The 60,948-nt window shown below is 38.0% G+C and overlaps 2 protein-coding genes across 3 annotated transcripts; one reads left to right on the top strand and one right to left on the bottom strand.

Annotated features, from left to right (window-relative positions):
* Positions 1-265: 265 nt before the first annotated feature.
* Positions 266-24,549, bottom strand: LOC5564165 (tetraspanin-33). Its single transcript, XM_021849343.1, has 3 exons — positions 24,297-24,549; positions 23,086-24,175; positions 266-1,932 (listed from the first exon to the last, which is right to left on the bottom strand). The coding sequence occupies exon 2, from the start codon at positions 23,991-23,993 to the stop codon at positions 23,157-23,159; it is 837 nt and encodes a 278-aa protein (XP_021705035.1). The 5' UTR covers positions 23,994-24,175; positions 24,297-24,549; the 3' UTR covers positions 266-1,932; positions 23,086-23,156.
* Positions 24,550-29,317: 4,768 nt separating this feature from the next.
* Positions 29,318-43,689, top strand: LOC5564178 (mediator of RNA polymerase II transcription subunit 31). 2 transcript variants are annotated; one of them, XM_001648468.2, is made up of 5 exons: positions 29,335-29,407; positions 29,476-29,525; positions 30,716-30,909; positions 31,204-31,293; positions 43,036-43,689. In XM_001648468.2, the coding sequence occupies exons 3-5, from the start codon at positions 30,879-30,881 to the stop codon at positions 43,569-43,571; spliced, it is 657 nt and encodes a 218-aa protein (XP_001648518.2). In that variant the 5' UTR covers positions 29,335-29,407; positions 29,476-29,525; positions 30,716-30,878; the 3' UTR covers positions 43,572-43,689. The 2 variants fall into 2 exon arrangements, with proteins under 2 accessions (XP_011493225.2, XP_001648518.2); XM_011494923.2 differs by lacking the exon at positions 30,716-30,909 and having other exon boundaries at positions 29,318-29,407.
* The last annotated feature ends 17,259 nt before the right edge of the window (positions 43,690-60,948 follow it).

Genomic DNA, 60,948 nt, shown 5'->3' with positions numbered 1-60,948 from the left:
TGTATAACAGACAGGTCGCCAAAAAACGCTATTTTGGAAGCTAATACTACAGTTTGTAAGCTTTTGCTCCCCAGAAACTCAAAGTACAATGGGACATTAAGCATGTAAGTAACATTAGGTAATAAAATATTAGTATATAATGCAGTTAATCAATCGCCGTTTCCAGACATATCCTTAGCCTGTCCAAAATACATAATTTACCCTACCAATGAAAAGGAAAATCGGGATTTCTTTCCGTTCTAAGCTGTTTGCAAAACACCTTCTATTTTATGACACCAGCAGTAATGTTTATTTGTTCATTTATCGGTTCTCTGTAGTCGGAAATTCTAGAGGCTATCTTTGAGCTTTACAAATAATGACATAGCTTTCAATATAATAATAAGTCTATTCCTATCTCCACTTGAACTGCTTGTTCACAGATTTTAACCACTTCCTATGTTTTCTCCCTTTTTGTTTCAAGGAGCCACATGCATTTGTTGGTTGCTCTTGCTATCTAAATATTTCAGAGTAATCTTTTTTGTTTTCTTACTAGACTCTAAGATGAAACACATTCGTCAGTTTTGTAGTTAATCGATAGTACAAGTGTTGAATGAAAGTTCGTGTTAGTTTAGAGAGTTTTAATGTGATCTAAGGAACATATTACTGAAAAGGTCAGCTAAAAAGGTTCAAACGCAGACTTATATAACTCACTCATAACTTCTAGTTAAATATAAAATTAGACAAATTTTGATTTAATTGTGCTTTGAACCGTGAAGCAAGTGATGGATAATACTTAGAAAAGAACAAGTCATTCTTGGTAAATTTTCATTCTTTTGATTTTGATATTAAACGCTCTGTGAAAAATGGTTTGTAAAAGTTACGATTGCTTTGAGTCTTGCAGAAGTTAGACAAATAATACTAAAAGGAATGAGCTAGAGTATGACTTCCATTCTCAATGCAGAATCGTGCACTGTTACATATGAAGGACTGTGGACAACAAAATATAGGTGAGAGCAGTTTATAAATACAAAAAACACACATATTTTTGGTTTCTCCATCGTGGAAAAACGATGTTGAGATGTAAATCTGTTAGAATGCGCTATCTTGAAACGTCAAACACTTACGAAAACGAAGAATTCGTGATTGCTTGACCCAATTACCTAGAGAGGTCTAATGAACATCTGGTCTAAATAGATAACTTTACTGCCAATGAAACAGGGATTACTGCCATTTGAAACAGCAACAAAAAACATCTTTGAACTTTTGAATTTTAAGGAATACTGGAGTTGTGGTTTAGAATTGGTAAGATCTGAGATTGAAAACATAAAATTATAGAAAAATGTATTGCATGAAGCAAAAATCTGCTCTACTCTAGTGCAAACTAATCTCATTTTATTTTCAGATTAGAGACACGATTCTGCATTGACAGTGACCATCAACTCACCGGATTGGAGCTATCGGAAAAATAACTCGTTTAAAGTTATAGCAATCAGTCGATCACAGTTTTTCTACATTTTCTCAGAGCATTCAAGAGTCCTTAAAATATCTTCCGGCATAAAATGCATTATTCTCTCAAGTTAAAAATATGAGTTCCATCAGTATTTCGGCAACGCCTTGCCTTTACATTCAAAAACAAGTGAGGATATTTGTGTATTTGAATTTCCTAAATTTCTAGTTTTTTTTTCTTTTGAACGTAAACACTAATACATCTTTAGAGGAGATACTAGACGCTATAATGTGGCTTTTCGGATTTTTTTTCACATACAGGAGATTCCCGACCGGTCTTACGTATATGCTATCGGCAGATATGGGCTCCAGCTCAGCTTCATTATTTCGGGTGGGCAAACAACGCTTAAAATAGTAGTCACAGTACGTGGTCAACTCAAGGAGTTCTTCCTTCGCTCGCCATTACACACAGGAATCGATGGAATAAAGATTCATAGTCTTTCAGTTCTGGAAAAAAATATACAATTCACGGTTCTGGTCAAAAGTTGGTATAATTTAGATGGGTTTTTAGACTATCGTAAAAATCAGGACTAAAGTAAAAGCAAGATCTATTCCAGTATGGATGTAACGCCAGAGAAAGAAGAAGCGTAATCAGTTTTCAGCGTAAACCACTAAACTTTACATGATGAGTGCTAACAAGATGAAAAACTCTTTCTACTCCCTAAAACCAAGTTGACGAAATTCAAGATGGCCGCCGCCATTTTTTACTCTAAATCAAGTATTGCAGATTTTGTACTTATTTGATTTCGAAGCAAAATAAAAACAAGCGGAGGAATACATAACATCTGTATCAGTCCATGATCAGCAATGTATCTTTTTTATTTTATTCTTTTTTTTTTTGCAAGTTGTAACAAGTTCGATAAATAACAACAGCGAAGAAGAGTCCCAAAGAGAGAGCGATTTTTTTTTTATCTTTATTAACGAGATTTTTAGCCCTGGGCTAGTTCATCTCGGTACCAACGGCTTTACTTCCCTTCCGAAGGAAGTCGTCACTGAAATTTTTAGTGACTATTTCGGGGATGAGATTCGATCCCAGGTCCTCGGCGTGAGAGGCGTGTGTTCTATCCCCTACACCAGGTTCGTCCCCTAGCGAGAGAGAGCGATGATAAAACTCACTTATCTCGCTTATTTACCATTATTATTTAACAGGCGTGATATACAATCCAAAACATCCAATGAGCCTATGCATGCTATAAAACGTTTGACTTTTACTGTGCGCTCTGTTTTCAAGTTGCCTGTGAGAGAGAGCGAGACAACACCAACACACGGCGCACAGTAAAAGTCACGAGAACAAAAGAATTTATGGCACGTACAGAGGCTCATAGCTATTGACTGTTTAACGAGAATCTTTCGACGATTGACGCGTCACCATAATTCATATAACGGAGGGTATTAGAACTAACTTGGAGGTGATTATTTCGCAATTTGGAGGTTAAAACCACCTCCAAACACTAGCGATTTTGCGATGGGATGTTGACGTTTGATCACGAATACTGGCCCCCATGTTTGGAACTTGTTTAACGGCCGCCAATTTTTTTTTTTTCAACTTCAAATAAAGCTACATTATTTTTTCGTACGATGCTATTAAGTTATTCTTGTGTTACATACAAGGGAAGTATGTAGGGTAATTCCTAAAGAAATATTTCGAATAATTATTGAAGTGTTCGTTGTAGACTGTTGCGAATGTTCATGACCCTTAAAAATTGTTTAGCAAAACAAGAAAAATAAGAAAACATAATGAAAAAAGTAAAATATATATGAAAAGTCTCTTCAACAAAATCTAAGCGAAGTGCTAGAGAAATCTCTTATGGAACTTGTGTAGAAATTTCGGGAATAATCGTTGTAAGAGTAAATTATGCGTTTTCTGGAGAAACGTCTTTTCTGGCGATTTCGTGAAGCCCGTCAGTTGTTTGTGAAATATTATATAACAATCTTATGTTCTTAAAAAAAAGTTTTCCGGATTATGTACACTCAGGCAAATGCACTATCGATAAACATAGGAACCCCTTATAAATCGCCACAACGAATCTGGTTGAAATTCATAAATTTGAAAACATAAATAGTTTTCGCGGCAACCTAGAATCGAACCAAGGACCTTGCGATCGATAGGCTCGTGCGTACACCCCGCGCCTATCGACGCCTTGGTGTGGAGTGATGCTAAAACGATACATAAAGCGTTCGTATTGCGATAATCGTTCCATTTTTCATAAGGCAGAATGTATGAATTTCGATGCGTGTACTATTCCTTGGAAGAATATTTGCAGGAATTCCAAGAGAAGTCTCAGAAATTCATGAGAAAATGTTTGGAGAAACTTACGGATAATGTTGAATGCATTTCAGGTGAAACTTTTGAAGCCAATTCTGGAGTACTACTAGACTAACGGGTAGACTCGAGGAACTTCAATTCACACACTTTTAATCACAGTGTTTCAATGTTTTATACATAAAAATATAAATTAATCATAAGTGTAAAGAATACACATAAATTTAGGGAAAAAGAACTTTAGATCCAAGAAAATTGTTCAAAAATGCTATAACCAGGGTGTCCATTCCAAATCAGTTTTCCAATTCCCGGATTCTTCCCGTATGCCTAAAAGTTTAAAACCGGGTGAAATCATTATACAGTGCCTTCATATTTTTAGACATTCTTAATGAAAATGTTTGAAATTTGATTTGACTTTCAAAAGATTTGATTTAAACCATGGTTTTGAATCAAAATGACACCCAGTATATTGCCGTAAGACGTAGTTAACGTCAAAAGAAGAATGCGCGAAGAAGCATAAATTGGTCTGCTTTCATAGTGCACTAGCCAACCCAAAGGAATCGTGGAAGACAATATGAACGAGTTTGATTACGTAAGAAAGGGGTCGATACGCAAATCAAGTGCTAATTTCACTACGCGTTGTTTGTCAAACACTGTGGGGTAGTAAAAGGGGACCTTGATTAGTTATAAGACAGGTCTAAATTTGCGGAGCTTCATAGAGAAATAAATAAAAATCAAGACTAACAATTGCAAAGGCCTCATCTCCAAAAAGTAAACAATGAGAAAAATGCAATCTTGTTTTGTCATACAAAAAATCGAAAATCGCTGAACAAATTGATTTTTAGCAATGAACATTCAGGCAAAAATTCTAGTAAAAAAATGAGTTGAAGAAAATGAGGCACCTATTTCACCAAAAGTTTTTGAGCCCGTTTGATTTGTGCCCATAGACGCCGGCCGACGCTGATGAGGCCTGTGAGTTGACGCTTTTGTTTACTCTGAAATGTGTTGAGGCCTTCTAGTTGTGGCTTGTTTTTTCATCATCTTCAGATGTGGCCTTTTGAAAATCATTAAAAATTGATGATGAAATAAGAAAATTGAAGCGTAGAAGAGTGTTAAGTGGTGAAGTAAGGTACATGGAGATCCCTAAAGCAAGAGAAGATTCGTGGGGTCGATGAAATATGTGATTGATTGAATCCTTCGTCATCCATGAACATCATGTATGTGCTACGCGAGTATGTCGTCGAGAAAATGTACGGAAATATTGGTTCAATTGAAATAATATTGCAATTGAACGTTATTTTTCATGCAATTGAAACCAAATCGTGTTTTTGTTGATAAGTTGTAAAGTACAGACAGGCTGACACAGGCTGGTAGTAGGGTGATGTGCTAGTATCCATCGTATTAAGCATTGATCAGTGAGAGCTGCAATTTTCCCAGTATTGCAGTTAATGATGCTGATACAAACCGATGCCAAGCAATTCTTTCTCAAAACGGCTTTAGCATTGTACAATAACATTTTGATAAATCTTGATCTCTTTTTGGAAATAATGCAAATAAAATGCATCTTACCGTATTCTCAATCCGTCGTATCGTTTTCAACTCCGTCGCAATCAGTTTCCAGATTCGTCTCACAACTTACGGCTCACTGTGTGTATTGAGTGGTTAAAACACAACATATCAACGCTATAATAAAATGTTTTACTAGAATATATAGATCTACGGGCATCTCCCTCCATTCCTTCAGCATGATGGAATATACTTATTTCCTTTAAAATTAATTGTTCGTCATCAAAATTCAGCCCGAACATATGAACACAATTCCTTTTGACCGTACAATTATGGCATTTGCTCACAGTACAGCGAAAACAACACAATCAAAGGAATCGTATTTTTACGTCGAGCGTCGCGCACACATAGATGCACACAAGCTTTTCTTTCTCAGTACGACGGATTGAACTTTGTTTACATTCTTAAGTATACGCGGCGGTTGAGAAAATTTCGTAAAATTTGGTGATTTATTAAAGTTTTACGGCGTGTGATTGGAATGAAATCCTTCAGTGAAGAAGTACGAAGGTTTTCCATAGTGAAAATAAGTGCCCGGCGAAGTAAGTCACCCACGGGGGCGGGAAGAAACTTGTGTTGGAAAGTGGTGTGGCTCAGTCGATCGCTAAGCATTTCTCCCAAATCGTGTTCGTCCATGCGATTTCGGTAAAAAAGTGCAAAGTGGATGATTGAACTGAAGTTATTTACCAAAATACAGTAGTTTTATTGCATTTTTGGTGTACAAGTGTACAAACCATAACAGCTTTCACAAAATTACACTTGGATAATGAATCTATGTTGCAGGTAAGTTTGAATATCCGCCGTAGTGGAACATTTAAAGTTTGATACGACGAATAGTAGCGCTTACGACGAAGAAGAACAAAACCCTATGATACAAAATACATCAGTCTACCGGAACCCGACGGAAAACTTGATAATGTTCGCCGTTTAGACAACCTTTGTGTAAAATAATACAAGGAGCAGTCGCTCCGTATCTACTTAGTGAATTTGGAACGTTTTTCGCAATCTACATTGTAATTTTGATGTTTGTTTAATAGGCCTCAACTCGGCTTCCGTCAGATAAGGTACCGTGGGGCAAGTGGGTAAATGGGATAAGTGAAAACAATTGATATATTTTACTGAATATGTGAATTAACGTTTTAAACTCATGCGTAAACCTTTGAGGTTATTGAGAACATTACGATAGGTAAGAGATTTCTGAGATTTCTCAGCCATTATTGCATAATAGAGTGAAAAATTGTTAACCTGTCAACTGTTACTCCGTAACAAGTTGGCGGCATACAATCTTATTTAAATATTTTCAGTGGAGAAAAGTTGCGGAAAATAATTGTCTGTACCACTTCTTAGTTGTCCTCTGTGACAGTTTCAAACTGCAATTAAAAAAGTTTTAGAATTAATTCGACGTAGACTTAAAAATAACTAAATTTTAACACTGTCAATTTTCTTATCAGATGGGGCAAGTGAAAAGTTTATCATTAGAGATTGAATTTGTGTTTTCTCTTTAAGTAGCCATAAGTAAACATGGTTCGCAATTATCATAGAAAAACATAACGTGCTGATAATTCAAGAAACACTATACTCAAGCGTTAAAAGCAATTAGAAATCATGGAAATTCTCTAAAAGATGTTGCCAAACATTACAATATCAATATGTCTACTTCGGGCAGCCAATTAAAAGGAAGACGTTGACTGAAAAGTTGCAATATTAGAGAACACACGGAAATCTCGTGAAATGTCTATGTAAAGCTAGTTCAAAACATAAAAATGGATAATAGGTCTATCTACATAAAAAAAACCCTAAATACGTTATTGATTTCTCCCGAAGAGTTATCCGACGTCATATCCGACTTTCTCAAAAACAAATAGCGAGCGGTGGAATTTCTACAGAGCAGAAATGCAATTGCTGTCCTATAATGTAAGAACTAACATTGGAAATGTTGCAGTTATAATGTTGTCGAATCATTTCAACTAACATAACTGAACAAAAGAAAATTGAAGTGAAAAGAATAACATTTTCTTTGTTTACATGTTACTTATGTTATTGTTCATTGTGAAGCCTTAACAAGTGTTAAAGCTAATAGAAATCGTGAATATAACTGTTTGTTTTTGAGTTTATTGTTCACAACGGTAAACTTTTCACTTGCCCCACTAAAAAAAATGTGTCTTCGACAAAGTTGTTTCAAATTGACAATTCTACAACTTTGCCGAAGACACCATATGTCTATCTAAATGTTTTGGAAAAATAGTTTTTCTATCTCACTGCTAGGTGGATTGATCACAAAACTTTTTTCGTCAAAAGTTGCGCTTTAATAAACCAAGAAACTTCTCCGAACAAACTATATCGCTAAAATTAACAGTTTGGGCGCTATTCAAAAAGCGCATGAAATCGAGAAAATAATACACAGTGCACCGTAAGTGGTCACGAGGTTTTCGAAGACTAATTTTGGGAACCACAGAAAAATGTTCAATTCAAATATTTTGTTGTCCATTCAAAATCAGTTTTCCAATTCCTGGATTTTTCCCGGATGCTCAAACAATTAAACAATTATTTTGCGACCTGATATTTTAGTTTGTTTTTTTTTTATACAATATGTTAATATTTGGAGGACTTCACTTAACTTACTTATAAATTATTTTGGAATAAATTTTATAAAATACTGTGAGCTCAAAACGGTCAACCTTAGTAACCGTTGTATTCCTGGATAAATAGTTGTTTCTTTGGGGGTGTGGGGGGGTTTTCATATAGCCGTAGCGGTAAACGCGCAGCTATTCAGCATGACCAAGCTGAGAGTCGTGGGTTCGAATCCCACCAGTCGAGGATCTTTTCGGGTTGGAAACTTTCTCGATTCCCAGGGCATCGTACATGCCACACGATATGCAAATGCAAAAATGGTCAATTGGCAAAGAAAGCTCTCAGTTAATAGTTGAGAAGCAGGCTATGTCCCAGTTGGGACGTAACGCCAGAAAGAAGAAGAAGAAATTTTCATTCCTTGTTCAGACTTTGACCACTACGCAAGTGTTTTATTTCCATTCACAAGTGGTTATGGGCCCAGAGTTGGTCATAGCCTGAAAAGTACGAGAAGCGCATTTTTTCGATTTGGAAGCCATGATCCCGAGAGGCGATGAGCAAACCGTTGGTTCTGGAAGCGGCACGAGCGGAAGTACGAGGACGGCATCTAGTGGCGTAGGATTACCGACTGGTGGTGATGGTCTGCGGCCCGGAGGTGTTGTGCGTGCCTACGCAAACCCTGTGAACCTTTCAAACATGGAAAAGCTACGTGGACGGGAAAATTACGCATCATGGGCCTTCGCTATGAAAATGACGCTGATTAGAGAAGGATCCTGGCGAGCTGTGAAGCCATTAGAGGGACAGGCAGTTGATCCGGAGACGTCTGAACGAGCATTGGCCGCAATCTGCCTGAGCATAGAGAAGAACATCTACAGCTTGGTAAAAAACGTTGAAACCGCGAAAGAAGCATTGGAAAAGCTCCAGAAGGCGTTTCAAGATAACAGACTTCTTCGACGTTTTGGATTGCTGGACAAGTTGACGTCAGTGAAGTTGGAGGAAATCGGTTTCGTTGAAGACTACGTCGACGTGTTGGTAACCACGGCGCAGAGCCTGAGCGAAATTGGATTCAAGGTAAACGACCAGTGGTTAGCATAGATCTTATTGAAGGGTTTGCCGGAGTATTACAATCGCATGATAATGGGAATGGAAGCTTCAGGCATCGAGCTGACGGCTGACCTTGTGAAAGCGAAAATACTTCAAGATGTGAAGTGGCCGTTAAAAGGTTCCGGAGCGGAGGGCGCCTTGTACACCAAACAGAATCATAAATCAAGACACGCGAAAACTGATAAGAAATCAGGTACATGCTTCAATTGCAGAAAACCTGGACACTTTGCTGCACAATGTCCGCAGAAGCAGCCAACGAAAGGCAAAGGTAAGGCGTTGTGTGCAATGATGGCTGTGGGCAGAGGAAAAGAAGAAGATTGGTACTTTGACTCAGCTGCAAGCAGCCATATGACCAGAAGCGAGGAAGGCTTTAAGAAGCATGAAACTGTGGTGAATTCGATAGATACAGAAAATAATCAGTCCATCAAGTCGGTCGCCAGAGGGTTTGTCGAGCTGGATCTCAAAGAAGGAAGCATCGAACTACAGAACGTGCTGCTTGTTCCTGATTTGGCCACAAACTTGTTATCAATCCGTCAAATTTGTAAGAAAAGATTAAAAGTTGTTTTCATGGCGTCGAAATGTGAAGTTCTGGATAATGATGGTACGGTAATCGCGTCAGGAACGGAAGAAGATGGACTATATCGGCTGAACCAGAGAATAGAGAAGTCGTTTCTAACGGTGAATTCTAACATTTGGCACAAGCAATTAGGACACCTGAATCAGCAGAGTATGGTGTACTGTACTTGGTGCATTCGGATGTCTGCGGTCCGGTTGAAGTTCCATCGCTTGGAGGAAGCCGGTTCTTCGTCACTTTTATCGATGATGCAACTCGGAAGGTATTCGTGTATTGTTTGGAGTCCAAAGGTCAAGTCACAGAGGTATACGAGCAGTTCAAGTCACTAGTCGAACGGCAAACTGGCAGGAAGTTGAAGCGAGACGGTATCGTGCACCAAACCAGTTGTCCTTATACACCTCAACAAAATGGAGTAGCCGAGCGGATGAATCGCACGTTAGTGGAGAAGGCAAGATGTATGCTGAACGACGCTCAACTACCAAAGATGTTTTGGGCAGAAGCCATTTCCACGGCGGCGTATCTAGTGAATCGCAGTCCATCCAGATCACTTGATTTGGTTACACCGGAAGAAGCATGGTCTAAGCAAAAGCCGAATCTACAGCACTTGAAGGTATTTGGATGAATGTATCACATCCCAAAGCAGAAGAGGAGGAAATTCGACGTGAAGTCATACGAAGGCATTTTCGTTGGGTACGCAGATAACTCGAAAGGACTTCGTATTTTCAACCCGGATTCTGGCGACGTGATCATCACAAATGATGTAGTCACATAGCCTTCTACCCATCATATAACTAAGTACTACAGGGTAATAAGAGTCATTGATGAAACTTCCTTTAAGTAAAAGGGATACTCGTGGATACTAATAACACTATCGACAATTACAACTACTAATGATGTATTATGAATCCTACTAGGTTTCATCTGCCACCACCCGCCACCCGAATAAATACACGGACCCCAAAAATGACTGATTTTTGCACTTAAATGGTTGTAACTGCTTTTCCTTGATCTTTAGAAGCCTAGTGTCTTCTAGAGAATGATTCATTTTGACTGCTAACAAAATTTTGTAGAACATTGTTGCTACCGGAAGCTTCACATTTTCAAAATATACGATAAAAACTAGTTTTAGGGGGTCGTTCATAAAATACTCCCGTATTTTGAAAATGCGGCTGAATACACACTATGTGTCTTAGGCAAAGTTGTTTGTATTTGAATTATATACAACTTTGCCGAAGATATCATATTTAAAGATCGCCATTTAAAAAAAAAATAGTTTCGCAGCGCCACCCGTGGCAAAGTTGCGAACTAACATTTACCGTCAATATATGCGCTATAATTTTAGAAAATTTTCGTCCGAAGACACCATCCCGAAAAAATCACGTTTAAAGGTGCTACAGAATTAAGTTAACGATTTCGGCCGATTGAAATACTGTGCGTCGGGAGTGCGTATTCCCGGGCAAGTATTCTGATTTTGTATGCTTTAGTTCAACTGCTGTCCAGAATTTTTCCAAACAGTTTGATCTTGATGATACTAACGACGAAGCGATTGATGACGATGGAGGAGATCCGACGAGTTACACTGAGGGGTTGAAGCGAGCGGATCATCGTCACTGGACTAATGCGATGCAAGAGGAGCTTCAAGCGTTGGAAGACAATGGTACTTGGGTCCTGACTGATCTACCACACGGGAGAAAAGCGATTCGGAATAAATGGGTTTTCAAGACCAAACGAGGAGTAGATGGCGAAATAGAGCGGTATAAGGCAAGGCTTGTTATAAAAGGATGTTCTCAACGAGCCGGCATCGATTACAATGAAGTACATTCCCCGGTAGTGCGATACTCTACCATTCGCTTCCTTCGAGCAGCTTATCCTCGAAGATATCCTGAAGAGATTCAACATGGCAAATTCAAAAGCAGTTGCGACGCCAATGGACCCAAGCATCAAACTCGACAAGTCAATGTGCTCCAAGACGCCAGATGAAGTTGCAGATATGAAGGATGTTCCTTTCAAAGAAGCAGTTGATTCTTTGTTATATGCAGCATAAGCTACAAGACCGGACATCGCATTTGCCGTGAACATGGTAAGCCAATTTTCAGCTAATCCTGGACGACAACACTGGGAGACTGTTAAGGCTCAAGAATCCATCATTCAATCATCAGCAATCATCAAAAATCAAAAACCAGTTTTTTCGTTAAAATTTAAAGATATCTTCATGAAAATCTATCATCGCAATAGAGATAGCAAGTGCAATGTAATGATCGATTTTCATGAACATTGCTTCAATTTTGAGTAAAAATAAAACTGGTTTTGAAAATTTGCAAAACGATGATGGTTATTTTCCTCTTAAACGTATTATGCGTTACTTGCGTGGCACGTGTGCCGCAAAACTGGTGTAGGTATAAGAAATCTGGTGAGTCTCAGCTGACTGGTTATACATATGCGGCTTGGGGAACTCTACGACCGGATACTTTTTCAAGATGATGGGAGGAGCCATTTCGTGGAGCGTGAAGCGACAACCTTGCGTGGCGTTATCATCATGTGAAGCACAGTTCATCGCTTTCTATCGAACCACACAAGAGGCGCAAGGTGGCAGCAACTTCTTTCGCAGATCTGTGGTGAGCAGCCAATACCTATCTTTTGTGACAATCAATCCGCAATATGTATGACCCGGAACGACGGTTGTAATTCCCGGACGAAGCATGTGGCCATCCGTTACCGATTCGTGAAGGACGAAGTTGAGAAAGGTAACTTTAAAATTCATTACATTCCTACTCATGAACATCCAGCGGATGGGTTTACCAAAGCTTTGGCAAAGCAGAAACACAATCAATTCAAGGCATTGACCGGGATCGAAGGTTAAAGCTGTGATTACACAGTGCGTGCAATGCACGAACGTTCGCTCAGAAACATTCGTTCAATATTCGCGCGAACTGTTCGAGGTTCTGTAAGTACAAACTGTTCGCCCATATATTACACAGTTCGAAAAAACACGTCTATGGTTCCATGACTGTTGGTCGTAGCAACCAATGTGTGGTACATTCATTGGTCGTCAAAACATCACTGCTGCTGTTCCTAATCTCAAAGTATATTATTTACAAACGATTCCCCTCATCTAATCCTTCTTTACTTCCAGATATTAATTCAGAAATCTCCTAGGAATGCAAGAATGTTGAGAATTGTCTTCAGGAACGACCCAATAAACATGTCGAGGAAATCCTTGGGAAATTTCGTCAGAAACTAAAGAACTTCATGATATTTAGAATTTCTCCTAGGATATCGTTCATTGAATGTTTCATCGATTCTTTCCGAAACCCATTAAGAAGAACTTTTGTTCGGTGTCAGATTTTCTAGACCGGTTCCGATAGGACTCCAGAAATACCTCCAGCAACCAACGTGTGGTTTATGCAATTCATTCATTGTTCGTCCAAATGTAACTTGAATTGACAGTATAAATACCATTTATAGACGAATTTCTTGAATTAATTCTTCACTATTTTCAGATGATCGTTCTCAACAACTCCAAGACGTTTATTCGAGTATTCCTGAATTACTCTGCAAATCCTGAATCCTTTGAAGATTACTTAAAGAAATTGCTCATGAACTTTTAGGACCTTCATTTATATTAAACTTATTTTCAAGAATCACCCTATAAATTTTCCGGAGAAGTCCTTCAAGAAATTCAAGAGTTCCACAAACTTTTCAGAAATTACTTCAGATGATTGGGCATGAATTTCTGGAATTTCTGGAATTCCTTTCGCCCAAAATAAGAAAAAGGAAAACAAATGTTACATTCATGCCCTAAAATATTTTTCCAATGATTATTCTACGGTTAATCATTCTAAAATTAGGCCGGAACAAATTTGAAATTTTACTTTTGTCTCCCCCCCCTTCAAAATTTTCAAAAAATCAGAAGGGGAAAATAAATAAAACATCTTATTTTCAGTGTAGATTTTCATTATTCTTTGTGTTTTTTAGCTAGCTTTGTAATTTGTATTTACTGTATTATATGAGCTAACAGGTGTTATTGGATAACAAGTTCTCAATCTGTTTGTTTTACTGTAACAGAGTTGCCCATGAAAAGAGATTTTTTTATGATTTACATGAATTCTTCTTCTTCTTAGCATTACGTCACTACTGAGACAGAGCCTGCTTCTCAGCTTATTGTCCTTATGAAAACTTTCACAGTTATTAACCGAAAGCTTTGTTTGCCAAAGTAGCCATTTTCGCATTCGTATATCATGTGGAAGGTACGATGACACTTAATGCCCAGGGAAGTCAAGAAAATTTCCATAACGAAAAGATCCTGGACCGACCGGGAATGTTACATTAGGGCTGTTCAAAATTTAAAAAAAAAGTTTGAAAATTCAATCTCCCATATCTTTCTTACAATCCTTACCATAAAAATAGTGTTTGGTGAAATTTTCAGCTTTCTAGGTGGTGATTTGAAGGTGACCCAAAGACGATCTTGGTTTATATGGAAATTACTATTAAGAAATGTTGAAACATGTTCCAACCACGTTAGTACTGGAATGTAAGTACAAATTTATCATCCCATAGTAAAAACTCATTCTTCAAACCATAATGAAGAAGTTTGCTGGAGAGAGCAATTCAATCCGATCGATAGGAGAAAAGATATTTATGAGTTTATTAGCTATTATTTAGCTTCACAGCCCTGCAATCATCTACAAAAATCCCAAACAAAATTTGCTCAAAACGGATTTGTTTCTTCACCAACTTCCTTCATTAAGACTTGAAGAATAAGTTTTCCCTATGGAATGATATGTTTGTACCACCAGTACTATCGTAATTGGAACATTTTTCAGAATTTCTGCGTATTAATTTTCATATAAACCTACATCGTCTTTGGGCCAACTTTAAATCAACACCTAGAACGCTGAAAATTTTACAGAACACTATTTTTATGGTGAAGATTATAAGCAAGATATGAGAGATTGGATTTTCAAACATTTTTAAGATTTGAATCGCCATGTTACACATGTTGGACCAAATTGATACAATCTAAATATGATTTCAAGTTGCATATAAGTGCAACATTTTCGCAGTCATCTTGAAATTGTTATTAGCTAGAGTACAATTTGAAATGTACAAAATGTTATGCGATCGATGTTACGAACATCGAAAAAATGTCGTGTTTATTATTCAAACATTTTGACTTGACGAATATATGTGAGAAAACATAGTTTTTCACCATATGAGAATAAAAAATGATGGATTTCCCTGAATTTCCAATTTATTATTTTTTGTCCCCCCCCTCGACACATTTTGATGGAAGGTGACAAAAGAAGATTTTAAGATTTGTTCCGGCCTTATTAATTTAAACAAAGAAGTCCTTTTCCTAATGATTTGAAAAATTCGAATTTTGAACGCTTTTTTTTAATTTATTATGGAGCAGAATCCTTCACTAATTTTAGAAATTTCAAAAGCAGTTTTTTTTTTCATTTGAAATCAGCAACGTTTACCTACATACATGAAAATGTGTTCACTGTATTCTTTTCTCTTCAATTGAAACAGTGAACACATTTTCAGCGAACAAATTTCAGTTTTGAGCAGAGAAACTGTTCTCGAAGTTTTGACCATTACGATGATAGACCCTTTAACGTTAACGGATTACAAAGTTCATAAAGACAACTTCCTCAAAGCACTTCTTCACGAATTTCTAAAAGAATTTCTTCTGATTCAAAAAAAACCTACATGGCTTTTGCAACATATATTTTTACAGATGAATCCACTACTGTTTCCTGGAAGCCAAAAGAAATTCCATATCGAATAACTACTCCCAGCAATTCCTTAACCTTATGTTCAAATGCTCATATCAGATATTCTTTTCCAGAGATTTCGCCAAGGATTTATCCATGAATTGTTGTAATTGAAAATCCCGGCAATTTATCTTCAGTTGATTAGTAATGAATTACCCCAGGACATTTTTTCTGGATTTCTTCAAGCATTTGAACTTATTTATTAGAATTTTATTTTGTAAAATTACTAATACAATACAAGAAAAAAATCCTTGTAAATCTGGATAAAAGTCTTGAGGAATTATTGAAGGAAAATTTGGAAACATTGTATCAAAATCATTGTGCCAATTTAAAAAGAAATATTTCAAATAGTTTTTGGAAATACCGTCAAACAAATGACTTGCAACACATGGTAATTTATCATTATATTTTACACAAATATCAAAAGACAATTCGCTATAAATCGGTTCTACAATACCTGTGACCTACAATTCAAGTAGTGGATACAATTAATGCTGTTATAAATATTTTTACAGATCAATCATTACTCTTTAAAATAGCATGAACACTGATACTTGATAGAAGCTCAAAATTGTGGCCTAAAAACATGAGATAGTTTTAATTTACAAAATTACATGGCGTTTCTATAACTAAAAAGTAATAATCACCCCTATTCTTGTTAACGTTCGAATGCTCTTTCGATCGAAAAACGGTTTGCATTTCCGTTTTCGTTAGCAAAATCAAGTGAGCCGTGGATTCGAACAAATAGGATCCGCCGTAAACAAGAATAAAGGCGAAAACCACGTATTTTATTTTAAGAAATTGTAGCCACAACTTTTTAGTTAGAATTATTTTTAAAAATGCTTCTACGCGGGTTATTTCACAACAATTACCTTTCAAGAAATTTTGTGTTCAAAAAAGTAGAATACTTTTCCTCAACTAGGGTTGTCATGTCTATTACGGCTTAACCAGCCGACGGTGTTTTGAAAAAACCTGAAGGTCGTAGACACAAAAGTCAATTTGGACAAATTGAGATGTAAGATTGTGAAAAATAATAGAATCGTTCTGGTGGGCTTCGATCCCACGACTCCCAATACGATCGAAGCCCACCAGAACGATTCTATTATTTTTCACAATCTTACATCTCAATTTGTCCAAATTGACTTTTGTGTCTACGACCTTCAGGTTTTTTCAAAACACCGTCGGCTGGTTAAGCCGTAATAGACATGACAACCCTAGTTGAGTAAAATTGAGCGGCGATCTCTCTATCGCAAAAGGGGTCGATATGACGAGATACGACCACGTCGAAAGCCGGACCCATACTAACCATCTCATTGAGCCAACGTTGGCTAATGAGTAGTGTGGCACAAACAAGGCAACAGTGCGACGCTAAAAATAAAATCTCTCACTGTTGTTCGTAGGCACGCTTAGGAGAGTCGAATTGGGCATCTCAGAGAGCCGAAGGAGGTGTAGGGTTGTGAAGGAGAAAATGGGGTCGTGACGGACTTTGGTTTCAGGTTGGCCGATTGCGCTGCAGAATCGTTACCCGTTCTGTGGCGTAGTTGGTTAACGCGCCCAGTCTAGCGTATTGGGAGTCGTGGGATCGAAGCCCACCAGAACGATTCTATTATTTTTCACAATCTTACATCTCAATTTGTCCAAATTGACTTTTGTGTCTACGACCTTCAGGTTTTTTCAGAATACTTTTGTTGAACGTATACTTCATAATCAAATCAACTCCAAACACCCAGTAGGAAAAATCCCTGATAATTACGGCGTAATTTTCTCATATAAAAATAGCTTAATTAGTTTCTTTCAAATAAGTAATCAAAATTCTCTTGTATTAGTCCGAATGCAAATATATTAATAACAATACTTAACAAGTGAGTCTAATAAAAATATCAAAATTTTGCCATTAATTTTAGTTCCGATTATTGCGCAAACACTTTCTGAAATGCTCAAAAAAATCATTCAGAATACCATCAGGGTTTTCCTCAAGTATTCCATTCCACCAAACACTTTGAATACTCCTTCTAACTTAATACATTGGAAAGTCATGAGATTACTTCAAAATATCTTCAAAGATTCCTTCATAAATTACTGCAGGGATTCCATCAAGAATTCCTCCAAGGATTTATTCTGAAATTCTTCACGGATTTCTCGAACTATGTCTCCAGAAATCCATCCAGGTACTTTTACAGGAATCCATCCAGGTATTGCTTCAGGAATTTATCCAAGCATCTCCAATGAGTGTCTGGAAAAAATCTTGGAGGAATCCCTGGATGAATACTTCAGGTTATCTAGGATGTGAATACTGGAGGAATGTATGGGGAAATCGCTGGAGGAATTTATACAGGCATTCTTGGATGAATCCTCGGAAAAAATTGGGTATTCAAAACCTTGACGATTACCTACAAAATGCTCGGAGTGGATCCTGTAGCAATTTCTCTGAGAGAATTCATGAAGGAAACTCTTAAGAAATTCGTGAAATAATTACTTGTATTATCCCTGCAGGAATTCCTAATAGGGATGGAACAATCCTTGAAGAAATCTCCGGAATTATTCTTGGAGTAACTTCGAGATTATTACCTGGGGAAGACCCTGCAAGTATCCTTGGAGAAATTCATTTTCATTTTCATTTTGCAGCGTTTGGTGGGGCAATGTCAGTCCAAAGCCGGGGGAAGGGATAGGTAATGGCCGTAATAGTCTATGCAGACCACTTGAACACCATCGGAAAGGATAAGAAGGGTTGGGGTAGGGTATAGGGAATTGGAGAAGACTTGACACAGTAATGCGATTAATGCTGCAAAATTTAAATGTGCTGAAAGCAATTTAATTTGAGTTTTGAAGTTTGATTTGACTTATTAAAATTCCAGATAGATCGGCCATTGTACAAGTAAGAAAGAGTATGCTGATCGCTTTCTAGAAATTTTATAAACAACAAAATAATAACAATATGAGAGTGATGCTAAGGGCTGCTCGTGCCATCAGCAGCCCTTAGCATCACTCTCATATTGTTATTATTTTGTTGTTTATAAAATTATGCGACGCTTTAGGAGATTTTGATACTGATTGAACATTACTATAAAGAGCGCAATTCAATCGATGGTGATAACTTTACAAACTTTATCTGTTTTTACACTGATTGACGATGCTGATTTATATAAAAATATTTGATATTATTAGTTCATTTGTTTGTGTGATCTATTAGTTAATAATGGAAAAAATTTACATACCCTTGATGATGATACTTCCCTGACCAGAAATATTATATTTTGAGCACCCTTTTCGAAGCTATTCTATCCAGGTATCCATGTACTGCTTTCAATCCTGAAATTATTCTTATTGTGCATGCTCATGCATTATATTAATGATGCTCATAATCATGCAACAGATAAGAAGGAGAGAAAAAGAGAATATAGGAACAGTGATTAGTAATGAGTTAATTATGTAGTTTTTTTAGAATTATAAAAAATTAAACAGTAGTAATGAATAGCTTACAAAAACTTTGCAGCATAGCTGAGCCTTTCGGATCGTAAGACCGATGTATGCAAATAATTTGTTTCGAAATTGTCCGCGTGGTCTTCTAGTGCCCCTATTAGATGAGAATCAGTCATAGACATACATACCGAATGCTCGCCATGATCCTATGACCAACATTTGTATATGTATAGCCTTAGCTGATGTGGCTTTTCTAATAGGTAGTTCTTTCACTCATTGATTGTCTTCAAAACCTTGTCAAGTATAGAAAATTGATTTTATTTCATTTATTACTACATTGAAGCTACATTGTACTTATTAAATATTAGGTATTATTTTATGCTTTTATCACTATTGATATTATCAAGGCCAGAATTCCCAGTGAGTGAAGAATTTTATAGTACTAGAACACCATAGAAGATCGCTAAACATTACCTAATCATGGAACGGCTTTTTGGTCTATTATTTTAAGTAGATGCTATTGATCTCCCTTTGCTCCTATCCGCAACCCGGTGCACGCGCCCTGTTGGTTTTCGAAAACCTCGTAGAAGATTACAAACCGTAAATGGCATTCCCAATTACTACCCCACATTGCACATTCAAGGGTCTGCTTGTGCTCCTAACCCACCCTCAGTCTGTAATCTTCTCGCCAGTTTGAAATTATATTTTCCCGAAGTGAAAATAATTTTGATGAGTGATAGCGTAGTGCAGCCCAACTGCATAGTACAGTAGTTTAACCAGAATCTTTAGGTCAGAAGATAAAATCTAAATTTTGTAATAAAGAGGTTGCCATTGCTTTGAAATTCACCCAACATCTAATCAAAACTACTAACAACAGCGATCAATTATCAAAATTCATCGCTCCCTGGAAAATATAATTCCAAGCCCAGGGAGAAATTCATGGTGGAATTTCTGGAGCAATATCTTTCATAATCCTAGAAAAAGCTGTAGGAGAAATCCTGGAGAAATCTTTTGTGACAACTCTGCAAGAATCCTTGTAAAAATGTTTCTTGAGGAACCCTTCGATCAATCTTTGGAAGAGTTTCAGGAGAAACCTGTGAAATCCATGGATGAATCTATAGTGGAATCGCTGTTCCAGCTGGTGGTGGAATTCTTGGAGGGATCTCATTAAAAATATTGCCGGAGCAATCTATGAAGAAACCACTGGAGGCATTCCAGCAGGAACTCATCCTCAGTAAAGATTTTCCTGGGGGATTCTTTTTGAATAATCCTGGTGGAACTCCTAGTAGAATTCCTAGATGAATTGCTCCTGTTGCCTTATCTGAGCTGGTCTGAAAGAAATTGGTTGCGATTAAAAGTTCTTCTCGGAGGGATCTCTGAAAAAATTCTTTTCCGACACCAATGTTTTGATTTGACGGTCTGATCAGGTCCGTTCACTGGTTGCCATGGTCACATAAATAACACGGCACCGCTCAAACGTCAAATAATGAACTCGTGCATTGGTCCATTGAATGCACGAATATGTTTCTACAATGAACCGATGCACGGGTTCACTAATTTGACGTTTGAGCGGTGCCGAATTCACTTGTTCCCATGAGCGGTGCCGTGTTATTTACGTGACCATGGCAATGAATGAATTCGGCACCGCTCAAACGTCAAATTAGTGAACTCGTGCATCGGTCCATATGTTTGCTAGTAGTTCGTGCACATATTACACAGTTCGCGCGAACATTCGTGCAATTTGCACAAATGTTCGTGCATGGACCTGTGCACGAGTTCACTGATTTGACGTTTGAGCGGTGCCGAATTCACTCGTTGCCATGGGCACGTATATAATACGGCACCGCTCAAACGTCAAATAATGAACTCGTGCATTGGTCCATTGCACGCACTGTGTAATCACAGCTTAAGGAGGAGTGTTGGAGTAGTAACCTGCGATCCACGGCATAAAAATTAACAAGACATGCTCTTTACTGATGTAAATATCAAGTTTGATTGTCAACATGTGACGTCACTCCTATCGTACCATATACTTTCTGGACCACGACATAAAAATTAACAAGGCAGGCTCTTCACTGATGTAAATATCAAGTTTGATTGTAAACATCTGACGTCACTCCTATCGTACCATATACCTTACGGACCACTAGATCATTTTTTTTCGCAAATTTGTTCGAGGTAGATAGGAATGACGTCGTCAAGTAGCTGTCAGTTTTCGGAATATATCACCTTCTTAAATATAGTACACCGTGTTCTGGACCACTAGATCATTTTTCTCGTAAATTTGTGCGAGGTAGATAGGGATGACGTCGTCAAGTAGCTGTCAGTCTTGGGAATATATCACCTTCTTTATATAGTACACCGTGCTGCGATCTAAGTAATACCGCATCTAGAAGCAACCTTAGTAGCCGTTGTATTCCTGGATAAATAGTTGTAATCAAGGTATTTATGGACCAGTGCATGAGTTCACGAATTTGACGTTTGAGCGGTGCCGAATTCACTTGTTTCCATGGTCGCGTAAATAACACGGCACCGCTCAAACGTCAACGAGTGAACGCGTGCATTGGTCCATAGAAAGGTACATTGATCTAAGCAGTCAGTGGATGCGGGGAATGATAAGCAGCGAGGGGGTAGAATATGACAGCTATTTCCTTTCCCCTCCGCTGATTGATCTTGTTTCCATGGCACAATTATTATTTGATTATGTTTTCAAAAACAAATTGAAAATATGTGCTCTAGCAAAGACAGATTCCGAGTAGAAAGGTTGGTAAGCGTATTTTCTGGTTTAAATCCATGTCTTATTTCAATTATCTAGTTCTAGAATGTCGTGATTGTGCATTGAAACGAAATTCATACTAATTTACATAATAATACATAATTCTGTTGCTGCTAATCTGATGTGAAATGGAAAATGTCAGCTTGCTTGAGACATCAATTGGCCACTGTGCTTTACTCGGTTTTATTTCGAATTAAGATCGAAGTTTTGAGCTATGAAGGTGGTTATGATTGAAAACTAAATTATATTCTTCTTTTCAGACTGTTTTTTGCAACGGTGACAGACAAAATAGAGCATGAAAGTCGCTGAAATGGTGTCTCATTTTGATCGTTTTTCGGAGTTACATTACATATAGTTAATTACCGTTTTGATTCATATTACGGACAGCTTCAAATTCCGGACAATCTACTTTGTATGGGAAACATTTCACACGAAATGTTTCAATTTTTGCCGCTCAAAAGTTCTCAATTTTGAGGCTCGTTTTAGTAAACTTTTTCCATAAATATCTTTGAAAATTTATAATGCCCAACTACCTTAGATGTCTCTTTAGTGATTCGACGATTTCAATTGATGATTTGACTGTTCCATTTATGATTATCATGAGCTGTCCGGAATTCGAATCAAAGTGACCGGAATATGAGGCAAAAGTAAGGAAGCGTCCGGAATAAGAATCATTAAAAGGCTGCACATTTTGATTAATTAAAAATTATTAAAGTTGCGGAAGCGTATTCTTTACCCACCATTCGAAAGTTAAGGGCTTCCGACGCTTAATAACGCTAAGGAATCATACAGAATGATTTATTTTGTATGCTCTATGCTGAGTTAAACTTCACTGAGGCCTTAAGTGTCCGTAATATGAATCAAAACGGTACATTACATATTAAGGTCTTTAATTGCATTACCATCGAGTCAGATTTTTGTAATGAAAATGTATGATCAGCACTGAATAATTTAAAGTAATTCGAAAACAGAATTCTCAAACTGCGGTTGATTGTCAGGAAACAAAGTGAAGTGGTTTAAGGGGAAACATGTTGCTAGGATCTCAAGGCTTGCTGACCTGATAAAGCATAACAAACCAGCCAGCTGTCTGATTGTTTCCCAATATGGCAGAATGCCCTATTTGACACATTGAACTACCTTCCTTTTAAATACCTTGGTTATAATAAATTTTCATTCCTTGTTCAGACTTTGACCACTATGCAAGTGTTTTATTTCCATTCACAAGTTAAATCCGCGATTTTCGCGACAGTTTTTTTTATGCCCTCTCGATTTTCGCTACTAGCGGAATAAATCCGCGAAAATCGCGACTGTTGTAACAGCCCTGTACATATTAATGCAAAATTTCAATCAAATCGAAATTCAACTAAACCACTAACACGCACTCAGGCATCAATTCACCCAACAAAAAATGCGCGCCCTGGTGAAACAGTTTTCACAGCCCCTTGCCTTTCGGCGCCACTTCTCACCGAGCGTTGGTTGTGCAATTATGCACATTTATGTTTCCCCAGAGAATAATCAAGCTCACAAAAGCTCAAAACGAAAAACAAAAACTTACCATTATGTATCGTCTTGCGCACGCGCTCAAACGCTTTAAACCGGTCGTCCGCCGCCCCAACCCACGTAAGCTCACGACGACCAGCGACTTTTCTGCAAATCGATCTGACCTTCGAGCGTTTTGGCCAGGTAGATCACGAACAGCTGACTGAGGGCCGCTCCGAGCGCAATGCCCGCTATCAGATAGAGATTCCGTTCGGCCCAGACGCGCACAATCTCGATGCAACCGCTGGTCCAGATCTTTTTACTGGCCGCGGCCACCGACTGCTGCTGGATGTGGTATCCGCACATGATGTTGACCAGGCCGGACGAGATATCGGTGGCATTGATGCAGCAACTGTACGGAACGCCGCACTTTTCTACGCTGGGGGAAGAGCAATTGAAGTACTCGTTCTTTCCCCAGTCCAGATAGCCTTCGTTGCTCAATCCACAGCAGTGGAACTCCTGCTGGGCAAAGTCTATAAAGTTCTGCAGGTCCGGATCGTCCCGGTAGGTGGTTATGATTTTGTCTGTAAACGAATCCTCCAGTACAATGTTCATCTTATGAGGGAACACGAATCCAACGATTGCCACGGCCATTTCGCACAGGAAGAACATCAGCAAACACAACGAGTAGAACTTCAGCAAACAGGTATTTTCCCGTAAAGCTCCCAAGCATCCGGCAAAGCTGACCACGAATACGATGCCTCCGGCAATGATCATCACCAGCGATATGTTGAGCACAATGTCGTACACTGTCTCCAGCTTAATCAATCCGGTAGCTTGCCATTTGTCCACGAAGGCATAGAATCCTATTCCGATCAGCAACCCTCCGAACAGCCAGAATATAAAATTCAGCAGGAATATCATATACTTTACACAAGAACTCACGTAAGTGAAGTTCTGTGTCGGGTAGCGGTAGGGTGGCATTCCGACGGCCAATGTTCTAGTTCTACGGCACCACCCAACGCAAATTCGCAATTAATCCGGTTACAGCTTTGGCTGGGCTGTCGTTTTTCTCCCCTCTTTGCTTGCGCCCACCTTCAAACGCAACGAAACGCGAAATTATGCTTATATTTCTCGTCTAACTGACCGTGGGATGCTTGTTGGAACTGTGAAAGAGTGAGAAAAATCCTTTGTTTACTCCATCCGTTCCATTACCTCTTCTCGCTTCCCCTCTCCAACACCAGTAGCAATGACCATTCATTGAAGGAAGCAAAAAACAAGACTCACCTATTTCAAGGAAACACTATCCAACCAAATTGACCAATCAAGCACCCTCGGGGAAAGAAAACGGCTGGCAGCGTCCGGAAAATATGGTAACTTTGCATTCGATTTGAGCACTGATCTGATTAGTCACCAGTCCAGCGTTCTGCTGGAAAATATTGCACAAAACACAAGATTTTTTTTCGATCCCCCACAGCTCCGTCCGCGTAATAATGGTTGACTGCTCTGATGTGGGAGATTCGATTTGATGACTGACTGATGAATGAAAAATCTCGGTGCTGACGAACTCCGACACACCAACACCATCAAGCAGAAAATGTTTGTGCGATGTTTTAGCAATAATCGAGCGTGATGTTTGAAAATATCCTACTTCACACCCAACACGCTAAGAAAATAGAATACTATATAAGTTAAATGCCATTCTAAGGGGTCTATTTTGTAAATCGAGTGGATTCATGTGACTCGCCTGTAGCCATTGTCGATCAAAGTAAGCATGCATATTTCAGATGTCACCCATCGACTCCCATAGTAAACCAGTCACATAGAGTGACAACTGTCGATAAACTCGAGTGGCAGAGGCGAGTCGAGCAAAATTTTTGGTCGACAGTGACTCTAGTGGAGTCGTTTTTGGTCGACTCGACTTATAAAATAGGGCCCTAAAACCATATTCCGTCTATTCACTCATTGCACAGTGAGAAAATCGGGCCCCAAAACGCGACTAAATGCAATATCTCAGCTGGGTAATGGTTTCAGGAAATGATGATGACCATTCTAGATCGGAAAAAGGCTGCTGAATCGATTGGTGGCGGTCCCATTGACTGGAGACTTCACCCTGGCCACCTAGAACCCTGGAACCATCCTGAGTTCCTTACGGCAAGTAGAATTATTGGAACTGATATAAACTGTCATGATTCGTTTTGCTGCGGAACAGCACACGACAATCTTCTTCTATATAAATAAAAATGGAGTGGTGTTTGTATGTCACGAAATGACTTGAGAACGGGCTATCGGATTTTGGAATTTATCATATAGATATGATTCTGAAGTGTTCCGACGTGTTTGTGTGTATAAAACACTCAAGATGTTCACAGGAAAGTTAGAAAAAACGGGAGCGAACGGAACTGTCTGTTTTGTATGGGACGCCCATTTTCAGCAGCCTACTTGATAGCAAGACGAAGTTTGCCGGGACCACTAGTATTCTTATATTATTGTGATGCATTTCAACGTATTAACACAGAGAAACAGACGTAACACTTAGAACAAATCGTGATCAAAATCATAGTCGAGAAAACATGTACGCCCAATGCTAAAATCGTTGTGTTTGGCCGATGGACCAACAGATGGCGGTAGTGTGTAAACGTCAAACGCGAACAAAAACGATGCGAGCGCTGCGGTTGGTGGATTGACCAACTACAATATATTTTAATTGACCGTTAAAAAGGTGGTCGATGGACAATGATGAGAGTGTGACCACAGACAAACAGACGTAACACTTAGAATAAATCTCGATCAAAATCATAGTCACGAGAACATGTACGCCCAATGCTAAAATTAGTGTATTTGGCCGACGGGCCAACAGATGGCGGTAGTGTGGAAACGTCAAACGCGAACAAAAACGATGCGAGCGCTGCGGGTGGCGGATTGGCCACCTACCATATATTTGAAACGATCGTTAAAAAGGTGGTCGATGGACAATGAAGAGAGTGTGACGTCTGTTTGTCTGTGGTGTGACGTATGTTTGTCTGTGGTATTAAGCTTCGTCAACTATAAACGTATTTTATATCAGCAAATGATTTTTTGGAAATTATTCATTCAATGCTTAAAGCTCTAAACTTCTGCACATTGAATACAGTTAGCCATTTTTATTATAGGCGAATATAATGCGCCACTGTCATGGAGGTCGCTGGGGAAGAACGAGAGAAATGTCACTGAAAATGTTTGTTTACGTCAAAAATTCAATTTTTCAACCCAAAAATTAGGTCATAATCAATCGATTATTGAACTATTTTCCATTGGCATAATAATTTTGTACCATTATTCTTGTGAAACGCGTGATTTCACAACAAATTTAACCACTAACAAAGCATCCGGAAGTTTATAACCTATGTTGCCAAACACAAATTTTCCAATTTTATTCCACTAATCGTACATGAGCACTGACTGGATCTGTATATTTTCGAAGGAACAAAAGTTTATTATGTTTTTTAGTGATCTCTGATCGTCTACTAAATAACTATTCAGAGAAAAATTGTAAATTGTGTGTTCGTTCCTATACTGCACACGGTACTTTCTCAACCCAACCTCTTTTTTGTCGATTCTCCTACTAGCCACCAGATGTCGGAATGATCGCTTAGCTTCGAAAATATTTGCCTATATTGCGGTAAACAAAAGTAAAGAAAAATGAAAGAAAATGTTTTTTTTTTCAGTTGTAAATTTATTTTTATACAGTCACCCCACGCAGTTGAATCACCCACAATTTATGAATCAGCTGACTTCAAAAGACAAAATTATTATCAAATTTGTCACAAAACATCACAGAATTATTTTTACTAATAAGAAACTATGTGTAAAAATAATTCTGTGATGTTTTGTGACAAGTTTGATAATAATTTTGGCTTTTGAAATCAGCTGATTCATAAATTGTGGGTGATTCAACTGCGTGGGGTCACTGTAGTAATCATATGTAAATCTTCCCAAGTAACCAATAAGCCGTAGAAATCGGCACCAAGTTGGTTCTATAGTCGATTTAAAAGCTTGGCCAACAGGACTAATTGGAACTATATCGTAATTTAGGGCTGTTAGGGGCCGTCCATAAATGACGTAGCATTTTTTCACTGATTTTGTACACCCCCCTCCCCCGTCGTAGCATTTCGTCACAAATTCTGAAACCCCCCTTGAAAATACGTAGCATTTCTAGCACCCCCCCCCCCTTTATCATTTCTTATTTGTTTTCCTCTGCGATTGGACTAAGCCCATACATTAAAATCCATTGATATTAATTACTGACTATAACCTCAAAACCTCAGGATAATCTTACGAATAATAGTTGATAGCGCTACGGTATAGCGCTCAAAAGTCATTTGGTAAACAGTTTAAATAAACTTATTTCCTGTTGAGGCTACATATGTAGTTTTAGTTTCCTGTTTATACCTACAAGTTAAATTTAATTTGTAGTATTCTGCTGTTCACAGCTAAAAATGTAGAAAAAGAGTAAAAATCTTAATTTAAAATTGGATTAGTTTAATACAATATAATTTTCACACATCTATTTATAATTTTATAAAATCAATACGATTACATTATCAGGCAAATTTAAAATTTATTAGAAATTTTTTAATCTTATCATATTAATATTTTTAAGCTGAATAATCATTTAATAATCCAAGTTAAATAAGTAAGAAGAAAAAAAGTTAAAACAAAATAACTGTGAATTTTTCTTTCAGCACCTACATTTTTTTTATAATCTTTTCAACAACATTATTCAAAATGCTACGTCCACTACTTGGGACCCCTCCCTCCCCCTCGTCACACATCGTCACCAATTCGTTAAGTCCCCCTTCCCCCCTAAAATGCTACGTCATTTATGGACGACCCCTTATAAAGCCACTTCTGGCGAATTATTTGGCTGATAAACAGCTCCCTCGTACCGTATCTCTGAAATGAGTGATGTCAAAATTTTATAGCACGTGACAAAAAGAGAGAAAAAAGTTGTTTATCTTTCGTTTGTTTTTCTTTTCTTTCCTGCTCCCTTTGAGGACTAGTTTTTTTTTCATTTCTTTGCATGGCCCAGGCTCAAACTGCTGTCGTCCAAGTTCCTATTTATGATTCCCGTAGCTTTTCCCATCTGCTCCATTGTTGCAAGAGTGAATTGGTATGCTTAACACCATATTTAAAAGAGAAAATTTAGTAGTGGTCTGTCTATTTTTGTCCGCTAATTCATGAGTGATGCCGGCATGGCCTTGGACCGTACAGCTTTGTGTATAGTAGCGCAGATGAGCAAAATTCACAAAACAACCAATCGCTAATAGATGAACATCACCCCACCACAATCTTTTACATTCGATTTACTAATCGGATCACATCTTAAATCATCTTATTTTACATCCATGGTAACGTCGTTCATCGCAGATTTGGTTAAATTTCAAGACATCCAAGGTCCCATGATACATTTGTGTTTATTTCTGGGGTGAAAGAAAAAGAGGCAAATAGATGTGTTTAGCTTTATTCCCTCGCATGTTGATAAACGTCATAACACTAGGCCGTTTAAAAGCATTGACCGTCGTTGTGTACGGCTTATTGGCACAGAGCTTACAAGCACTAAAGTAAAGCGTTATATACTCATATACGGCCAACATCAGTGCCTGAGGGTCACAGTGTCTATAAGCATTAAAAAATGCTATATGAAGCTAGTAGGCACTGAGAAGCCGTTTAATGGCTCATATACCGCTTATAACAGTGCTTGTTGGTTACCTGGGTTGTATATAGCTCCCAATAAGTTAACTTTGCTTTAAATTGTTAGCTTGGTAGGTCCTTCGAGTGATTTTTTGCGGTTTATGTGTCTCCCATGTCACCGATATTTCTTGCTGCCGTTCCGTGAAAACCGCTGAAAACATTTTAATATCTTGATAAGCAGATTCCATAAGAGATCTTTTAGAAATCACCTCTCTGTTGTTTACAATACTGTGTTTGATTTGCTCTGATTTCTGCGTATTACGCCAAAACTGTTTTGCACCTGCGCATGATGCATTTTTATTTATTTTAACATGTAGCTCTTAATATGAAAATAAATCAAATGATTTGCTACAAAAGTAATATTACAATGGATCATACAAAAATGCATCATGCGATTAAATCGATCGGAAACATAATAAAGAATTGAAATTATGTCCGCTTGACTTCGAACCGATTTTACTGAGAATGTATTAGTTTTCACATTCGTCCTAATTCTGACTCTGTATTGATTTGTACGTTTCTGAAGCAAAATTATCGCGATGTGAAAGTGATGTTATTTTGACAGCTTTGCACCAAAACAAACGCTCTGTCGGACTGCGAAGTCGGGATTGAAAAAGAAAATCAAAATCAACGCGTCAAGTTCAGCAGAGTGCTCGGAATCAGAAGTGAGTGGAAATTTACTTTAGATTTTCTCGTTGAAAACATCATTAAAAGCCGGTTTTTATCCTGCAAGGTGGACCAGAAACACGAGATCCCTACAGTCTGCGATGAGCGCTTATGGTTGTGAGTAATACAAATCAGTTCTGGAGGATTTAAAGGACTACCAATATTTGATGGCTAAATTATTGTTATTGTATGGTGCTGTTCTCTGTTACTAGAAGCAAATTCGGAATGTTAGGGCTACTGGCACATTTAAAATACCTACGTTATTGTTATTTGAGGTTTTGGATTCGGTTTCGTTAATTTCTACTGCACTTTTTCATTGGACCGCTTCTTGATTTAGGTAATTTTTTGCTTCTGTTGGGAGTTGCAACATCACGGTGTTCCCCAGATCGTTATTATAAGGGAAAAAAAACTCAAATTTATGCTCACCAGCCAATTTCTATACCTAACTGCATTTCTGGGCAAAATCGTAGGATGGTATAGTTCCACAAATTCTTATAAAACACAGTGACATTCGCGTGGCTTTCATGGTGCTATTAACCTCTATTGACTCTCTCTTTTTAGAGGCTTCATCTCTATTTAATGCAAGTCGCAAAAAAGTTTCTTCTTTTAAATTACTTTTTTTTTTTTCTCTTTGTGCTGCAACATTTATGAGGCTCCGGAAATACCTTCAGAGATTACGCGAATTTTCCACATGTTATTCAAGAATGCATCGAGAGTTTATCTCCAGAAGTATCTTCTACAATACATTCACGAACTCTATCCAGGGATCTTCTGATAATCCGTCCTGTGATATATTTTGTGGTAGATAATAAGATGTTTTTCTTTTATTGTTGTATAAAGAAAGCGACCGATGCTTAAAGATTTGATGAAGACTTTTTTTCTGATAGTAACGGTCTGGGGAACATAGCTTGCATTCCTAACTACGACTTGAAGGCATCTACTTACCTATATAATTTTCACTGTGGTCCAAAGCTATTATCTAAATTTGTTTCAGTGTTGACAAGTGTATATAATTGGCGTTTAAATTTATAGAAATGTTTATGTATTTCCGGTTCCAACCTGTACCCTAGTTGTTTCTATTGATGTTACTTAAGTTTAACTGTAAATAATCACTGTTCATTGCATTGTTAAGTTTACCCGCTTTTGTTTCTAGCAGCGCTCGAGAATAGGGTCAGGAAAAGCGTTCATTCTTGCTAGTGGATTCCCAAGAATCTCCTTTTCCGTTAGCAAGTTCCTACTTGTTCCAATTTAGAATTTCTCTGTTTTGTTACTTCTTCCTTTCGTACCTGGATTCGGGACCCCTACAGACCTATCGGAAGCAGGTAGCAATTAGCAATCCTTATACTTAGTAAAACTGTACAGCGGTAAGGTCACTGTTCCGGTGATTAGGTACTACTCGAACTACGAGTCAGCTTGACGGCCTCCCATATCCTTAAGGGTTCGAGACGCCCTTCAGGATCTCACGGAATCATGGCAAATAAAATGGTCGGGAAGGGTAAATGTAAGTACTGAAAACTTTTTACTCCCTGTTCTTTTCCTAGTATCTTCTCTACTATCTGTTTAATCTCTGTTAGTTATATGTTTTATATTGTATGTTTCAATGCCCCCTTAGTGTAAGGTAGTACAAATAGCTATATTTATTGGCATGACAAAAAAAAAGTTTCAATTGTGTTCATTGAATATAATGCGAAACATTGTCGTACTAAACGATAAAAAATTGGTTGCACATCTGCCAAAAAAATACTAGGTACGATGGTTCATTATAAGGCTAATACAATGATGCGTTTCTTTACAGTGCCCGTTGAATCAGAAGATGCGCAGAAACTACGCTTTCAAGCAGAGCTTGAGTTTGTACAATGTCTGGCGAATCCCAACTACCTTCACTGTAAGTATACTTAATGTGCTCTATATGGTTTATACTAGTAATCCTTTATAAGAGAGATTCGCGGAAGCTGACATTTCTGTCACAGTGTAAATTATTTCGGTAAAAGTAATTTGAAGTAAAAAATGAAATATTTTTCTTTTTCAAATTTTTGTCAATGCGATTTTTTCGGCTGTTTATTAGTTTAGATACCGTGTACGCACCTAACTTTGCGCAGTTAGGAAATTCTAATCTTATTTTCGCTACAAAAAATGCCAATCTAAAATCTAGATTGTGCCAAACTTTGCGCATGAATTTCCTGGCTGTTAGCGTTTCCAAATGCTGTGTGATTTCATACCGTCGCTGTAAATCACCAATTTTGTACGATTACAATATAAATGGTCAGGAACTTGAACGCGTGGACAAGGTCAAAGATCTGGGCGTTTTGTTGGTTACAGATTGACATTTAAACTGCATTATGCCACTATCATTGACAAGGCGAACCGTCAACTGGGCTTCATCTTAAAAATTACAAAAGAATTCAACGACCCGATGTGTCTGCGTTCCTTGTACTGCTCTCTGGTTAGATCCGTTTTAGAATTTGCTTCGATAGTATGGTCACCTTATGAGGCAGTGTGGATAACCAGAATAGAAGCAGTTCAGCGTAAGTTTGTGAGACATGCTTTGAGGGATCTACCGTGGCGTGATCCGTTGAACTTGCCTCCTTACGACCATCGTTGCAGATTGCTGGGACTGGAACCGCTGCACGTCCGGCGCAAAAATAGCCGAGCTGTTTATGGATCGAAAATTGTTCGTACGGAGGTTGATTGTCCTGCTTTGCTTCAACATGTGCAATTTTATGCTTCAGAGCGCGTATTACGGACAAGGCAACTGATCCAGATAGCTTCTAGGAATACTGGTTATGGAGCAAATGATCCGTTAAATTCCATTTGCAATGAATTCCGGCAAGCTTATGGTTTATTTGATTTTAACTTGATGACAAATACTTTTAGACAACGCTTAAGCAGAACACGTTTTATAAATTGACTATGTTTCCATTTTTTGTGTTAGTATTAGTATTTCATTAAGACCATGATGTCCGATGGAAGTAATCAAATAAATAAATAAACATTGCGCATGGTTCAAAATTCTTGTTTGTTTTAAATAATTTCAGTTTCTATTTCACATATAATTTTCGCTCAAACAGGAGTTGCTTTGTAGTCCATTTTACTGCAAATAATTAAAACAAAACTTTAGTTAAAGCACGTTTAAAGGAACATGCTTTACGTTCTTTCCCAAGTAACAAATTCACAGCAATTTGGCATTCGAGTGGATTTATTAATGTTTTAAGACAGTTACGTGAATGCTATGATAGCTAGAGGCGACATTTAACGTTGCTAGAAGATGATATTTTGTAAGTCAGCTCTAGGTTGTTTTCAATACCTTTTAGAGACAAACTATAAAGTTAAAATTTTGTGGCTACAAAACCAGCTTTATTGCAGCATAGAATACCTCATTTAAACTGCTAGTGGTGGCTGAGTGACACTTATTTGTGACGGCTTTGATAAAAGATTGATATAATACACCTTGTTGCCATAAAAGCTGCTTTTAAACTGATTGACTTGCACTTTAATCTTGATAACTTACCTTATTTATGCCTCTCAAATCGATATTTGGGCTCTTCAGATGCATTACGAATGCATTGCAATGCATTTCGAACACTTATTCCCGACGAAAAAACGACGAACTAATGCCCGTTTTCATTTTTTTGCGTATATTCTTCATAATAGCATACCCAAACTGCAAACTTTGTTGAATGCTGCTTGGTTGCCATAAAAAGCGAAAAAAAGCTGAATCATCTTCAATCAGCATTTGTTGAAGCAATTATGTCACATTATGCACATTACATCTGCAAATGCCCAATCATAACAGTGTGCCCTTATTTGTGTATTTATGATGACAAAACAGCATTTGTTGATGACAGTCTATCAATTATGGTTCCGCCATATTAATTTCACTCAGGATGCCACAATTTCACTTTTTCAAATAATATTATCTCCATGAATTCGTTCATAAGATGCTATGGTGTGATGATTAAACTTATTGAATATAATTTAAAGCATAATTACTGCCCAATCAAATCAAGAAATGTTTAATTCTTCACATGGCGGTTTATTTTAGCAAATACTTAATAACTGGAAATATGCCACTTTCAGAGGGGGCACAGGCAAATTTAATTCTTTCTCATCACATTTCACAGTAAATCTCACTCGGCACTAAAGATTTGGGCACTGTATTCTAATAAATCACTTCAAATAAAAAGCACTAAGAAATAAACTATCATAGCCATGTTTTCAATCTTATTTTCTTTTGTTTACGTTGGAATAAAACCGGCAATAACAACGTTATGATAAAATCATTTCCATGATGAAGCGACATTCGTCTAGAACAGGTGGCCTCAAAATAGCTACCATAAATGCTATTTTGCTTTATTCGTGTGCCATAATTATACACTTCATAGCCTCTTTCAGAGTGGGCCAACTAGTCACGTTCTAATCTACAAGAGGTTTTGGGGGATGCGATGAAGACAACAGTGCCTTGACCATGGTTTTATGGGCGTTTATTTATAGCACCCTGGAAGTAATTTGTAAAACTAAAATTGTTACTTGGGTTATTTGATTCGATATTCACAAAATTACAATCAAGTTCACAGTTCACAAACGTGGCTTTTGTGCCTTAGTTTTCGGACGTTGTTTTACATTAGTAGTTTTTTTCTTCCTTTTTGTTTCTCTGGCAGCTTTCTTTTCTTGGCGTGTCTGTTCTTCGTTTTCCTTATTTTGTTCCATCTCTTTGTACCATTCTCGGAACTCCTCGCTCGTAGCCACTGCAGGTGGTCGTGGACGATTTGACTTCGCACGCTTTGGTGATTTTCTTGAAACCGTTGGTATGGTGAATTGTTGTTGTTGTTGTTGTTGTTTGTATCCTCTGCTGGCCCTGGCCACACGGCAGCAGCTTGATATTCCATAAACAACTTCAGCTGACCAACTTTGAGATAGTCCTCAAGAGACGAAAGTAATACGACCTGCGCATCTTCGGGGTCACTGGAATTGTCTGTGCCATTACTTGTCGCTTCAGGATCTGCGTTGTGGACCTCTGGAAGCATCGCGTAATTTACGGCGTTTGGGTCCCAAGGCACGAGACCACATTTTCGAAAACCATTCGTTAATGTGTTCTTCAAATTTCCCATGTCATCAACAACTTTCTTAAGCAGCGGTGTGAATTCGTGCTTGGCGATTGATTCTCCCGCATGATGAGTCCTCCATTCTATCAGCCTTTTCTTCCAACGAGCTTTGAGAGGTCTGGAAAATGCCACATCTAGAGGCTGAAGGATGTGGGTTGCATTCGGGAAGAGACAAATCAACTCAATTCCATTTTCTCTACAAAACTCTGTGGATTGATAAGAGACGTGCGATGTGTGACCACCTACATATACAATTACCGGAAGGATAATTTTCATCTTGAGAAGGCAAGGGTGAAAAATATTCTTCAGATAATAGAAAAACGTCTCCTGGTTCATTCATCCCGATTGGGTCTTTCCCACTGCCCAGCCAGAGGGAGCATGTCTGGCTATTTCAGCTGGCATTTGCTGTTTGTAGGGAAACAGAACAAGACGAGTCGCTAAGCTTCCAGCCGCGTTAGCCGCAAATAAAGTGGTATATGCTTCTTTCTCCGAATTTGCGCAGTTCGTGTGTACGTATTTGGCTCCGGTTTTCGCAAAAACTTCTTCTCTGGTTGGAACCAGACGGATGGCTGATTCGTCCATATTGAACACACGGACGGGATCAGCAGCGACATGGTTAAGTTTGCTCGTGTCAAAGTATGATTGAATGTGATCAAACCACACTCGAATTTTCGTTTCCGTTACAGTTGCCCGTTGCTTCGACAGCGCACTAGATATATATTCGACGAAATATGTTGGGATGCCGTCTGAGGAAAAATTTAAACCACTTTCTACCGGGAATTCCATCGTTGAACGGGCTTTTTCTGTCGGACAATTTGAACAAATATGCGACGGAAGTTTTTAGCCGTTGTCCATCAACCGGGAAGCCAACCTTCGCGCTATCAATGATCCAGAATACAATAAAAGTCTCCCCTTCCTTCCGGGTTTTTTCGATGCACGCTTTGCCTTCAGCTTCATACGAACTGTACTTTCTGGAACATTACATTGAGCCGCTGCCCTACGGATTGGGTAACCGTTTCTGGCAAGATCAACAGCTTTCGCCACCACGTCAAGTCCTTATTACACATGAACAATTGTTTTGCTGCGTTTCAAATGTTTGAAAAATCAATATTTTATTGTTTTTTTTTGAAAATATCAGAACATTGCGCAAAGTTAGGAGCTGCGCAAAGTTGGGTGCGTACACGGTATGTAGCTCAAAGATCTATAAAGAAAAAACTACACTTTTTAGCAATGAGGAAGTCATGTCCGTGTTACAATATTATTCTCGACGTCGAGCAAAATCAGCACTGCTGTAGGTGAATTCCGGCGAACAATTTCTTCGAAGAGAAGAAATTTTCTTCCATTACGCACCAGCAAGAAAATTTTCTTTTCTTCGAAAAAATACGCGCCGGAATTCGCCTACTGGTCTGTTGCCAAATCATTCCATTTTTCTTCCGCTTATCTCTCTATAAAGGATCACTAGTTTATACTAACAAAATTATGTGGAATATCGAATGTGGATCGCTTGTGAGCACTATGGGCGATCAGGAGGCCAATAAACGAAAAAATGACTTGTTCTGATAGGTTTTTCTTGTACATCATTCCATTGTTAACACTTCTATTAAGTTATTCCTGGAATATCAGGGCAAGATCTTTTATATTTTAATTAATACAGTATGTGAAAGTTAGAGTTTTTAAGAAAAATGAAGAATTCAGTGCAAACACAAGGTACACATTAAATACAATATACTGTATAAACGTAATATTTTAAGCAAAACTTTGTACACCGTCCGAAAGCTTATTAAAAAAGCTATCTAAGAAAAATAAAATGAAACAAAAAAATCATCTACCGAAAAGCTAAACATTACATATAATTTGCAATTGGATTAGATGGACAAATTGATGTGAAGATTTGCGAAAAAGTTACACGTCTTCTCAGTGAGAATCGAACCCACGACTCCCCGATCTCTAGTTGGGGCGCGTTACCACTACGCCATGAGAGGACTCATGAACGCAGAAGTTAACCTGAATTCGATTTCAGCTCATTAATCACGTGGTCCTCTTTCGCAAAGTGCACCTCTTTCGGAAGAATTAGATGCCCATCCGAACACAACGCTTTCTATATATATCCAATGCCTAGCCCGAGAGCGCATTGTTTTTTAGGTATAGGAATAGCACACTACACTAGCCAGCAACTGCGCGAAAGACGTGCACTTTGCGAAAGAGGACCACGTGATTAATGAGCTGAAATCGAATTCAGGTTAACTTCTGCGTTCATGAGTCCTCTCATGGCGTAGTGGTAACGCGCCCCAACTAGAGATCGGGGAGTCGTGGGTTCGATTCTCACTGAGAAGACGTGTAACTTTTTCGCAAATCTTCACATCAATTTGTCCATCTAATCCAATTGCAAATTATATGTAATGTTTAGCTTTTCGGTAGTTGTTAAACTTCCACTCGGCTGGTTAGCCGTAAACAACGATTCATAATTAAAAACAAGTAAAAAAATCATATTATTCATCCTTCCTATTATTCATAGGAAATATGCGTGGAATGCACTGAAAAAAATATATTTGATTTTATATTGAAACTTTACACATTCCATACTTTTTTGTCCCAAGTTGTCCCAGGTTAAAATTTATTTCCAAGAGTACTTTGAGATGTAAACTTTAGGATCGTAAAGAATTTAGCTGCACAAATTAGCACTTTTTAGATTTAGAGCTTTTTGATTTTTTTTTTCAATATTTTTAATCATTTCCTATTAAAAACAGCCAAAAAAAATAATTCAGAGAATAAATGAATATCGCTTAATCATTCATATCATCATTTCTACGTAAGTTCTAACATTTATAATGGTTTGCACAACGTTAATCGCATAAATGGCTTATATGCATCATTAATAACAAAACTTATTATTTCGCAATAGGCCCTATTCAAAAGTTAGTCTCGAAAACTTGTTTTTGAAAATAAAACATCAAATTTGTATCACTAATCTAAAAAATACGACATGAGATGGAAAAAATATTTTTGGCCGCCAGTCTGTATGGAAACCGCCCATAGTGCGTGAGGGGTCGTCTTCTAATCACGTGAGCAGGGAGGGGAGTAACGTTATGTACGTATGTATGTATGCGTACACTCAAAATAATCCAAACGTCATTGTTACGTGAAAACTAAAGAGTCTAAATTATAAAGAGACGAAATCTGATCATATTCAAAATAAATCAGCTAGCAACTGTGCCAAATCTATTACGCAGCACTGCCAATGTTGAATCCCACGCTAAAAGTGAGTCACAGGTTTTATGTGTTGAATTTTCACAAGTTTGGGTAACGAATGAAAAATTGACTGAATGTGTGGAAAACCAATGTAATGAGTAGAGCATTCTTTATGCAAAGCATGAAAATTGCAACCGACACTCAAGTATTCAGGAAATATGCTACTTCAGAAGAAGCAAAATTTTCGTGGGCGGTAACATTTTTGTGTGAGCCGTTTTCAGCTTGTGTGAAAAAGTGTTTGACAAGTCTCCTGCTCGATTGGAATGACATTGACAGTAAACTTGGAATTCCAATTGGAACATTTCGCTTCTTTGCTTATAGTTTCTTTAGTGAAAACATACGTGTATTTTTTTTCCATCGCACTTTCCATAGGTGAATCATAGGTGAATCATAGGTAGCCCAGAATGAACGCATAAACTTTTGAACTTCGTCCTTTCAACCGGCGCTACACGTAAGAGCTACGTGGATCTTCCGGTAGCCTTTACGAAGCGTTTCAATAGGACCTAGATGGTTTTGCATTAAATTTAACTGAAATAAAAACCAACCTTATTTCAAATAGGCTTTGGAAAAAAAACTAATTCCCAATTGGAGAATATAAACAAACTTAAAGGAATGTGATATTTTTAAATTCAATCTGAGGAAACCTGTTTCCTAAATTTTGTGAGTTTGGTCCGTCTTGTTGTAGCCTTCGCGTTTTATAATTGAAAGAGGTTATAAATCAGGTATCCAGCTTTTTACGCTAGCCATAAAACAATCAGGGATGATTCGATTTTGATGTTTCTTGCGTACAGATTTTATGGCAGGATCTTAGTAGCCAGTAATTTTAGTTTGTTGATAGAATTGTCAAACAATTTCACTGATGTTTGTATAGGATCTTTTCGTATTGCATTTCTTATACTCAAATTTTCATTATCTTAATATTTTTTTATTCCAGATGGTTACAGACACCGCAATTCAAAATATACTTCGATAATATGAACAGTTTCGTGATTCAAATCAAAAATATACCGATTTTTTTCGAAATCATCAAAACTCAGTGGACACACAAAACTTTTGGTTGTCGTGATCTTGCACGGATATTATTAATATTCTTTACACTGATGTGGCGTAATTGCTCAAGATATCGCATATCTGCTTTTAAAGTACTGGACAGGACACATCGCACTCATTCCTGAACCATTTCTGTCAACATATCCATGGGTTCGATTCAATCAGCAATTAGTTTAAATAATCAACTCTTAATAAAACATCCCATGACCTTGTATCACAGAAGTTTTTGAATACTTGTTTAATTACTTTAAAATTTATAAAAAAAAACCTACCGGAAACAGCTTTGGGTGCTGCAATTATTCTGTTTTATTAATAATGCTTCCAGCATAAATTAGGCGCACATCAATTTTTGTAATGATCTAAGTCTTTGCCAGTATCAGTAATTCGCTTAGGACTCCTGAGTAGAACTAAGGAAAAAAATCATTGCCGATACAATTAACATCAGGATTGCTCCACTGTGATATGAGGTAGCTACATTACGCAAAGGTTGAGTGTAGATCAAGTTGGTTCAAGACCTTTTGTCTCCGACGAGTACATTCATCAGTTCGATATCTGAAATTGTACATGACTCTCTTTGGATATTGCAAACAGTTTTGTTTTTCTCAAGTATCTGAAAACAGTAGAAATTATTAATGTAAATTATAAAAGAGATTTAGGAATATCAAGCCCGAACAAGATTCTCGAAAATATGACAACTCTGGGTAAACATTTTTTTTATCATTCAAGGATTACTGAGATCCAACTGAAATATTTAAGGTGAAGATGAATCGAAGCCAAACCTCAAATTTTCAAGAGCACAAATCTGAAGAACCAAACGTCTGTTTAAACTGAAAACTTAATCGAGTGGTCACTAGCTGGAGGTGACCAATCGATTAGGTTCTCAGCTTGAACGGATATTTGGTTCTCCAGATTTGTGCTCTTGAATATTTGAGGTTTGGCTTCGATTCATCTTCACCTTAATGGTGCAGGCAAGAAACTTCAAGTGGGGGTGATTCAAAATTTTATAGCGGCCCAGCGTAAAAAGGTGGATAAAATATGACGTAATGCAGGGATTCTTCAGTTTTCAAAGCATATTTACCTTGAAATCAATCTTACACAGGGTTTAAAGTTCAGCAGCTTCTGAAATTCTTCAAAAATCAAGCGCGCGCCACCTTAGAATTTGAGCTCAACACCGAATGTACGTACAATATGCATATGTCAAAATGAACTTAGGCACCTACGTGAATTTCACGTAAGTGCAATAGGTAACCTCAGTAACAATTACCGAGTCACTATTTGGTGATTATGAATGGCTTAGTGATCTTTATCTTGGTCAGGTGAAGTGGAGGTAAAATGAATTTGGAATGATCTACGTGATTTTTCACATAGCAATGACGTTTGGATTATTTTGAGTGTAGTATTGTACAGGAGGCTCCAGAGGAACCTTCGGTAAACCTTATATCCACAGGTTATTACACGGAATTTCTTCTCAGATTCATCGAAGGAAAGCTTAACCTTCGGGCTGTCGCGCTGTTGTACTTTGTACAACAGTTGTGATTTATATGCTATCATTTTGCAACAAATATATCTAACGACACCAAACCAAAATATATTCCTCAAGAATCTTCTTAAGAACAATACTCGACGACCTGGGATCGAATCCCATCCCTGACATTAGTCACTTATGACGCAAACAGTTATAGTGACGATTTCCTTCGGAAGGGAAGTAAAGCCGTTGGTCCCGAGATGAACTAGCCCAGGGCTAAAAATCTCGTTAATAAAGATAGAAAAAAAAACAATACTCGACGGTTTTTATTTACAGCATGACCCTTTATAATGCGGTAAAATCAACAAATGTACATGAAAGTCGCATAATAATGAACGTTCTATATACGGTTCGAGTAAACCACAGTTTTTAATCGGTATATCTCAAAAGCCAGATAATATAGAAACTTTGGGTCTTTAGTAAAGTTGTTCTGGAGGTGAAGCGCTATCTGATGGTACCGCATTTGAATCGGAATTTGACCGCTAGGTGGCACTAGTGGGCACGGAAGTTTTACTTTTGTTTTGCAAATATTTCAGGATCCTGATCATTTAGAAGGATGGCGTCTTCGGCAAAGTTGTTTAGTAAGTTAAGGACTATCATTGTTCAAGCTTGTTGATTCAAAATTTTTCCACAAGGCGGCGCTAGTGTGCATGAAACTTTTGTTTACAGATATCTCAGGAGCCTGATCACTTAGAGAGATAGTGTCTTCGGCAAAGTAGTTCAGTAGCTCAAGGACTATTATAATGTGAGGCAAGAAATAGGATATTTTGCCACCAGGCGGCGCTAGTGAGCATAATTTTTTTGTTTTGCGGATACTGCAGGATCTTGACTTTTTAGACAGGAACCTTCAGCAAAGTTGTTCAGAAGCTCAGGAACTATCATTATTTTACAAAATCTCGAACTTTAAGGATTAAACAAAGAAATAATTTGAACTACTGAACAACTCTGCCGAAGACGCCATCTTTCTAAGTGATCAGGCTCTTGAGATATTTGCGAAACAAATGTTTTATGCTCACTAGCGCCGCCTAGTGGCAAAATCCCAAATTTCTTGGCTAAAATAATGATAGCCCTTGAGCTACTGAACAACTTTACCGAAGACGTCATCTTTCTAAGTGGTCAGACTCCTGGGATATTCGCAAAACCAAGGTTGTTGTACAAAGTACAACGCGTGACTACTCGCGTTACGAAAATTCGCGCGACGACCGAAAGGTTAAGGAATTTTTCGAGAGATTTCTACAGAGATCAGGATTCCTCCAGGGATCATTCCAGAAATCATCCGAGCGATGTTTCTTCATTGATTCCAACGATTTTTCAAGGAATTTTAGACGAATTTATGAATTTCTTAAGCCGTTTTCGACCTGAGCTGGAAATTTCCCTAATAAAGATTTCTCCAGTTGTTCCAAAGATATCCCAAGAAAATCTACAAATGATTATTCCAGAGTTTTAGAAACAACCCGTTGATGGACTTTTTTGAGGATACCCTACAAGAATTCCTTCGTGATTTTCTGAATCCATCTTTACAATTATTCTTCAAGATATTTATGTTTGGATTCCTACAAGAGTTCATCCACATTTGCTCTAAGAAATTGCTCCAAAGAGGAAAATATCTCAGGAGAATATCTCAATAAATTTCACCAGCAAGTGCCTTTAAAATTTTCTCTAGATATTTCTCCAGCATTTCATCCAGGGATTTTTTATTTATTTAGCTTTATTCATGTAAAATAAGGCTACGGCCTTTTTTTACCATAGTGTATTATCCGTCAGCAAGTTTCCTTCGCTTTCGTTATCCATAGCTGGAGAAGGTGCTTTTTTTCTCCACACCACACACCATTGATAGTTTGGTGGAATCGTTGCATTTCATTATTTTCCATAGCTTCTTGTGCCTGAGCAATAAAAGAAGCAGCTCTTAGTACTCCTTTTTCTTTGTGCGATGGATCCGTTTTTCGATCGCATTTTTTTTTATAAGTACCATTTCGAACGTAACATTGTAACGCCTTATCTTACATGAATAAAGCTGAATAAATAAATAATCCCTGAATGAAATGCTGGAAAAATATCTATGTAACATCATGTTTTGGTGTTCTTTGCTAGACAACACAATCATCCTAATTTGGTAAAACTCAATTAAGCTTTTGGTAACAGTTTGCTAACAACATATTGCATTTCATTTGCCGTAGCAGTTCAGTTTTTTATAGGTGAGTTGATTTCACCTGCTTATAAGAGAGAAAAAACAACGCTACAGGAAATCCTTTACAAATTTGAATGTTTCCTAAGATAAAAATCTAAGGTTTTGCTCAAGAAACTGTTTAAGTATTTATCCAGTAATTTCTTCATAAGTTACTCTAAGAGTTCATCCAAAAATTCCTTCGAGTTTGTATCTAGAAAGTTTTTCCAGAAAATCTTATCAAGGATTTCTCCGCTAAGTTGTTTTTATCGATACCACCGATATTTATAAATTGCTTAAATATTTTTCCAAAGAATTTCTGAGAGCGTTTCTCCAAGATTTTTAAGTATTCTAATGTGCATTACTGCAGCGACATTATTTCTAAATTATGCTAAATTTCTTTCATTTCAAATAACTGTTATGCCAAACGACTGGCATTATTCCACATGGTATTAAACTTATTGAGGTAGCATCCTTTTAAAAACATAAAATACACAAAAAGATTAACGACACCTGGTTCACTTGTTTGTTTTACAGTTCTTGCGCAACGCGGATTCTTCAAAGATGGTAACTTCATCAACTACCTAAAGTACCTACTGCACTGGAAGGATCCGGAGATGGCCAAATACCTCAAGTATCCGATGTGTCTTTATTTCTTGGATTTGCTCCAGTACGAACACTTCCGGCGAGAGATTGTCAACGCCCAGTGCTGCAAGTTCATCGATGACCAGGCGATCCTCCTTTGGCAGCACTACACCCGAAGGCGCACGAGACTCACATCGCTGGGAACGACAAGTCTTACGGGGTTAGCGGTGGGCGGTCAACCGGTCGGCGGCGGAGTCCAGGGCCCACTGCTTTCGAACGAACCGCTGCCCATGGCCAACAATAACAACAACACCAACAGCACCAATGCCAACAATCCTCAGGCGCCTGGCCAACAGCAGCAGCAGAACGGTGCCCCAATGATACAGCAGAATGGTCTGTCGAATAACACCGGGATGTCAGGTGGAGTTATGGGATCCGGTGCAAGGGACGGGGGCGGTGTCAATCTCAGTGGGCAAAAAGTGTCGTAAGTTTTAAACTTATGGGTGAAAGTTCACGTTTCAAGCACTACAACTCTAAAAAATATATGTTTTCTGCTGTAAAAAGACTGTTTTATAACACTTATAATAAAATGCTTAAGTAACCGGATACAGCTACTGCAGAGTATTTCATTTCGAAAGAAAGTCGAAGTCAGTCACGACGAATCTATTGATTCAAGTCGTCATGTCGTGGCTTGTTGAAAGGAGAAGACCAGGGAAACTAACAAAGGTCAAGAGATGCGCTGCAGAAAGAAAGTTGTCCTTGGAGCTTAGCTTTGTGCTTAGGTACGGCCTAAGACCAGTAGGCATAACTATGTAGCGAAACATACCTTCGTTTTCAATTTCTTTCATATTAACTGCTGCAAGTTACTCTCTGCCTGTGTGCCAAGTACAGATGGATAAGTTACCTAATGTTAGGCTACTTCCAATGGTACGATGACAGTGTCACGATTGATAAATGCAAGGCTAAGGATGGAAGGCACCGTGAATTCGTGTAAAATTGATCGCCGTGTCACACGATTTCATTCCTTCCTAATGGAGCACAAATATCAATGTAACCTGCTGGGAATCAACGTTGTTTGTCATAACTATTGGTGAATTGTGTGTTGTGAAGTTTTTTTTGTGTTGAAGAATGTTTTTTATTATGAAAATAATGTAAAATTTCAAAATCATGTTCGGTGTAGTATTGACAATCATTCATAAACTTCCAGTTCTAAACAAGGATTTGAACATGCTATGAACTTGAAAATTTATGTAGATGCTTAAAATATATCCCCGATCCAGATTTCATATTCAAAACTCGTACCAATTAGCTCATACGGTTGAAATAATTGAATCTCTGTTAGATTTCAGGAATTTCCGTATGAAATTGCCTACATGTAGGCGTTTTCCACGCAATTATTTAAATTTGGCTATTAATTATTTCTATCAATATTCCATTGTGAAGAATTTAACAAGCACATTCGGATTCAGGGAGCTCAAATTCATTATGTAGAGTCGTTCCAAAAACTAACAATAATCGGATTGACAAGTGATCAATTTCACCCCGAAATAAGATCCCCCGATTTTTTTTTTATTTTAGAGAAGATTTTTAACACTAAAATTACAATTGTTGGAAAACTTCGGTACATTAACCCTCTAATACCCAACCCCGCCTTTAGACGGGGTACACTTTGGAATTTTGTGTATTTTTTCGTAGCTCGGAAATCAAAATGATTTTATTTTTGGCTACAACCTTCACTCATAACACGCATATAAGAAAAATGTTTTATGACTTTTGAAACTTCTTTGTATTTTTGAAAATTGTTTGAAAAATTGTATTCTTATATAACCTACAAATACCCGGGGTTCATTTAACGTGTGATATAAAAAATCGTACCCTTTATATTTTTCTACGATCAGCCTATCACGAAAGAAGAGCTTGGTGGTATTCAAATAATTTTAAACCTGTTTTTTCCGTTAAATACACGGAAAATAAAAATATTTCCAGAAAAATTTTAAAAATTTAATATTTTTAAAATTAGCGTAAAAGTATGAATTTTTATTATTGCCAAAAATCAGTAACTAGAATAGGCTTCAAGAAAAAATGAAAAAGGGTAGGGATGTTCAAAAATAAAAATTATAAAAATCAAAAACCGAAATCCATAGATTTGCGAATAAAAATAAATCATTGCCCAAAACGTGTTTAGAACGATTTTAGATAACTAAAAATGATATTTAGATCGAAAATAAAAATTTGGGTATTAGAGGGTTAAGCAATGAGGCTCACCATCGTACTTGTTTTTCTGTATTCAGTTGTTTGGCATTTTCATCATTATAGAAAACAGACAAGAAAAACCGTGAAAAATGAACAATTTCACCCGACATTACGGTACCGTTAAACGGGGTAGTTTTTATGGGTTTTGAATGTTGATAGGAAATGTGGATTAAATCCACGAAAAAAAAACCTACACAAGTTTTCTAAGTAGATATTGATTCATTCTTATGTTTTGATATTGATTTCAACATAAATTTATCGTTTTTGTAATGTAAATGGGTGATATTCAGATAAAACTTGAATGAAATGCATACGGTATATAGAGTGTTGCATACTTATAGGCCGTTTAACGTTATACAGTCAACTCTCCACATCTCGATGTTCTACATCTCGAATCTCTCCCTATGTCGATGATTTTTTCGGTCCCTTCATTCTGGATACATTTTCACTCTCCATATCTCGATATCTCCCTATCTCGATGTGATTTTCCTTTCCGATTTTCTCTTCGTATGTCGATATGCCTATTATCAAAGGTTACTAGACTAGAATTTATGCATTCAATACAATTTGCAAAGACGAAATGACGTCTGTTTGTTTTTCATTTCCTGGTGACGGAGTGATTTTCAATCTAGTATTCCTTAAAACATTTGTTCTATGTCTCGATCTCGCCCTATCTCGATGGTCCCTTCGATATCGAGATGTGGAGAGGCGACTGTATGGAAATTTCTGACCTTGATTACAAAAATGGGCTCACTTTATAAAAATGCTTTTCGTTAAGAGTTTTAAGACTGAATTCGAGTTCTAATTAAATAACTAGGATAAGTGACGAACTTTTTAAAAGTTGATTAAATAGAGGTAGTAGAACAGCTGGTTTGTAAGGATTTGAAAAATTTTCTGATGTTCTCGATTCTAACAAAAACAGCTTTGATATGAAGTGGCATATTAATACTCTTTACTTTATCATTCGCTTAGCTGAAAAACAGGAACTGTGTTACATCGTTTAGCATCTTGTGAATCCCGCATCATCAAAGATACCCCGTTTTACGGTACTTGAAACCAGGTAGATACCGGTTCACAAATAACTGCAATCCCATGCCCTTACGCCACCGAAAGTAAAACCTGTGAAAACGTGACGCTTTTGTTTTCGCCAAAAAGGGTTGCCCATCCAGCCATTCAAGTTGTGTGGCACACGTCGTCGTCGCGAAGTTGATCGAAAAGAAAAACGGAACGGCAGACGTGAATCGACTGCAAATCGATGTGCGCGCGCGGATGCAATCGTCATGCTGGTACTTACCTATCAGATGGCACTGTGTGATGCTCTTGCAATAACTTACGTGTATGAAAAAGTAACGAGGAAACAGTTGGATATGGTGTTCCTAGTTAACTATGCCTTATTTGCGGTGAAAGAAATGCCAATGATGCGTCAAGCGAATTGTTAACAGCGTGTATTTCGTAATGATTAAAAAAGGTTTGAATGTAATAACCGATATATCACGTATCTATCTGTAAATCGACTATCTATCAAAATGTTAAAAACAGGGAAATAGTGGTACAAACATGACCTTAAGAACCTATAAACAGCATACAGGGGGATATCCCCCAGTACCGGACAGCACTCAATACCGGATATCGTCGAAAAAATGGAGAAACCATGGTTCGACCAAATAGAAAAGCTATTTTTTTCATTTTTTTATTAGTATCATTACAATCATTACATTCATTTCTTATATCTAGGTGTTCTGTGTTATTAGACAACACTATCATCCTAATTTGGTAAAACAAATTAAAGATTTTATTAACATTTTGTTACCAACATATTACATTTCATTTGCCGTAGCAGTTCAGATTTTTTACAGATGAGTTGATTGCATCTGCTCATAAGAGAAAAAAAAAACACGTTTTCAATTTACTTAGCCTAACTTAACCTAAATATATAGCGAAAGAAAAGCTATTATAGAGAGCAACGTTTGCGCTGAATAACACATCCTTGTAATGAGAGATGCATTATGAACGCTCATGTTCTGTGAGCGTACACAAATGTTCTTTTGATTGCTGTCATGTTCATGTTTATTTTTTTTTTCACTAGACTTATCGCGAATTCGTGTTCCCCAATTTTTTTTACAAGCTTGCATTTACGTACTTTGGCCTTACAGTCCACTGTACAATCCTATCCCTTTTTATACCCTGGTTTTAGAATAGATAGAATTCCTAGTTTAGATAGATAGAATGGCAAGATAGAAAGAATAGATTTGTTGATTGAGTCATGGCTGCGCCCCAACAAGAGAATTGTATGCGCTCATTGAGCCAACTAAAATTTGGGATGAATGATCAAGAATCACGCATTTATTTATTTACTTGGTGTTACATCAATTAGTTTGATAAAACCTCGTTAACGATGTTACGCCAATTTACTCGGTCCATGGCTGTATCCCTCCAACTTCGATTTTGGCCCACGCGCTCCAGATCTTGTTGTACCTGATCAACACGAAACCACCTCGCACGTTGTGCTCTCCGCCTTTTTGTACCAACCGGATTCGACGCGAACACCTTTGCAGGGTTGTTGTCCGGTAGTCTTGCAACATGCCCTGCCCAGCGCAACCTTCTGGATACTGGGTTCGCCGTAGAGGACCACCGACCTTATTAGCGTTTTGTACATGGTACATTTGGTGCGGGGGTGAATCTTTCTCGACCGCAGCTTCTTGTGGAGCCCATAGTAGGCGCGACTTCCATGATGATGCATCTTCGTATTTCACGACTAACGTTGTTATCAGCCGTTAACAAGGATCCGAGGTAGACGAACTCATCAACCACCTCGATAGTATCCCCATCTATTGTAACACTGCTTTCTAGGCGGGTTTTGTCGCGCTCGGATCCGCCTATCAGCATGCACTTTTTTTGACGCTTTCACCACCAGGCTCATAGTTAGGGCTCATGATTTATAATCGCTTTAAGTCATGTACATTTAGGGTTTGAGCCAAAAATAAACAAAATGTGTACCCCCATTGCATACATTACAATGGTTCATCTATTATCGCTTTTTTATCTCTAATCTCGTCTCTATCTGGATTCGAACCTGCAATTAGCAGATGTTGTTGGGGGCTGTTTGGGCACGTCGGGAGTTAATCATCAATGTTAACTTCCTTTTCCCGATAGCCGTGTAGTGTCGGTAGCGGTTGTTTCAATTGGCTAAGAATTAACACTATGGACTGCCTGTTCCGGTGGTAAAAGTCCACCTAACAGGTGACCCTTATTTCATGCGGCTTTAAGCTTACCGTGCCTAAGAATTAATGGTTAGGGGGGTCTAAATAAAACCTAACCGCAAACGGAGCCTGTGGAGTACCAGGGCGCCCTCTACAGTATTATGCCCTTCCTGTGCTACCCGGAGCAATGGTGCAGGTGACCTTGTGTTTCTCCGAGATAATCGGCTGCCCTTCTTCAGTCTCAAGCCTGAGGCTAAATAAAGGTGGGATTATTAATACGTTGTAATTTAGTTTAAAATTTTCACCTCTATGGTTTCGCATTATGCGTATTACACAGTGTAGTCTGTGCTTTTCGCCTTTGGCGACTTTTAAGAGATACCGATCTGTTTTTTTCACTGCTGGTCTTTTTCGTTCTGAGATTACGAAAAGCTTAATCCTGCCTAGTTTGGGTAGTAGCTACGGTTAGGATAGCTTAGTCAGACCAATCTTCAGCATAAAATATCAGCAACGATTAATCTTCGAAGACTAATGTAAATGGTACAGTTCAAATGGCACAAAAACCTTACTTTTGTGAACTTTTTTCTAGGTAACCTTGTGCAGCCAGTTTTTGTTACTTTCATAAACATAAAATGGCAAACTCGCGTGCCATACCTCGTGCATGCGTGCTCGTAAATAGCGCTGACGTTGCTACACTCATTTCTGAGTTAACAACCAGAGATGTATATGCTGTCACAATTGATATTTCTGTTGGTGACCTCAATAGGAAATACGTCTTTCGTTATGGGTGTATTTACCACATGATGAACCATCCCCAATGGATGATTTCAAACGAGTTGTCATTCATTGCCTTTGAAAAGGCCTTCTGCTGATTTGTGGGTAGTGATGCTGATACTCATCACATCATCTGGAGCAGCTCAGATATCAATTTTGAGAAGCTCCAGTCTGATGGAATGCTCAAGTAGTTCAAATCTTGGATTACTTATTTTAGGGAATCGCCCTACCTTCATGGTATCTGCTAGAGAAGAAGTGTTAGGCATAATGCTCTGCTTGAACAGAATCAGTCACGAGTTGACGAATTGGCATGTACCAGATGATGAATCATTATCTGATCATCGCTACATCTCTATATGAACATATGAATGTAAATTTGCGGACTTTGCATTTGTTATACTCCACAAACTGGGAATTGGTTGTGACAAAATTCTATGAATTCTCTCCGTCCGTTGGAAATCCTAGTGATTTGAATGTTTCCACTTCCGGTGAATTGGGACACAATTGTCCTTGCTTCGAGTGAATCCCACAATTGCTTGTCACTTTTTTTCGCTTTATTTTTTTGAAAATGGTGGAGAATACATTACTTAAACGAATGTTGGTTATTAGAGAAAAGTCTTCGTCGTACCTCCTCCTGGATGTGCCTTTGGCCACACTTTACGCCGGAAGTTGCAGCTTTTTGCCTTTCAGCACCTTGGTAATGTAGAGGTTTGTTCCTCACAACTCCCTTCGCGGGACGAGTTGACGTCTGGCTATTTGTAAAGGAATATGTTAGATAGTCAGGCTGCTTTTAAAGCTCTTGCTTAGGCCAACTCAAGGTCTAAGCTTGTTATCGCACGTCGAACTAAATTTGAGGAACTGAATTCAGTGAACTCTGTAAAACTTATATGGGTCCTTGCTATTCTTCCATTGCTGGGAATGAATTTGCTTATGAATTAGCTAACAAATCTGTCAAAGCAGAATTGCAGTCTCTTGATTACAACCTTGACTGGCCACTGCCGACTCATCTATCACATGGCAAATATTCAGTGTGTTGATACATTTGTGTGTGATAGTTGTGATTCCGATTATGGAACATCTTATCACCTGATATGTAACTATCCAATCTTCGCGATTCCAATTACTTGGTTAACACTTATTAAGTGAAACTGATTTCAGAAACCTGAATCTTCAGGACATTTGGTTATTCTTAACCCGCTGTGGTAATGAGCTATAGGCTCTCTTTACGCTCATGCGTTTTTCAGTGTCCTTTTCAGGGCGCTGTTCAAACCCATTGTGGTATGGAGCTACATGCTCTCAATTCGCTTATGCGATTTTCCCTCTTCAAGGGACCCCACTCCTATTTCCTCCCATCTTTCCCTTCCCTTTCGTTTCCCATCGGGTAGATGATGAAATAGGCTCAAATATGGCGATGGCACAAATCTCCCAACTGGTGGGGAACGTGCCTTTGGAGCCGGCCTTCTGATACCTGAATCTTTCTCGACCGCAGCTTCTTGTGGAGCCCATAGTAGGCGCGACTTCCATGATGATGCATCTTCGTATTTCACGACTAACGTTGTTATCAGCCGTTAACAAGGATCCGAGGTAGACGAACTTATCAACCACCTCGATAGTATCCCCATCTATTGTAACACTGCTTTCTAGGCGGGTTTTGTCGCGCTCGGATCCGCCTATCAGCATGCACTTTTTTTGACGCTTTCACCACCAGGCTCATAGTTAGGGCTCATGATTTATAATCGCTTTAAGTCATGTACATTTAGGGCTTGAGCCAAAAGTAAACAAAATGTGTACCCCCATTGCACATATTACAATGGTTCATCTATTATCGCTTTTTTATCTCTAATCTCGTCTCTATCTGGATTCGAACCTACAATTAGCAGATGTTGTGCTGGATACTGAACGCGTTAGTACTCCATGCTGTAGGCGCTCTTGTAATATCAGCAAAGAAAAGCACCTCCTCAACAAAGCATTGAGTGCGACATCTATTGAGTTTGTGTTGTGTTTTGACATAGGATAGAAGTACCAGTTATGGCTATGATACCAATTATGGCAAGTGGGAACAAAAATAGATTTTTCTTATTGTTCCACTAGAATATAACGGCTAATATTCACAGGAATGATAAATGGTTTTAGATGATTACTAAATCTCGATAAGAACATTCGTGCAATAAGCCATCAAAAATTACACATTTTTAAATCTCGCCTCACACATATGTCACCTTCTTAGCATTTTGCTATAGGACTCCTGTTACGAAATTTATGTTTTCATCCAGTAAAACTGCTTCATCCGATAAATGTTGCTTGATGGAAACAAATTTACAAATTTAGCTGGTGTGCAATCAAATTTGCCGTTTGAATTATGAAATCGTATTACTTTCACTATGGCGATAGCTGGTACACAGAGTGTATGAGAGCCCAATTATGGCAATACTCTGGAGGTGGTTAGTATAAATTTTTTGATCAGTGAAATAAACTAAGTAAATTATCATTATCTTTAAGTTTTGTGCTCAATTACTAGGACTTCTCAATCATACGTTCGGAAATGTTTGTAAGAGGCAGCTGCTAATTTCATGGTAGAGGGGTAGTTTCAGCGATGTTTCGAAAATTTATTTGCTCCCATGAACCCATTGCGATAAATTGAATTATTATCTATTTTACACAAAATCTCTGGACAATTTTCTAAGGAATCACTTCATTACTTATTAGCGTTGCATTATCAATTGCTCTGGATGGCATTTGAGTCCTTTCTTGCAAATATTCGATAGTCCGTAATTGGTACACTTTTATGTCGAATGCTAGGAACACTATTGACATAAATATTACAAAGGCAAGGCTTTTTAGAACCAATTTTCAGAAGCTTTAAGCCAATTTAGTATCAAAACGGTTCAATTGATCTGTTTCGCAAGGCTTCAAACTAGTAATTAACATCAACAAGTCAAGCTTAGGTTTTAGAAGTGCGGTTAAAATCTGAATTTTATCCATACTATTGACCTAAGACATCCATAATTAGCGTTAGCGTTAGCGTAGTTACGGTATACTTCGTAGATTGGATACTAGCAACATTCATGTTTCTTTTTAATAATCTCATCCTGACTTCTTTCAGGAACAAACCAGGGGAGTATACCTTGTTCAAGTCATAAAAAAAATACTAAAAGCATGAATATCGCTATCCCCGGCCACGCCCATCTTTATCGTAGCTTGGGATAGGGGAAGGAAATGTTGATGTAGCACTTACTGAATGAGAGGCCACCGACTCAGCGACATCCTCATAAGTGCTACGGAATTGGAGGTTGGGGAAGGTATATGGTCTGTCCAAGAAACGACCAGAAGTTCCACGACGCGGACAAAAACGATCCGGAAGGCTTACAGAAGAAAAAGTATCATACTGGAACAAACTCGCCGGATTGATTCTCTCAAATCATGTGCTGCTTATCACTTCCGGATGGTTCGGTGAACTTGGGGCTGCCAAAAACCAACTGTTTCATAGTATTGATGAACACAAATCAAACAAATCACTTTTTCATTTTTCACTTTTCACTATTACATTTCATATCTATAAAATTGTATTCTTATAGAACTGGATATTAAAAAGGGTAGAAAATTATATTTTTCACTTTGACGACCGTTAAAACATTTTCGCGTCAGATTTGAAGCACGGCACGCTTCCTTGACCTATGGCATCCATAATTGGTACACAAATTCGAATTGATCCTAGAATTGATCACTAATTTCAATTAGTTGAATATTCGTGCATCATGTACTAGAGTTTATTCACCCAATGGAAATAACAATCCCTACGTCGTATTAATAGCTTTTCAACAGACAAATTGTTGGTTAAATCGGTCTCTTTACTTTTTTGCTTCTTCTAGATGTTCTAATTACTAATATTTTGTCACCGTTGTTTTCGAATAGCATTATTTTGGACCCGCAGAGTGTTTTGGATCTAAAAGGGGTCCTGTCGTGTCTTTCAAGAAAATAACATACAAATAAAAAATATCACAAATTTGAATTTACAAAACATGACTGTCTTATTATCTATTTGGAGTTGAAAGTAAAGGAAAGAGTCTGAATCATTTGTTTTAGGAAATCGAAATTGTATTCAGATTTCGTTCTCTACTTATTCAATAAAAGACTCAAGCGATAACTTGTACTATTGTTGACAATGAAAGATTTAATAAGAGAATGCAAACTTACCTGATGAAATAGCATTATATTCACTCAAAATGCAAAGGACACTGTTGATTTACAGTAATGCTACAAAACATTCATGATGCCGAATAAGTGTATTATTGCTTGAAATTGACATTGAATAAGTGCAAAGATGCATGCGTAATGCAAACAATTATGGCTTTCGGTCAAATTAATGCAATGCTATAATGCTTGTGGTTACTTGGGTATACAACTACAAAGCACGAGAAAAGGAAGGGGCCTGGGATTGAAACCATGAACTCCTGTTTATGAAGCAGAAGCGGTAGCCATTGGAGCGCCAACCCCGTCTCTTATTCACTAAACATGGTTGTAACCACAAACAAAAGGAAGGGTGAATATCACAATATTCACAACTTCCTTCCTAAAAATCTGGATTTAAAACTGGCACTAAACGTGGCAATAATGGAAGAAAGCACGTTTCTCCGGAATGCGCGCTTTCTTCCAAGGGTGTAATGGATAATATTGATAATTGCATCGAAATGAGCAATCAGTTCGATACTTTTGACAAATTTTCCGAACAGCATATCGAAGCAGTTTCTAGCCCAGGCTCTTTGAAGCCTAATGTTCCGTATTTGGGGGATTTAGGCAGGAGATCTTGAACTCCATTAGGTAAATCCAGGTCTCCTTCCAAATAGCAAAGAAAGGAGACTGTCGCATTTTACCGGACTTGCTTGATTAAGAATCATACCCATATGGGAAATTATAATCATGCTCATTCATAAACTAATTTTAATCCGACCGGGTAGCCGTTCGAATCTTTGAATTTCGAATGTATCTACCCATGGAAAATCCTTTATCCGATATCGTAGCAGGTAATTTGAACTCCTCCCCTATTCCTACTATGAGTACCTATTCTACTTGTTTCAAATCAAATGGAAAAAACCCTGCCGCCACAGGTACTCATACTCCGCTTCTTCGTCTACCGAAAATTCTAATGGGAAATCATCAGATAATGTACCCACTTCAAGTGATATGTCTGCTTCTGATTTTATTTTCTAACTGAACAATAGAATCTAATAATTGATGCAATGTTCAAAGCTATGACTGAAGTAGTCCAAGTAGGTGTAAAATTTACAAATCAAATTGTTATTGGATTACGTTTTTCTAATGGATCCAAATAATAATTTAAATATTTTAAATTGGAATGCTCGTTCTCTGAATGGCAAAGAGGACGAGCTGTTTAATTTTCTTTTCTTTTCAGCTTGGTGAATAAACTTTCATAGCTGCCTATTTTCCTTTTCAATGCTCTGGACAGGAAGTTAATTTGCTCCAAACTGACTTGCGGAAATTGACTCGCAATAAGTCATTTTTTTTTGTCATTGGTGACTTTAATGCCAAACATCGGTCATGGAATAATTCTCAAAGTAATTCCAACGGCAGAATTTTATTTGATGAGTGCTCTTCAGGATATTTCTCAATTCAATACCCTGATAGCCCTACATGTTTTTCCTCTTCTAGAAATCCTTCTACGATTGATTTGGTCTTAACCGATTCTAGTCATCTTTGTAGCCAACTGATTACTCATGCTGATTTTGATTCTGATCATGTCCCTGTTACATTTCAAATATCCCATGAAACTTTCAATTATTTATGAGCCGACTTGATATTGACGATGCTCTTGAAACTTTAACAAATTCCATTGTGGAAGCCAGGGGCGTTGCAATTCCAAAATGTGAAGTAAAATTTGAATCCGTGATTATAGACGATGATCTTAAACTTTTGATCCGTCTTAAAAACGTGAGGAGAAGGCAATTTCAACGCACTCGCGATCCTGCTATGAAAATTATATGGCAGGATTTGCAGAAAGAAATCAAAAGAAGTCGAGTCTAGTACACGACACTGAAGACGGCCTTACAGTTGAGGTCGAAATACGCGTATCTGTCAAAGGATACAAACTCTAGTGGAATTAAATGGTATAGTACTAAATTCGGTTTTTTCATCTACTTAATCAAAAAACGTTTTTCACAACTAAAAAGACTTTTTTTTCTTTTATTCAACAAATGTTTTCAGTTGTCTTGTTTTCCTGACAAATGGAAAAATGCTAAGCTTGTACCAATTTTAAAACCAGAAGAAAATCCTGCAGAAGCTTATAGTCATCGTCCAATCAGTTTGCTTTCATCAATCAGTAAACTTTTTGAAAAGGTCATTTTGAACAGAATGATGGCCTACATCAACGAAAATTCATTTTTTGCCAATGAACAGTTCGGATTCCGCCAAGGACATTCGACCACCCCTCTGCTTTTACTTGTAACAAATTTGATCCGTTCCAACAAATCTGAAGGCTATTCTGCTGGTCTTGCTCTTTAGACATAGAAAAAGCATTCGACAGTGTTTGACATGAAGGTTTGATCGTAAAATTAAAAATCTTTAATTTTCCAACATACATTGTTAAAATAATTCAAAGTTATCTGTCAAATCGTACACTTCAGGTTAATTATCAGAAGCGTTCTGGTACCAATATTAGACAATATTTCCACATCTGACTTACCTGAGTTACCTCAGGGATGTCAATAACCTGACACAGGCCTCCTCACCAAGGGACGAAGCCTGCGTGTCATCTTTAGTAAATAGTAAAATTTAGATTTAGATTCTATGGGATTTCTCCTAATGCCTCCAAAATTCAAATTCTTGAAGGTTTAAATTTAAGTAGGTATTACAAAAAGTATCATTTCAAACATTACAGATATGAAAAAAAGTACAACTTGAAACACAAGTTAAGAGAATAAACTCGTCATATTAAACTACCATCCATTATTCATCATAACATCATCGTACCTTGGTGACGCAAATAACATAAGTATCGTTCAAACACTTCTAGTTTCGAATTCCAGTTTCACCACTGGAATATCATAATCATTATCCCATAAACTCCAGCTCCATTACCTATTACGATAATTCACCTTCTCAGTTGCTGGTCTGATTTCGTCGCTCCAAAGTCCTCCTTCTTTAGGTGAACAACTTTCTCAACTCGACCAGTTGTGTCATCATCATCACCCACTACACTTGTCGACTTGTCCGTCTGTAAGCCATCGGTGGTGCTTTCCCGGACAGTTTTTAGCACTTGAATTTTTTGTAGCTGAGAAGCATGGAGCCACTCCATGCACTAATGTTCGAAGAAATGTAGGTCGTTCCAATAATAATTCCCGAACAATGTACCACTATTTGAATGAAAAGAAGAAAGAGGGTGTGATAACGGTCATCCTCCCATATGGTGATGATTGGGGAGACATTTTTCCGACTCAACCGTGCATGCTGCTGTGATGATAGAGTCGAGTGGCGTGGAGGAAGCAATTCAACGATGGCTCATCAGACACCTTTACGTGGGGGTATGGGCGTAGCCAGAATTTCTATCATGGGGGCCCAACACATTTTTCACATGGCGATAAACAGACTAAAATTTGCATAACTTTTTTTGTTTCTCGATGGATTTTGTTAATTTTGTTTCTCAAGGTTCTTGAGATATCCGTTGAATGAATGATATGGCCAATTTTGGTATCCCTAGACAATCCGCAATAAGTTCGGAATCACCTGGTGCATATTCCCAATTTCGTCGGACCATAAACTATTATTTTTTTTCGGTAAGTTCTGAAAATTTTTACATAATCGATCAAGAAACAAACAAATGTGTATAAACATTTTAGTGCGTTTATCAGCATGTTGGCTAGATCAAGGTTAATGATCGTTTTGCGCAGCCCATGGACATGCCCTATATCAACTGCAGTGATTTGCAGTATACAGGATGTCCCGGGCCCGATCCATCTGATAAGCCAATCGAGCCCTCTGTCACCATAGAAGATGGTGTCTCCATCGATGTCGATAGCCTGGTTTTGCGTGAAAATCGGTAATGAACTTTCGAGGTCACTCGCCCCCACCCTGACGGAAAACCTGGCTACACCCATGGCTCATGAGACACCTGTACGTGGGAGAAACCAGGCAGGCAAGCGCGCGAGAGCGAAAAGAAACATCTGAGATGACGCTACACACGGGTTCGTCATCAATGTAACGTTCGCGCGTTGAAGTCTCTTTCCATTTCGAATGACGACGAACGATTATTAGTGTCCTCTCGATCTCGAATGCTTGGATGCGTTCGGCTTTGCAGCCACGTTTTATGGTAATTTTGAGATTGTTTCGCTTCTTCCCGGGCGAACGTGATCGTGTCTCGCCGAATCCGATGGTTAATGACATTAATCTTGTGGTATTTTGCTGAATGTCAAAGTCAATGCTTTTTCTCCGCACTGCTCTGTGTTGCTGATGTCGGTTGTTTACCCATGAATATTTTTCCCCCGGTAGGCACATCTTTGCCGCGGCTTTTGCAAGGGCGAGATGTTGGGAATGGACGATCACTTTCCTCCACTGTTTACTTGCATGCTTTTTAGGACAGCTTTGTTTGACTAGCAGAACACAAGTGGCAGTAATCAGCTTTTGAAATCGTATTGCTTTCGTGGTCTAAAGTATGTGGGTAATACTTAATAAGCAACCGGATTCTTATTTGTTTTTTCCTACTTCTCAATCTACTTATTCAAGCACTCATTACGTCCCTAATGGGATATAGACTTCTTCTCAGCTTGATGTTCTACTATTCCACAGTTATAAACTGTAAGCTTCCTTTGCAAGTTAAACTGCTCATAAAAGCATAACTGCCCCATATTGAAAAGGTAAGCATTGATAAAACAGCACTCATACTTTAAGGTGAGGATGAATCGAAGCCAAACTTCAAATTTTCAAGAGCACGGATCTGGAGAACCAAACACCCGTTTGAGCTGAAAACCTAATCGATTGGTCACCGCCAGCTAGTGACCAATCGATTAAGTTTTCAGCTTAAACGGATGTTTGGTTCTCCAGATCCGTGCTCTTGAAAATTTGAAGTTTGGCTTCGATTCATCTTCACCTTAAAGTTCGTCTGCTCATATAAATGTTCATAGTTTTCAAGTATATTTCTGCATGCCATATTCATTTATCATCACCGCACAGGTCACTTATATTGCTTCTATTGATCAAAAATAAAAACTCGAACAATTCGCGTTTTGTAGCTTCTATCTGACTTTATTTATACTTTTATGGGCAGCACAGGTTTGTTACGACTAGTGCGTCGGTACCAATAGTACCAAAACCTTAGAGCAGAAATTGATTAAAAATAGCAGAAAGTCCTATTAGGTTTGTTCCACTTAGAATTTGACCGCAGCATATCAACGATTTCTTTAAAAGAATATTAGAAAAAAATAAAAGCATTATTTTGTAGTTTTTTCTTAGCTTTTAAGAAAAAATACCTCAAAAAGTCAACTTTTCGTTTGAAATTTTCTATCATATCGATATCGAAGTAATCTGAAGTAGAAGAGAAGAACGTTGTTTGTTTTAAGTACAGTCAGGTCTCCTATTAGACACATGGTTGGGGGGCGTAATAGGAATCTACGTTATAGGAGACCCAGGGCTTATGGGATTTCATCACTTTGGGGGTGTCGTTGAATATCTCGTATGCCAAAAGAGATAGTACAGTACTGTCTTCGGCGAAGTTTCAGTACTAAGTACGATCTACCTTTAGGAGTTGAGGATCATCCTTTTAGTTGAGAACTTGGCCGGTAGGGGCGCTTTTTCTGATTTTCACTATATGAACCATGAGGGATAAGAATGCAAAATTTTGTAACATATGATATCTCTGAATCCTGATGTTTTTGAAGGTTGGTGTCTTCGGAAGAGTTGTTCAGTAGCTCAAGGGCTGACATGTGGTGATCATTCTGATACGGAATTACGCCACCAGGCGGCGTTAGTGGGCATAGATTTTTTTTTTTGGCGCATAGCTCAGTTGCCTGACCACTTAGAAAGATGGCGTCTTCGGCAAAGTTGCTCAGTATCACAAGGGCTAACATTATTTGAGCCGAAAGTTTCGAAATTTTGCCACTAGGCGGCGCTAGTGATTAAAGAATTTTTGTTTTGCGCATAGCTCAGTAGCCCGACCACTTAGAAAGATGGCGTCTTCGGCAAAGTTGCTCAGTATCACAAGGGCTAACATTATTTGAGTCGAAAGTTTCGAAATTTTGCCACTAGGTGGCGCTAGTGAGCAAGGAATTTTTATTTAGTGGATAGCTCAGTAGTCTGACCACTTAGAAAGCTGGCGTCTTCGGCAAAGTTGTTCAGTATCACAAGGGCTAACATTATTTGAGCCAAAAGTTTCGAAATTTTGCCACAAGGCGGCTCTAGTGAGTATAAGTAATGACTGACATTCCAACCTAACTTCATTTCTATCCAATCCATACCTTGGAAATTGTTCAAGAAATGATGAAATGAAAATAAACATACATATTTTTTTCTCTGGTTCATATGAAAAGCTAACGATCACATATTTGAGTAGTAAACGGATCCTCACTCATTCTCATATCAAATTATTCATCAAAAATTCTCCGAATCCGTCGAAAATACTAGGATACTAGCCATACTTTTATCCGAATAAATAATGTATATATTTTTCTCCAGTCACTTTTACTTAAACGTGACAATGCGGTGAAAATCAATAGCCTAGTGTCAAACTGAACAACTTTGGTCAGGCTACTAAGCTATGCGCAAAACAAAAATTACTTGCTCACTAGCGCCGCCTAGTGGCAAAATTTCAAACTTTCGGCTCAAATAATGTTAGCCCTTGTGATACTGAGCAACTTTGCCGAAGACGCCATCTTTCTAAGTGGTCGGACTACTGAGCTATGCGCAAAACAAAAATTCTTGGCTCACTAGCGCCGCCTAGTGACAAAATTTCGAAACTTTTGGCTCGAATAATGTTAGCCCTTGTGATACTGACCAACTTTGTCGAAGACGCCATCTTTCTAAGTGGTCAGGCTACTGAGCTATCCACGAAACAAAAATTATTTGCTCACTAGCGCCGCCTAGTGGCAAAATTTCGAAACTTTTGGCTCGAATAATGTTAGCCCTTGTGATACTGACCAACTTTGTCGAAGACGCCATCTTTCTAAGTGGTCAGGCTACTGAGCTATCCACGAAACAAAAATTATTTGCTCACTAGCGCCGCCTAGTGGCAAAATTTCGAAACTTTTGGCTCAAATTATGTTAGCCCTTGTGATACTGAGCAACTTTGCCGAAGACGCCATCTTCCTAAGTGGTCAGGCTACTGAGCTATGCGCAAAACAAAAATTCTTTGCTCATTAGCGCTGCCTAGTGGCAAAATTTCGAAACTTTCGGCTCAAATTATGTTAGCCCTTGAGATACTGAGCAACTTTGCCGAAGACGCCATCTTTCTAAATGGTCGGGCTACTAAGCTATGCGCAAAACAAAAATTCTTGGCTCACTACTGCCGCTTAGTGGCAAAATTTCGAAACTTTCGGCTCAAATAATGTTAGCCCTTGTGATACTGATCAACTTTGTCGAAGACGCCATCTTTCTAGGTGGTCAGGCTACTGAGCTGTCCACGAAACAAAAATTCTTTGCT

This window comes from Aedes aegypti, chromosome 3, assembly GCF_002204515.2.
Source record: "Aedes aegypti strain LVP_AGWG chromosome 3, AaegL5.0 Primary Assembly, whole genome shotgun sequence".
NCBI lineage: Eukaryota > Metazoa > Arthropoda > Insecta > Diptera > Culicidae > Aedes > Aedes aegypti.
The sequence above is the reverse complement of the archived record's forward strand: the minus strand, read 5'-3'. Positions and strand labels throughout refer to the sequence as shown.

Excerpts from the sequence above, each read along its gene's own strand:
- LOC5564165 (XM_021849343.1), bottom strand. The coding sequence starts at position 23,993 with ATGCCACCCTACCGCTACCCGACACAGAACTTCACTTACGTGAGTTCT.
- LOC5564178 (XM_001648468.2), top strand. The coding sequence starts at position 30,879 with ATGGCAAATAAAATGGTCGGGAAGGGTAAAT. Across the intron at positions 30,910-31,203 it reads AATGGTCGGGAAGGGTAAAT|TGCCCGTTGAATCAGAAGAT; the intron begins GTAAGTACTGAA and ends GTTTCTTTACAG. Across the intron at positions 31,294-43,035 it reads GAATCCCAACTACCTTCACT|TTCTTGCGCAACGCGGATTC; the intron begins GTAAGTATACTT and ends TTTGTTTTACAG.